Below are 72,089 nucleotides of genomic sequence, written 5' to 3' on the forward strand. Positions count from 1 at the left end.
TGGGTGTTTATGATTGCGTTCTGGAACTCCATCTTAAAATTCACGCCCTAGCGAGGGTCGTGGATCAATCATCGCTTGCTATTAAAAACTAAGAGAATATAATATTCATAAAATGTATATCATAGTACATAATATTATTGTAACATTAAATCGACACCAGCAATTTATACTAAGCTAACTCATACATCAACATCAAGTGAATTTTACAATAGAGACTTATATAAGGAAAAAACATGATACCTTTTACATATTAATTAAGAAACTTATTTTAAATTTGGTATCTTTAATAGTTAATTTATTCATTGCAATTCCACAAATTTTTATTTACATATGAAAACACATTTTATCAAGTTCTCATTAAAAACCAACTTATCGAAAATTCTAGTTGGCGTAGTATAAATTATCGGTGTCGAAATAATGTCTTCAAAAAGACATAAGCCTTCGAAAACTCTCACCACAGCAAAATGTAAAAAAAAATAATACAAAATACACACAGTAATTAAAAACAAACAAAAATCACATAACATGTATAAAAAAAAATCTAGTAACACGAGACATTCTGAACCGCAGATATCTAAATTATTATATGTACCAACATTTAAAGGGCTCGACAGCATCGCGGCGCTGAAAGGATCTTCCGCGTCAAGTGACTACACAACCTCGTCACTTGTCTCACATATTCCCACGTTACAAAATTTATTAGAGATAATGCAATATGAATTGTTACTACGAAATTAAACCTTAAGGCTATTTAAAATAAGGTGACTTTTCTAACGAAATCTAGGGAACAGAAATATGGCGCAAGCGATAGCGACAAAAAGCAATTTAAGCTATTTCGTAAGAATAATGGATTCCTAAAGTTTTCTTAGAATAAATATGAGTTCATCACTCGTGATAAAAAAAAATTCAAAAATTCTTTAAATATTAACATAAATAATTTAAAAATATATAGGAATTGATTTAATAATTATTGTATTCATTTCATTTTCATAAGTAACTTTATTTTTAAATTTTTATATTCGATTGTTATATCTCCTTATTTTCAAACATAAATACATAATTATAATTGTTTTCAAAAACGGATTTCGAAGTTTTCTGTAATGTTAATGTCTTGTATATTAAAAATAATTATTATTAAAAAGACATTGTCTGAATAATCGATATCATATAATAATCTATATTTTACGTGTTAAACAATCGACGCGTGCTATATGTAAGATCTCTTCTTTTTTTATATGATTCCATTCAGTCCTGTTCAAGATGTTAATTAAATAGTCTTACCATCCTGGAACGTTTTCCTTTCCATTTTTTTGTTAATACATGACAATTTCTCATTAAAAAGTTAATGAAATCTTTTTTCTCTTTTCTTGGTAAATTAACGTAAAAAGAATATTTAATTTTTCAAAAATGTTACATATAAATATCGTTATTAATTTAAATAGCGAATGAGGTTTACAAACGCTAATTCCTATGTTCGTACCACACGACCACAGAAGAGTGAAGCTTCTGGGAGGTCGGTCTCGAATTTCCCGCTTTTTGTCCCCCAGGACCCACGATGGCACAATAGGTAATGGAAATAGGTTTGATCGTCTATCGTGACTGTAGCGCATATAGATGCATTACTAGTAACATATTATTTTTGCATTCGAGCTCTGAAATGCAAAAACTACTAATATTTTCTTAGTTATAATATAATAAAAATCAATATTATATGCTTACGATCAATGTGACAAAATTGAGCCAGCCAAAAAGGGGGTCTAGCTGAACACATAATAGATAAAAAATAATTTATTAACCCACTTCAAAAAAGGAGGAGGTTACTTAATTCGATCGTATATATATAATGTATGTTCGCGGATAACTTCGTCATTTATGAACCGATTTCGATGATACTTTTTTTTTACTTGTCGATGTAATTGAAGTTGGTTTTTTTCGTTTGCTCGCAAATACAAATTATTTTTCATTTAGTTTTAGGCTATGCGTTTGACAAGTCAATGTAGGGTGCAATAAAAAATAATGATAAAATAATAATTGTGTTTGCTTACTGAAGAGGACTGTGAGAACTATAAAACATTACGCTCACAAAAACGTAGCAATATCGTAATCAAATCTAATCACGTAGGTGTTTAAATAAAAGATTTAAATTATTTATTTAATATCAATTTTATTATCAATACTCAAAATATGTTTTATCCACGATTACTTTGAATGTTACGTAATAAAATTTAATTTACTTAATGAGAATCCGCCAACCCGCATTGGAGCAGCGTGATGGATTAAGCTCTGATCCTCCTCCTACATGGGGAAAGGGGCCTATGTCCAGCAGAGGTATATTACAGGCTAAGCGATTAAGAATCTTCTGAAGGACTTATAAACAAATGAAAAAATTTAACAATGTAAAAACGACAAAACAAAAAAGGCAATCTTATAAGAATACGTGTGTGTATGTGTGTGTTTGGTATATGTGAAAATTAATTATTTACAGATAAAAATGTATTATTTACAAGTATTTCAAAAAAGTTCGGATGTAATTACACAAGGAGCGGTTGATATGACGGGGATATATGACGGTGGCAGTAAATTATTTACGGACTTACGCCCATGACAGCTCTCGAGCAACACGTAGGGCTTATTAAGTTCTTTATCCATTAGATGATATTAATAAATATATTTTGTATCGTTTTAAAATAGGGATTATTTAACTGTTTTTTTTTTTTGGATATATGTGTCAAAATATATTAATGAGACAATCATCATACAAAATAATTAAAAATCTTTTGTGATTGACGACGCGTTGGCGCAACGGTCACAGCCCTGGTTTGAGGCTGTTGCGCTTGCGGTTACGGGTTCGATCCCTACACATGACAAACATTTGTATTTGCCATACAGATGTTTGCCGTGGTCCGAGTGTTTATGCAGTCCTTTTGGGTCTCCCCACCGTTCCTCGGAAAGGACGTTAAGCCGTCGGTCCCGGTTGTTATTATATACACTTGATAACGATCGTTGCTCATAGTAGAGAATATATCCGCCAACCTGCATTGGATCAACAGGGTTGATTAAGCTCTGATCCTTCTCCTACATGGGAAAAGAGGCCTATGCCCAGTAATGGGATATAACAGGCTGAAGTGAGCGAGCGAACCATAAATTTGTGATACTTAAATCGATTCAATAGCATATGCCACCACGATGTCTTAAAACTTCAATCGTATATTTGTATAAACCAACTCACTTTCGTCCTCAATAAATAAATAGAAAATAAAGCAATTTATCAAAGCCTTTCTAAATGCGCAATGTCCTATTTTGTTACAGTTTGCATTTCCCCAACCATCGACACTTAGAAAATATTTCAAAGAAGAATTCGTTTACAACTCATCATAATTGATCAGTATTTTGCCAACTGAGACTCAAACAAATTATTTTAATGTATTGCGTATACTTTACGAGTTACATAAAAATATATTCTAATGGTAGAAGAAAATCCGGGATAATATTCCAATTTCACAATTCTTCGAGGTAAGGCACCGCAAGAAATATCTTGCCTAAAATCTGGAGTAGCCCGTCTGGGGAAGTACTCCAACCTTACATAAAATAAATAACTTATAGGTAATAAGCTAAGTAACAGTATTCTCAAGTATAATTATGTTCTTATGGTGAGTAAGGTGGCCAAAGCTTCTGGGAAAGATGGGGGGTCGGCAAAGCGCTTACTCTGGTGATGCAGGTGTCTATAGGCAACGGTAACCGCTTGCCATCAGGTGAGCCATACACTTGTTTGCCGACCTTCATCATCATCATCATCATCATCATCATCATCATCATCATCATCATCATCATCATCATCATCATCATCATTCCAGCCTATTGCAGTCCACTGCTGGAAATAGGCCTCCACAAGTTCGCGCCAAAAATGCGTGAACGCATGTGTGTTGCCCATAGTCACCACGCTGGGCAGGCGGGTTGGTGACCACAGGGCTAGCTTTGTCGCACCTAAGACGCTGCTGCCCGTCTTCGGCCTGTGTGTTTCAAAGCCAGCGGTTAGATGGTTATCCTGCCACCGGTCGGCTTCTTAATTTCCAAGGTGGTAGTGGAACCTTGTTATCCCTTAGTCGCCTCTTACGACACCTACGGGAAGAGAGGGGGTGGCTATATTCTTTGGTACCGTAGCCACACAGCACACCTAGTTTGCCGACCCAGTCGTATAAAAAACACTCATTTAATAAAGTTGGCTAACAGTTGCTGCTTGAATCTAAACATTTAATAAAAAAATAGTTATTTGAGAAGGTATTTTGATTATCATTATAATTTTACCTTTAACATTCGACGAAGATCAAAATTACCATTTCAATGAAATTTGATTATACTTAAAAGTGGCGATATTTTCCATTAGCATTTTGACTACAACAAATTTAATCTTTTAATACTTATCAATATTTTATTAACAGTTTATTAAAAACTTTTTTGAGATAAAATAAAACAAATTGAATTACATGAGCTAATGTACATTCGCTACTAAAGGGCAAGGTGGTTTCGAAGGTAACATGGCAAGGCTTTCAAGCCATCGGTCATAAGGCCCTTCGATGAAAAGTGGCCACTTAGCTCGTCAGACGTCAATCCGAATTGAAGGTACGATACACTACACTGCGCAAACACAAAGATTATTTCATAGAAATGTTAGCTTACCATAAACAAATAAAAATCAGCGTTTTATTGCAACAACCAAGATATTTCTTTAAGATCATATGTAGACCATTTTTTCTTTCCGTATACAATGTAAACTGTGGAATTTTCTGATCGCCATAATTTGGGAGTTTTAAACGTCGATTGGGCAAAAATCTATTCCCTAAAGTCTGGCAACGCAACTGCAACTCCTCCTATGCTGCTGAAGTCGATGGGCGACGGTAGATTTAAAATCAGATTACTCTATCCGATCGTTTGCCTCTCCTGTTATAAAAAAAAAGTTGTTGTTGTCTTACATGTACATGTACATACAAAAATTAACAGAAATAACGTATCAAAATTTAGAACAGATTTAGTAGAAAACAGCACACTCCGTCTGCATTAACTATTCTATGTCCTTATATAAGACTTAAGAAATAAGAAATATGATTTAGAATTATTTGTGACTCTCGGGAAAGTGGTCTCTTACGAATTCTACTTAGAAGAAAAAATGATTAACTATTTATTTTTCTGTACTTTTATCGTTGAAATACAATGTTTCTTTAACATCGAAGCTTTAACGTCAAAAAACTTGGAGCGACTTCCGATGTATTTTTCGATGGCAGTTATGGACATAGCTGTCGGGTTACCCACGACTAGCCTTACTATTGTTAGGGGGAACACGACTGATATACGGTAAAGTTTTTACATCCTGTCTGAACAAACTAAACAAAGAGTTATTGCTATGTAACAAAGCATATCTGTCAATCTAAGGCAATCATGATCATGAAATTTAAGTATTACTTCTCCTTAGTACTTTCGGGATGTTATCCCCAATAGGGAAAGATTTAAATATTGACTAAGAATTGATTAGTATTGAACATAAATGTTGCACTACACTAGCTACGCGTAAATACCGAAACCATATTGTAAATACTTGGAAACGTCTATTTAAGCTAGTGTTGCCCAAATGCAAGAACAAGACGAGACTTAGCCAGTCTTGGTCTTGGTCTTGCGCCAATACACCTGGTCTTGGTCTTGGTCTTGGTCTTGCGCTCCCAGTCTTGGTCTTGGTCTTGGTCTTGCAGCAAGAGTCTTGCAAGTCTTGCAATTACCTATTAGTCTATTACTATTTATTAAAGTTTACTTTAAATCTTAGAAAAACGTATTAGAATTGGAACATTGTGAGCTTGAATTAACATAGCCATAGTAAAGATCAAGCAGATTAATAAATAACTGAAGATTTGATAAGAAATTCGAAAAATCAACTGACCTATATGTCGTTTTCCATGGAAGTAACTGTTTCTTAATAAACATTTATGATTTATAAGCTTACATTTGCTAAAACATGTAAAAAAAACAAATTAATTACAATAACTTGACTGTATTTTAAAGAACAATACTTATCTGTCTAGAAAGAGATTAAACCCTCTACTTATAAGAAATTTAATAAAAGAGTTTTACGATTTATCATTTATTTGAATAAAAAATAAAATACAACACAAATCAACAGCTTTATCATTAGGTTATGATACTTTATATCAATTTTTTTGACCAAGAATTAATACAAAGTAACCATCTGGCTGACTCATCACTTAACCTATTTCTATGTTTTCTAATTACTAATGATGCTTTAGAAAATAACCTCTCAGCAGGTACTGAGGTTTGAGCGTATAAGAGGAGGAGGTTTGTTGTTGTTAAATCGAGAAAATCGTTAAATTGATATTTGTTATATTAAGGTTGCACTGTACTGTAATTTACCAAAATATAAAGTACTTAGTTGTTACTGGCCGATTAAATGAAAATATGGGTGTTTATAAAAAATATTTAAGACGATAATTACATACTTAATATGTCGCACCCCTAGATGAAAACACCACTAACTCAAAAATACTTACGTAAGTTAATGGCGTTTTTGAAAGTATCGCATGAATAGCTACGCAGAGTTAAAATTCTTTTAACTGTTAAAAAAATATTCTTACCTGTCCACTTCTTCCAGCGGTTACTAAAAAGCTTGTGATATCTCCACTTAATTTTGGTTTAACAGGAAGAAATATTTCTGATTCCTTTTTGTGGAAAGATATTAGATGTTTCCTTAAGCCTGAAGTGTTTCTGTTTTTCATTTTTATTTTAATCTTTTTATGTTGGCACAATTTACAGAAGGCAGTTTGGGATGCATGAATTATTTCGAAAAACTCCTCAAATTTGCTTTTGGGTCTTTTAGATCTGTGACTCAAACTCTCGTTACTCGGACTAGAATAATTTGAATCTTCGTCACTCATATTAAATTGTACACGTGATACGTTTTTAGAAAACAACGAGAATTAGTAAAAACAATTATTAAGTTAGACTCGAAGCACAGCTCAATTGGAAATGACTGGAATTAAAATAATTCCTTTATTTATAGTACGTTTCCTTGCTTTCTACCGCGCCGCCTCGCCACGTGCCGGCTCTATGAAAAGGATGCCGCCGCAAATCAAACAATGCCGCGTGCGGCGTACAAACACACACTAAATATTACCTACTTGTACAGACGCGACGCGTGAATAAAATATATGTAAAGAATTAGTGCCAATCACTATTCTTTACATATAAGTGAATGTTTTGGCGTACATCTATACTAATATTATAAAGCTGAAGAGTTCGTTTGTATGTTTGATGACAGAAGTTTTAAAATAAATAAATAAGTCCTGAACGTCACTATACCTCCAAAGTTACTATTCCTCGTGGACGAAGTCGCGGGCACAGCTAGTAAATACTTACTCTCATCATCTCTCTCAGAGATATTCGGGCTGGTAAGTAATACAAAACTCTTATCGCAGGCTTTTTATTTTATTAGTAGGTAAGTACCTACGCTTTTTATATTATTTTATTAGTTTTGTAGAATTTTTTTACACGTTTCAAGTATATTTAAAAGTGGCTACAATATTTATTAAACGGGTGATATTTGAACACTTTTTGCTATTTTTTCTTGTAAAAACTTAAGAAATATAATGACTAAATGTACAATAATAGTACCTAAGTAATTAGTTTAAAACCATATAAGTAATCAATATTATAATATATACTTACTAGAATGAATTAATATGACATCTACTACCTATCCTTACCATTTTATCCTAATCATAATACTACTTGCGTGATCAGTATAATATATTCATTTTCATTCTAAGCACTCTGAAACTTATTTATTCTTTGGAACACCTGTAGGTACTCTTAAAATTCGAAATTATTTTGCATGAGTATACCTACGCCCTATGGCGGCAATCAAATAGTGTCAAATGTTATGATTTCGGCGTGGCGGCAACGATTGTTTTAGATTTCAAAAGAAGCCGCCGGCGCGTGTATCATAACCATGTACTTCCGAAAAGCGGCAAATTTCTTTGAGAAGTAAGTACAAAACCTTTGATGCCGCATTATCAAAGTGCCGATGGTTAAAACATAACTATGCATGCACTCAGTTTGATTTTAATAGATATTTTTTTATTCGCTATGTTTATGGTATTAGTCGTAATGCGCATAGGTCCAGTTTTTCATATTCTTTGATACAGTTTTTTGCGTCTCATAGAATTCCTAAGCGTACCTACCTATACTCCGAACTGTTACACCTAACTACTCAGTGAAATAGCGCTAAGTCCTAGCTGCAAGACGCAAGAGTCTTGCAGGCTATGTCTTGTTCTTGCTCAAGTCTTGCACGGTCAGTCTTGGTCTTGGTCTTGCTAAAAATACGCGGTCTTGTTCTTGGTCTTGGTCTTGCAAAAACGCAAGAACAAGACCAAGACTGCAAGACCAAGACTGAATTTGGGCAACACTAATTTAAGCTCATATCTAGTCTATTATTTTCCATTTTCTAGATCATTAATTTTCTATCGCCTTTTGAACCATACCTTTTTAGAAATTGTTCGAACATTAAAGCTTTACTAACTTCTTCTTTTGATTTTTATTTTATTTTTTTATTTATTTATTTAACATCTTCTTATCAGTTATTCTATTTCATGTGTATAGTAAAACTACTCGAATGGCAGAACCTGCTTTTGTCTAGATCATCGTTATTAGTCGTTTTAAGGGCCATAGGTAATGTTAACACTTCAATCGAACCAGGCTTAGTAACCGTTTTTCAATTAGCCGTATATTCCATCTCCATATCCATCGTCGTCTTTAAAAAGAAATAAAACTTTAACGTTCGAATTAAATAATAAATTTCTTGTTCTATAGTCCATTTATCGAAAAGGCTAAGGCTTAGATATTATTTTAGTAAGTTTTTTTCCTAATATTAACCGCGGGACACAGCTAGTATTAATAGAAATAGACAAAGTAATTGTTTTCTAATGTTTACGCGAATTTTACTCATTTAATGAAACAACTTTTTTCGGATTTTATCGCGGTTTATTATTATCTTTTGATTCCCGACGTTTCGGATACTTTACAGCAACCATGGTCACGGGGGGACTGAGGTGTCAGACGTCCCAACGTTACAAAGTTATTCGAAACTACCCGACATACATCAATATCTTATATAGTCCTATCTACGCAGAATGTGCTAATTGAGTCTTTAATCTGTGGTGAATTATGCTTGGTTTTTGATTTAATTATATTAATAATGGGGTCCCAAGCAGGTGGTAATTGCCAGCCATCTTCTCTATTGAAATTTGGATGTTTTTTAATTTCAATAGCCTCACGGATCATCCTTGGTTGGAATCGGTGTTCTTTTGCGAGGATCTGTGGTTTATCGAATCTAATATAATGGCTAGCTGTGTCTAGACTGTGTTCACAGATTGCGGACTTAGTATAGCGACGATGATTTAAGTCAGCTATATGTTCTTTAACGCGAGTTTTGATCGATCGTTTTGTTTGTCCTATATAAGAGAGACCACAGTCACAATCAAGCTTGTATACTCCTGCATCTTGTAAGGGTATATGACACTTGACAGATGGTAAAAATTGACTTATCGTTTTTGGCGGCTTGAAAAAAGTTTTTATAGAAGCTCGCTTTAAGATGAAGCCAATAAAAGGTAGGTTAGGATAGGATTACGGATAGGTACTTAAACGGTGAATCACATCATCATCCAACACAGTTAGCTACCGTGGGTAAATCTTTGTTTCAGAGAGCACGAGGGATCTGCGATGAGCGACACCTGGAGACCGAACTTCAACATGTCAAGCAAGTACTGCGAGACAACAAGCTTCGGGTACCGCGTCCTCATCGCAGTGAACGTGTGAAACCAGCCACCGTCGAACGAGTACCTGCTGTGCTACCTTTTATGAAAGGGGTCACTGACAAGATTGGCTTCATCTTAAAGCGAGCTTCTATAAAAACTTTTTTCAAGCCGCCAAAAACGATAAGTCAATTTTTACCCTCTGTCAAGTGTCATATACCCTTACAAGATGCAGGAGTATACAAGCTTGATTGTGACTGTGGTCTCTCTTATATAGGACAAACAAAACGATCGATCAAAACTCGCGTTAAAGAACATATAGCTGACTTAAATCATCGTCGCTATACTAAGTCCGCAATCTGTGAACACAGTCTAGACACAGCTAGCCATTATATTAGATTCGATAAACCACAGATCCTCGCAAAAGAACACCGATTCCAACCAAGGATGATCCGTGAGGCTATTGAAATTAAAAAACATCCAAATTTCAATAGAGAAGATGGCTGGCAATTACCACCTGCTTGGGACCCCATTATTAATATAATTAAATCAAAAACCAAGCATAATTCACCACAGATTAAAGACTCAATTAGCACATTCTGCGTAGATAGGACTATATAAGATATTGATGTATGTCGGGTAGTTTCGAATAACTTTGTAACGTTGGGACGTCTGACACCTCAGTCCCCCCGTGACCATGGTTGCTGTAAAGTATCCGAAACGTCGGGAATCAAAAGATAATAATAATCCGCGATAAAATCCGAAAAAAATGTTTCATTAAATAGACAAAGTAATGCTTTAATTTAACAATTATTTTTATTAAATTTCTCTATATAGATCGGAAGACGTTATCGAAGTAATGTGTCTTTTGAACGAAAATAATATACAAGTAATCAATCTCGATCTCAAGACGAAGGAGAGCAAAGATAAAGTAAGTTAATAACGGCTTAAAGGTGAGTACAGTTTAGGGAGCTCGAGCATTACCGTGTAGCGTACCTATGGTAGAAGATACGAGCTAGAGAGGAAACTTTACCCGTCTGTTTAAGCCATGAAAACTATTTTATATTTATTATTGTATATCGGAAAAATAATCGCGAAAGGGTTGCCCGAAATTTTTTGACCAGGCTATATTTAATTCAAAATTAAAAAATTCATCTTTTTATTTAAAAATGTACCTACGTATTTAAAGAGTAAATTACCTACCGTCAGTTTGAAGCCAGTAGAAAATATATATTGGGTTGTCTATTATTTTTCTGGCATAACTTCTGGGTTAGCAGGTATAAACAGATATATTAATATATATTGTTCTAGATACTTTCACGTACATGTTTAATAGATAAATCTTACATCAAAATGAGCGCTGTTTTATTAGAAATACGATGACATTAGGTTGTCTGCTAAGTCTAGTTTTGAATAGCGGTTGTCAAATATAATAGCCCGGTCAGGAATTTTCCAGACAATTGTTTTCGCAAATGAACTTTAGAATGCTAAATTAAGAAAGAATAAAGATAATTATTACATTTTTATCCATTAAGCAGATGGGAGAAGATCATCTCTAATTCGTATCTTAGAATATTACGAATAATATTCGAAACTAAATTTATAAAAGGGAATGTTCCATGCTGTGTTCGAACTTCGAAATAATGTCTTTAAATGTTAATCTGTGAAATTTGTTTCTGTTCTCTTTCTGTTTAAATATCGAAACTACAGGTTACGTGTTAAGAATTTAAACTTGGGAGACTTGTCCGAAGTAAAACGGATAAGCAAAAGCTTTGAAATAGACGGAAAAGAAATAAAATCAAAGAATTAAAAAAGTAAAGATGAATAATCTATACAAATAAATAAAATTGGAATGTCTATTTGTAATATTAAAATAACTACTTTTTACTAAATGCATATGAATGTATACAAGCTACATATACTTACCAAAATGACAATTTTTACAATTTTTGTCTGTCTGTCTGTCTGTTTGTTCTGGCTAATCTCTGAAATGACTGGATCGATTTTGACGGAACTTTCACTGGAAGATAGCTTATGTAGGATAATGATGATTATGATTATGTAGGATTTAAGGAATGACTTAGTATACTTTTATTTTAGAAATTTATTTATTTTATTATTGTGCGAACTGAACAATAACTTTTTTGATAAACTCCACGCGGACTAAGTCGTGGGCAAAGTTAGTATAAAATAAAATGAAAAATCAATGAAACTGGCTTAGCCCGTATTCGTATCTGTTTGCAAATTATTTTGTAACAAATACGTTCCATAAATCCAGTTGTAGACAATCATTAAGCTCATTGTTTGTTTTGTAAATGGGTAATACATTGGAACTGTTTGACGTGTCGTTTCTAGAATGCTCTAACCTACACTCACCTTAATGAGAAAATCGTACGTTATACAAATCGACACATTTTCAAAGGTACAATAAATTTTAAGCAATTAATATTAACTGTTTGCAGGAAAATTCAGTACACATTACTTTTTCTAGTTCAAATTGGTTGTTGCATATACTTATACTCTAGAATATTTTTATTTATTTTTGTATTTCTTAATATAGGCTGGTAAATAAACTCGTGGTTTTAAGTCTGTCTTTTGCTTAACATGTATTATGTAGTAGTTTTGCAATAAAATAAATAAATAAATAGTAGGTTCTGTAAGACGCGTTCAAATTAAATAATGTAGAAGCTATCAGAAGAATAGATAGTAGAGTCCCACAAACATAATTTTTAACTTCATTATTTTTAATTATATAATTATATAACAAATAAATTTAGTATTTCAGTTATCTTAAGAACGGTCTTGATACGTCAGAGGAAAGAACGAGTCTGATACTTTGCGAACCAATTGAATGCGAAAACCTACTCTATGAGGTAAATAATTAAATTTTGTAATTTAATACATCACAGCAATTTGGAATGACGAAAAGCTAAATTCCCTAAATTTTAAATGGATCAAGTGTAATAAAACATATGCACAGTGTTGTCGTAATAAACACAAGAAGAGCAAAGCTAACAAAAATATAACCAAAATTAAAATACATATGAATAAATAGTATACAATGTGTGGTTTCTATATATAACGCTTCAGCTTGTAATATCCCACTACTGGGCATAGGCCTCTTCCCCCATGTAGGAGAAGGATCAGAGCTTAATCCACCACGCTGCTCCACTGCGAGTTGGCGGATATATTCCCTACTACGAGTAATGATCGCTATCAGGTCGCGATCGCATTTTTCTAATATTATATTTTTTGTTTATCATAATTATTTAGGGCTTGTTGCTGATAATAAATCTTGGATAGTTTTCTAACGGTATACAGACAAAAACATTTACTGGTTTAGGTAAAAGTTTTTTTAACTTCACTCTCAAATTCGGCTAACTATCAAGTATATTCAGCTAACACAGGAAAATGGTTCAAAATCTGGAGCAGTCCGACTATGGAAGTACCTCGACCTAACAGAAGATCACAGCTAATTAATACTGATCACAAGCAGTGCTATTTTACTGTGGTGAGTGAGAAAGCTAAGTTCTTAGGGAGGGTAGGTTCGGCAAAGCATTTGTGATGTTTCTGGTACTGCAGGCATCTATAAGCTATGTTATCGACCTAGTCATATACAAAACTACCCTAAAACGATTGAAAATTCATGATTACAAAAAGTCGTTTTTTCTACTTTTTGTAACAAAATCTTAAAAGGTAACTTCTACTGCTACCGTTGTCATATACCATATATTTATTTAATTACCTAGAGACTTTCACAAACGAACAGAGAAACTGTCTACACTCCATAAGAATATTACATACAGTGTTATATTTTTTCAGATAACACTCAACAACTATATACATCGATCCATGCTTTATATCTTCTACTGGCCACGGGGAAACGTAAGCAAAATATTTCTCTCCAGTATCAAGGAAGCTATACGAGTAGCTGTGATCACAAATCCAAGGCCTGGCGTGTGAGTAAAATCTTCACTTTATCCAAAAACAAAAAAAATTGAACTTATAAATTTTCGTATTATACACATATCATGTTTCACAACATTATAGCGTAGAGATAATAAATAAACGTGTCATATTCAACAGTCAATTTACTCCTGTATTGGGGATTCGGAAACACAAACAATTATATGGCCAATACAAATGTCTGTCGTGAGCGGGGGTCTAACTCGCGACCGCCAGCGCAACCAGGCCGAAATGTTAAAATTTGACTACAATTAGTAGTCCATTACACTAAAAGATTAACATATTAATATTAATTAAGAGTTTAAAAAAAAAAAACAATTTAACAGGTATTTTATTATTGTTATTATTACATAACAAATAAACTCTAGAACATAAACACTTAAGATTTAATCACATTAAAAATGTCTCGTATGTCATTGTCGGGTAATAAAAAGAACAAACAACAAAATTGCCAAAATTAAAGAAAACAAAATGTATAAAATTTCCTTCTTTTTCTATTAATCAATTAAAATCATTTTCGTTTGTTTTTCTACCAAAAAAAAAACTATCATTTGAAATTTCCCACATAATCAATGTTAGTTCCTTATATGTTCATTTATATAGATATAATTTGTCTAAATTAACCGGCTGCAGATCTAGAGACTGAAATCAGAGGACGCGTGATTTGATTTGTGGCGAGAATACAATAGTCACAAATGAAGGTGCAGTGACATCACAGCATTATTGGCGACAATTGAGTTCGTATGCTTCGACAAACAACCGAATCATATACATATACTGATTTTCACAAAGGACGTATTAATTAAATCTTAATAAAAAAGTGGTTTATTGGCAATTTTAAAGAAGCACTGTAAACTTTCTTACTGGCACTTTTCAGCAAAAACTTTATTTAAGGCTGTGCCCGCGACTTCGTGCGCGTCGAATTTAACAAAATAGTTATTCTTCAGTTCGCAGTATTATAAAATAAATAAATTAACTAAGTTACTCCTTACTACATCAGCTATATGCCAGTGAAAGTCCCGTCAAAATCGATCCAACCGTTTCAGAGATTAGCCGGAACAAACAGACAGACAAAATTATAAAAAAAATGTTATTTTGGTATATATACCGTATATATTCACTAAAAAGCGGTAACAAGATGTAAACTTGGCAATTCCGACAACTATTAAAATATTGGGTTTTATGTCGATATTATTCTTATTGTTTATTATCTATTTTTCCGGTGTTAATACCGAAACAGTAAGTACAAAGATGGTGACGCCATCTTCCGAATGGTTAATACCCATTCATTTACGATTAGCCAGTCACTATCTTTGTTATCTGTTTTGCAGGGTAGTTGCACAAAAAAAATGAATACTATTATCATTAGAATATGACCTATTTATAATATTGTATCGTTCTTATTGTGTTTATTATTTGTTGAAGTACCGGAAGAGCATAAAGATGGACACACCATCTTCCTAATAGTTAATACTAATTTTTTGATTGCTCAGTCGCCATCTTTGTCATGTGTTGGCGGTATTGTTATCTCATAAGAGTTAATTTGTAAGTGAAGAAGCACTTATTGTTTAATTATTCTGCAGCTAACGTTGCTGCTCGATAAGTGGCATATAGTAATTAGTATGATAACGTATTCAATGTAGTTAAAAGTGTGTATTGAGAATGAATAACTATATATTTGAAGTGAGAAATAAATGTTTCGTTGAGTGTTCTCAATCGTAATCTACACGCCATTTTTGTCGCGAACTTGTGGAGGCCTATGACCAGCTGTGGACTGCGATAGGCTGAAGTGTGTGTGTGTGTGTGTGTGTCAAGTGTGAGCAACATTATATTGCTAAAATATGTTTAGTATTGGTTTCGTTTTGTTTCGTTTGATAACAAATACAATATGTAAGTTACCTACTGCTCGGAAAACAATAAATGTTGCATTAGTACAATCTACATAATTAATTGAATATATGAGTTCGGCTTACTTATTCAAAAAATAAAAATTAAAGTATTGTTTTTAACCGACTTCCAAAAAAGGAGGAGGTTCTCAATTCGACTGTATTTTTTTAATGTATGTGACTTAAGAACTTTTGACTGGGTGGACCGATTTCGACAAAAATTTTTTTAATCGAAAGGTGGTGTGTGTCATTTGGTCCAATTTAAATTTATTTGAGATCTAACAACTTCTTTTTGAGTTATATCTAATAATGCGTTTTTACTTGACGCTTTTTTCGTCGACCTACGTTGTATTATACCACATAACTTTTTACTGGATGTACGGATTTTAATAATTCTTTTTTTATTGGAAAGGAGATTTTTTCCCCGTGTAGGGACGGGCAGTAGAATACAATTTCCTACGGCCCGGTAAGAAGGCCTGTCGTAAGAGCCGACAAAATTCTTGAGGTGGTAGGCTTCGGCCGTGGCTTAATTACCACCCTCTGGGTAAAGTCGCGCCGCCAAACGGCAATCGCCGTGTTCCGGGGCGGGTCCCAGAGCAGCCATTTGGGGGATGTGTCTGGGTAGTTGTGGCACTCTATGTGACCGATTCTGTCTGCTCATCACTGCCGCATCGGGTGCCTGGCTTCGGAGGGTAGCGGGATCCGAGGCACGGTGCCGCCGCTGGCCGACCGTAGGAAGTTGGGGGCCCAAGTAGCAGGAAAGCCACCTGTGAAAGGCTGCCCCGCCACCTGACGAAAAATCCCAGGATGATCTACCTTGCCGGTTGGCGACCGGAAGGGAGGACCAGGTAGCCATTCTGGGGGGGCTCGGGCGTCCTCGCGGTCTCCGCGTCAGGCTCCCTCCGTGCGGCGGTGTTGAGTCTGACACATGGTAGGTAGGATGCCGCCTCGTCCAGTTTGCGTTCCCCAGCACCTATTCACTCCCCATGAAAGCACAGAAGAATAAAAAAGGGTATACACAGTGGCTGCACGTCCTCCCACTGAAAGTGCACCTCTCTATCATCCGAGGTCTGCACTCCAATCTCGAATCTGTCCACCACCACCTAGAAACAGAAAAACCGCAGCTGCTGTTCCTCACTGAGACGCAGATCAGATGTCCGGCTGACACGGCGTACCTCAGCTACCCCGGGTATTCTCTGGAGCACAGGTTCATACCTCGTGCCGGAGTCTGTGTGTACGTCCGTGATGACATTTGCATCAAGCGTCTTAAGCACCTTGAGACATCCAGTTACTCCATCCTATGGGTTCTGGTGGACACAGGACAGGAGAAAATCCTGTATGCCTGTGTCTACCGTTCGCACAGTGGAGACGTGGAGACAACTCAGTTTTGTGACCATCTTACCCTAACGGCGGATAAGGCTCGAGAGCGTTACCCTTCGGCACAGTTAGTCATCCTGGGGGACTTCAACGCCCACCACCAGGAGTGGCTGTACCCATACCAGGTGACCGACCATGCTGGGAGAGAAGTGCGTAAACTAGCCTTGACGCTGGACCTCACCCAGCTTGTAAATTGTGCTACCAGGGTACCAGACGTAGACTCTCATACCGCCAACTGCTTAGACCTATTTTTAACAACTGATCCAGACAGTTACTCAATAACAGTTTCTGCACCACTGGGTACTTCTGACCACTGTCTGGTAAAATCAATATCCGTCTGTTCCCCACCCGAAGAATCCCCATGTGGCCCAGACCGGCAGTACGGTTTCCGCCAGCACCGTTCGACTGGGGACCTTCTAGTGTATGCCACACATATATGGAGTGAGGCCATTGACAAACACGGCGAAGCACTTGCCGTGTTTCTCGATATCTCGAAGACCTTTGACAGGGTTTGGCACGCGAGCCTTATAAGCAAGCTTCCTTCATATGGTATTCCACCTAGCCTTTGCACTTGGATTTCTGACTTCCTGAGCGAACGTTCAATACAAGTTGACCTTGACGGGTACTCGTCGGACCAAAAGGCTATCGACGCCGGTGTTCCTCAGGGATCAGTCTTGTCCGCTACCCTCTTCCTGCTGTATATTAACGATCTGCTTGTCCCCGGTACCTTTGGGTATGCTGACGACAGCACAGTGACGGACAGATACTTTTCGAGTGCAAGGGCTAGTAAGGATGTTATCCAGTCTTGTCGAGAGGATATGGTCAGCCGCTTGAACGTCGCCCTCCAGGCAGTCTCCGAATGGGGCGATGCCAATCTGGTCACGTTCAACGCTACAAAAACACAGGCGTGTGTTCTCTCCTCTAAACGGAGCCCTTTACACCTGGCTCCGACTTTCCGGGATGTTTCTGTGGAAATTACCGACTCCCTACAGCTCCTCGGTGTAGAGCTGTCGTCCAATCTGAACTTTGAGCAACACATCGAGTCCAAAGCAAAAACTGCAGCAAAAAAACTAGGTATTCTCTCTAAGGTCAGGCGTTACTTCACTCCAGAACAGTTGCTTCAACTTTATCAAGCGCAAGTTCGGTCTTGTATGGAGTACTGCTGCCATCTTTGGGATGGATCCACCAAATACCAACTGGCAACTTTGGACTCGGTGGAAAAACGAGCTAAGAGACTCATAGGTGACCCTACTCTGACAGACACTAAGTTGCAGAGTCTCGATCATCGGCGTAGGGTAGCTCGTCTGTCGGTGTTCTACAGAATATATTTCGGTGAGTGTGCGAAGGAATTGCATGATCTAATTCCCCCAACAACCTTCCGCCATCGGGACACTAGGTGCGGTCGATCGTTCCATCCTTATGTCATCGATATGCCACCTACGCGCACAAAACACTTTGGCTCTACTTTCCTGATGCACACAGCTAAGGAATGGAACTCGTTGCCCGCGTCTGTGTTTCCCGAACGATAGAATCTGGGTGCCTTCAAGGCCAGAGTGAATAGACTGTTATTAGGCAGGCATGCTCCACCTTCGACCGCATCGTCACTTAACATCAGGTGAGATTGTGGTCAAATGCATGCCTATAAGGTGATATCCCTAGTTTGGTACTACGATAAGGAAACCAAGATTTGATGATGGGATCACAGATAAATCGAAGGAAACTCTCGAAAATCCGCATAACTTTTTACTGGGTGTACCGTGTAGCATATATTTTTAATAGCGCCTGGTTTCGTTCCTGCTGATGTATAATAGCACAGTTATGCATTAGCGTTGCTATTTACTTTTTCTAGGCGACTGATTTAATTTTGGAATACCCTCGTATTGTATTACGTCGCGGTTCACCTTAGGGGGTAGTTATGTCGCGACGCGCGGGGTATGCTAGGGTATATAAGCCTCAGGGCGAGTGTTTGCGGCCTTTTTGTCTTTTTGCTCTTTGCTCTTTTTTTGGGTTGGATTCTCTCGCCGTCTTAAGATCTGAGTGCAATTTATTGTGGGTGAGTCATTGTAGTTTCTTATGGTATAAGCTTTGCTTAAGTGTAAGTTGATTTTGTGTGTTTTGAAAAAAAATTAAGATTCTGTAGGATTTTTTTTACTCTCTCTCTTGTGTCTCGTGTTAGGAGTTGTGGGTGACTCTCTAACCCAGCAAGCAATTTTTTAACACGTAGCAACCGATTTTGATAATTTTTAATTTAATCGAAAGCTGATGTTTATCATGTGGTCACATTTAAATTTTATTGAGATCTGATAACTACTTTTAGAGTAATCTTTGATAACGCGTAGTTACTTGACTATGCTTTCGTTGATCTACGTTCTATTACGTTTCGATGTAATTGAAGTCGGTTTTTTTCGTTTGCGAGCAAATACAATTATTGCTGTACAAATATCATAAAGCTGAGATTTTGCTTATTTGTTTTAACGCGCTAATCTCAAGAACTTTTAGTTTGTCTTAAAAAAAATTGGATTGGATATTCCATGTGCCAACGAAGGTTATATGCTATATAGTATATCAGTACTTTTTCATCAAATTAACGCGGGCAAAACCGCAGGATTCAGGTAGTTAACAATAATGTTCATTTGAATTTCTCAAACAAAATTTTTCAGATAAAAATTCAATAAGTAAATTTAAATTCTATTTTTTCATTTTCTTCAATTTCATTCTACCGTCTCATTCTTCTATCATAAAGGGTGCTTACCACTCTAATTCACTTTTGTAACAAAAACAAAAAAGTAATGTAATACAATAATAAACTTTATTCAAACAAAATTCTGACGTTACAAATGTAATTGATAAATCTACATCCATTTCCCTCTTTCAATAAAAACAATAATAAAAAGAAAAGAGACATTAAATTATCGTAACCGATAAATCAATACACTTTACCACATCGTAAATCAACTTGGGCGGTACACTAAATTATAATGAATATATCATTAAGCCGTAATAATATTAACGAATTGCAAAATAATTGAGGCAATAACCCCAATACGGCAACGCATTTATCTCAGCGACTTTATATTACTTGTCTTTCTCTGCGTTAATTTTGATGGAAATCTATGCATAACAAAATAAACATACATACTAGGCTTGGTTTCCGAGCATACCCCATCGTTAGCGACCATGATGAAAAAAACAAATATGGTAAAAATCGAGTTTATTAAACTTTAATTTTAATTTTAAACAAAACGAAAGGTAAAACGAGCGGAACGATAAAGGAAAGATACGGTGTGTTGTGTAATAACTTATAATTTTGATTTGATTGATCATTTTGTATACATAGCACAAGAATTCTAAAAACTTTTTAACTTTAACTTTTAAGTTCGTAACATCCCACTGCATGGGCCTCGCTCTCCATGTAGGAGACTTAGACACCACAGCTTATTATACCACGCTGTTCCATGGTGGGTTGGTAGGTCTCCTCCTGCGGGATAGTATATCCCAGAAGGAGAATGACGATCGGATGAGAGAGGAGGCCGCCAACGAGGCCTCTCTCTCCGCAGGCGACGAACGGGGGTGCGTAGGAGGCGCTACTTAATGCACCTCCAGTAACGCCCCTGTGCCAGTGTCGAGCCGGGATGGGACCCCGGTCCTGCTAGACAGACACGGCGTCATCGGGATTGTGTCAGAGGTGTGCCGGACATTCCCCATGTGGAGAAGTCTGGTCTTTTCGCCGAAGCCAGCCTGTCGCTTGATGGATCCTGTTGCCTGCAGATCCGGGACCCTCCAATTAAAGCGGCTGAAGGCTCCAGCAGGGGTTTGGTCGGTATTGCACCCCCAAGTGCTGAAGCCGACATACGGTCTAGGACTGCCTACCCTGGCATCCTGGATATCAGCGGTAAATGAACCCCTGCGATACCAAAAAAAAAATTTTGGGTTGGTACTATGAGTAATAGCATTCATTGCTCATATTAGAATTAGCAAGTTGAAGTGGCAGTGGGCTGGCCATCTGTGTCGCAGGACCGATGATCGTTGGAGCAGACGGGTCCTGGAGTGGGAACCGCGTCTTGGCAAACGCAGTGTGGGACGTCCTCCGGCCCGTTGGACCGACGATCTACGTAAGATTACTGGTGTAGGCTGGATATGGATTGCGAAAAACCGGGATGTTTGGCGCGAACTTGGGGAGGCCTATGTCCAGCAGTGGACTGCAATAGGCTGAGCTGACTGGCTGACTCATAGTAGGAGTTCACTACTAAGGGTAATGAATGCTATCGAATGTCTATGATAGCAACGGGGACCGACGTTTACGTGCACGTAACGTGACATAGCACTGAATTGTGCTTAAAAATCTTATGGTAAAGTGTAAACGGTTACCATAACGTATAAGTGCCCGCAACCCTAGAATCATCAAAAGCGCGTTAACAGCTAATAACTAGATACAGTTACTTCAAATATTAAGAAAAAAATAGCTGTTTTGCTTATAACCATTATTGAATTAGCAGACATTACTCGATCAAACATTTTTCAAATATATAAACTTTTGGTTTTTAAATTTTATTCTGAACGTAAACATTTAACTATATAACGAAAACTCTTTGTTATTTTTATAACAGTATTTTTAAAATGTATTTCAAAACTTGCAAATATTATATTTATGATATAATATTTACAAGTTTTGTTTAAAGTTTTTGGGTTACTGTATGTAAACTTGATCATACCTATATAAGTTTATTAACTTTTTAACCAACTTTCAAAAAAGGAGGAGGTTCTCAATTCGATTGTATTTTTTTATGTATTTTACTTCAGAACTTTTGACTGATAGAACCGATTTCGATGTCATTTGGTCCCATTTCAATTTATTTGAGATCGAACAACTACTTTTTGAGTTGTATCTAATAATTCATTTTTACTTGCCTATTTTTTCGTCGAACTACGGTGTATAACTTTTTACTAGGTGTACCGATGTTGATGATGTTAAAATAAATCGAAAGCTGTTGCCGTAGTTCATAGACGCCTGCAACACCAGAAGCATCGCAGCCGTGTTGTTGACCCTAACCCCAATCCCACCCAAGAGCTCTGGTCACCTTACTCACCACAGAAACACAACACTGTTTGAAAGTAGCACAGTTTAGCTGTGATCTTCTGTAAGGTCGAGGTACTTCTCCAGTCGGGCTGATACAGATTTTGAGCAGCATATTTCCTTTTGTGCCCTCAATACTTGTACAATACAAATTGCATGTTTGTTATTACAATACAAAAAAATCAATGATTTTCGATTAAAACATTAATTCAACCGTTTCATACATATCAAAATACATTTAAAAGTAAGAATTCGATTCCTTGTAAGATGTAGAAAAACAGGTTTAGATAAAACACAAGCTAACTTTAGAAATACCCTCGAAGCATGCGCCGTCTTGATTATCGTACCGTCTTGCCAGTATTTCAGAAATTACATTTTCTTCTGTTCGAAAATACCCAATACAAAGCCGGCGACTCTCACGTACATTGTAATTCGATTGAACGAAACGCCGATTGTGAATTGGCCAAACATATTTTTTAGTGCTTCGCTTTCGGTATTTTCTTTTGGAAACGTATTAATTTTGTGGTCAATTTTAGTTCTTAGAAGTTCTTAGTAGCTAGTTGTAAACCTCCCTAACCTAACCTAACCTAAATTCTTTTAAACGGACTTCAAAAACGGAGAAGGTTCTCAATTTAAGTTAATTTTTTATACTTTACGTCATAACTTTTATATAGGATGTGCTGATTTCGATGATTCTTTTTTTTATTCGAGAGCTGGTAATTGTCGTGTCGTCAAATTTAAATGAAATCGAGATGATGAGTTCGAGTTACCCTAACTTTATCCTTATATTTACTAATCTACTCAATACGTCAAAAAACCATTCAAAAGTAATTTATCTATCGTTGAATTCAATCAGGAAATAACGTTGATTTTCCCGGAAGACCCTCAGATTAACTATACTGCAAGTTTTATAATCCACGGGTATTTTTATCTTTAATAAAATTGGGAAATTATTTTCTTAACTTTGTGGTATGTGTTAAGAATTTTTTGTAATTTTATTGAAATTTCTGACAAATTTTATATCTACTTATAATAAATCAAATGAAATTACCAACAACATATAATAAGAATAGAAAAACTACTAAACTTCTAGGCATCATCATCATTTCAGCCTATCACAGTTCACTGCTGAACATAGGCCTCCACAAGCTTACTCCGAAAATGGCGTGAACTCATGTCTGTTGGCCATAGTCACCAATGCTGGGCAGGCGGGTTGGTAACCGCAGGGCTGGCTTTGTCGCACCGAAGATGCCGCTGCCCGCCTTCGGCCTGTGTATTTCAAAGCCAGCAGTTTGATGGTTATCCCACCATCGGTCGGTTTTTTAAGTTCCACTGAACTGTGTTATACCTTAGTCACTTCTTACGACACCCACGGGAAGAGAGGGGGTGGCTATATTTTTTACTATTGTTGCCACACAGCGACAGTAGGTATTGCGAAACTATTAAATGTTATTGTAGAAAAATGACATTAGCTGTGTATTGTTTAATACTGACAATCAAATGTAATCCTTAAGAAATATAATATTTTTAACCTCAAAAAATTATATAAGTACATATTTTTTATAAATAGGTTACCTATCAATATTGGGAGGAAGAAATCCGTAAGATAAGATATAAGTAAATATTGTCGTTTTATTCTCAAACGAAAAAAACTGCTCTCGGAGGCAAGGTGGGATACCCACAAGGACAAACATTCAAACCGAAAAGAATTATGGGTACAAATATGAACAAAAATCCATACCATCGCGTGTGGGAAGCGAACCCGAAAACTGTTGGTGTTTGTACTCCGTTTATGTGTACTCCATAAAAAACGCACTTGAATTGAGAACCGCCTCCATTTTTGGAAATCGTATAAAAATAAAGTAATTCACAAATTCAGTCGCGGCAGAAGTCAAACTTCTAAAAAGTCGTAGGAAGGTCGGCCGTTGCGATTTGTTGTATCGATCACGGTCACGTGAAAAAGGTCGTAAGCGACATGCAAAACTCGTCTCTTACGCATTTTGAGCAGTAATGAGTTTTTATCTCATTCTTTACTATTAATTTATGTGTTTCTTCCTTGATCGTGACTCATTTTTCGTTTCATCGAGTTTCAAATCACAACGATTCTATTTCATTAACAATGTCACTTCAACAATCTTTTTTCTCAAACAGATACCGACTGTACTACAACCAGGCAACACCAGAGCGGTTCAACCACTTAACCCTCGTCAACTGGTGGTCAGATCGGCTCTACAAATCCCCCGCATTACCACCCGGAGATACGGTCTATCAGAACTTCAAGGGCAGAATCTTCAATGTACCCGTGTTACATGTAATCTTTTCGTATATATACCCTTTTATATTGCATTTGAGTATTTCTAAATACACCAATAGATAAAGAAAAATAAAAGTAGAATTAAGATCCACTTAATTACTACCTACTTAGAAAACACGCAAGGTACTATTACGTGACTAGGAATATTTTTTATTGGTTTTAGCAAAATAATCTCACAACTATAATGTAACATTATTGTGTTACGAATTTTCTTATAACAAAAGCTTTCATATGAAAATAAAAATAATATAATTTGACAAAACTGAAGAAAATAATTTATTTAATACATATCAAGAAAAAAAAGAGTTTCGTGTGACCGCACAACGTTCAACATTACATGATTATAAAAATAAAAACATAGGCCACAGTAAAGTTACAGACTAAAATAAAACGATTTTTTTTTAATATATTTTATGATTTTTATTATCCTGGCATTAAAACGTATTCAATGAAAAACTCGAGTACCCATTAGTAATAAAAAAAAATGACGGTAGATACTTAAAAAATATAATCAGTGTCTGAGTTATATACCGGTCCGCATGCTTTATCTAACAAAACAGGAAAAAAGTAATCATTACTATTCATAATGGACGCAGCTATCAAAATATCTTAATAAATAACAAAATATAAAAGCAAATATAACTTGTGACCTTGTGAAAACGGCCTAAGTGTCAAAAATTAGTTAATAAAAAAATATTTTAGGGCCTCATTGCTCGAAACTTAATATAAGCGATTTTAGGAGGTATATTCCCATTAGACTTTTGAAACGTTTGTGCGACGTTCAACTAATATATTTTACTGTTCGTACACAATGACTTTTATGAAAAATGACTGAGACCAATTGCTTTTTAGAGTCAACACACATTTAATTCTAGCTAACGCTGACATACACACACACTCTCTCTCTCACACACACACACACACACACACACACACACGTGCTTGCGAAATTTGCCTCTTCTTTAGATTATTTTCGTCAATATAAATAATATTTTACGAGATACATGACGTAGATGCTGCCTGTATTGAAACAATAACCAGGGAGCAAGACCACAGATATACACAATTTCCACTCTCTCCGCAATAAAAAAAAAGTGCGTTAGAACGTGTAAATTTATATTTATGAGTAGATAATAAAGAACAGTGTAAATCGAATTACCAAAACTACCTGATATTTTGTTGAAGCTCTGGCTGGTTTACTCGTCATAGGAACGCAAAACTTCTTGAGAGCAGTATCATTAGGCTACGATCTTTTGGTACTTCCACAGTTGCTTCAAAATTACGAGGAAAATATTTCATAGCGTTCCCTAGTCAAAAAATTCACTTCACTTTAAAAAATAGTAATATTTAACTCTTTGTTTTAGGCTCCTCCGTGGCATTTTGTTATATATAAGAACGATTCGACAGTCAACGTGACCGGTGGTCGAGACGACAAATTACTGTCTTTATTGGCAAAGAAATTAAACTTTAAGTAAGTCAGTAACAATTTTTCACTACACAAAAAAAATGACCATAGGAATTCTGTTACGTGATCACTATAGCATACTCGCAGCTAAAGAAGAACCACACACTCATTTCTAGCTAATAGTTCTGTAGAAAAGTAGAAACGGAAATTAGAAATAGTGACGGGGGAGGGTTGACATTGTTATAAAGTCACTCCTCGAACTTCTTTACTTTTAAAAAACCCGTAAAAACAGAAGTAATTACTTACAAACGAGACCTCTAAATGAATTCAGTAAATCAGTTTCCAATCTCTAAGTAACAGCTTCGTACTGCGTGCCAACTATATGAATTTAAATAAATATACAAAAAAATTAAAAACAAATATAAATACATTCAAATAGGCCTCAAAAGCTTTTTCAAATCATCATTTTATAAATAAAAATGATATTTTTCTTAAATAATTGATTATAGTTAAAATAAAGCTACCACCGATTCGAAATATAGTTTTTGCAGAGAGGAATGGAAACGAAACTGCAGTTAATCTTTAAAAAATATTATAATTGTATTTTCTCGCAAACGAAAAAAAACGGACTTCAATTACATCGACAATAATACAACGTAGATCAACGAAAAATAGTCAAGTAACTACGCGTTATCAAGATTAATAAAAAAGTGGTTATCAGATCTCGATACAATTTAAATGTGACCACATGATAAACATCAGCTTTCGATTAAATTAAAAATTATCAAAATCGGTACACCCAGTAAAAAGTTATGCGGATTTTCGAGAGTTTCCCTCGATTTCTCTGAGATTCCATTATCAAATCCTGGTTTCCTTATCATAGTAACAAACTAGGAATATCTCCTTTCTAAAAAAATTTTTTTATCAAAATCGGTATATCCAGTAAAAAGTTATGTGGTACAATACAACGTAGGTCGACGAAAAAAGCGTCAAGTAAAAACGAAAACGGATGTCGAAACGGTTCGCCCAAACAAAAGTTCTGAAGTCACATACATAAAAAAATACAGTCGAATTGAGAACCTCCTCCTTTTTTGGAAGTCGGTTAAAAAAGGTGTTTTATTTTAATATACAGTAAAGGCGTTAAAACTTTAAAGTTTACACAAAATCACAATATAAATTAAATTATTGTAAGCAGGGCTTGAAGAGAAACAAATAATTACAAATCCCTTTTATGCTAACAAAGAAACAACGGACTATTTTAAATAAAGCCTAAATCTCTGAAGGCTCCATCCAAATCCATTACGAGCCGACTCGAACAAACAAGTTTTTAAAAAGATTTCTTTTTTCTTATATTCGAAATGTTAAGATTACTTTTATGTTACCTATTTGAATAATTTTTGTATATCCGATATTGTATCCAGAGTTCTAGACTCAATAGCTATTACAATCACTTCACCCTTTGCCCTTCACATTTAATAAAATTTTAACTTTTTTTATACAACTATGTCGGCAAACAAGCGTACGGCTGACCTGATGCCAGAAATATTCCAAGCGCTTTGCCAACCCTACCCCCAAGTCCCCTCAGGAGCTCTGGTCACCTTATTCACCAACAGGAACACAATACTGCTTGAAAACAGTATTATTTAGCTGATCTTCTGTAAGGTCGAGCTACTACCCCAGTCGGGCTGCTCCATATTTTGAGCAGGAAATTTCCTGCTATACCCTACCTCAATTACACTTTAGTATACTTAGTAGATAATTTTTCAATATCTTATACATCAAAATTTCGTGTCACAATGTTAGTTACCATACTCCTCCGAAACGGCTGGACCGAGTTTTATGAAATTTTGTGTGCATATCGTGTAGGTCTGGGAATCGGCCAACATCTACTTTTATACCCCTATGTGATAAGGGGGGAGTTTAGGGGATATAATGGCATACATAGTAAAACAGCGTTTGCGGAGTTAGCTCTCATATATATTCATATAAGAATCTCGTATCACGGTGTTTGCGACCAAACTCCTTTAAAATGGCTCGACCTATCTTTATAAACTTTTTTGTGCTAATTTGCTAGTAACAGACGACCACATATATTACATACTCTATGTTCTGTATATATTATTATAATATTACATTTTTAAAACAGATATAAGTACTACGATCCTCCCGAAAGAAGCCAAGGATCAAGAATCGCTGGCAACGGAACATTTAAAGGGACACTTGGCTTAATATGGAAACGAGTAAGTTTGACAATAGCCTCAACTCTCAAATACACGCATTCCAAGCAATACCTTGCGCGCTATTTTACCTGCATTTCGAAATTGTTGAGCTACTGTAACGTGAATATGGTCCTAATAGTAATTTTGTATTAATGTTGATCTTATTGAAAGATATTACACATTTAATAATAATGTTAATTTCAGCAAAGCAAACTTTTTTGATAGGTACAATAAACTCGATTAAAAAGAAGAATCATCATGGAAATATCTGGTATAAAATAACTATGTGTTTTTACTTATCGACTAATATACAATTACTAATTAAACACAGAAGGCAGATTTCTTCATTGGTGACGTAACAATGACGTGGGAGAGATTACAAGCGGTTGAATTCTCGTTTCTAACTCTTGCCGATTCTGGAGCCTTTTTAACTCACGCTCCAGATAAATTGAGTGAAACGCTAGCTATTATCCGACCTTTTAGGTGGGAGGTAATGTACTATTTGCTTTATCTATGTATCTGTTTTCTATTATTGTCTGCTTTTAGATTTTCGTTTCTAAATTCTAATATCCACTCTCAAATGCCATGGGTCTGTGTACAAGCATCTGTACACAGCGCACTCTATTATCGGGTTCTGTTCAAGGCATGATTTATCGAGAACCTCACCTTTTCAAAATAACCAACATTAGTACAATTACATGTTTATTTGTATTATTTTTTTTTTTTTTAGCTAGAAGCTCATGGACAGAATAAGGAAATAATAATTTTTTTAAATAATTCCTTGCACAAATTTTAGGCAAATATAATTTTATAATAAGTTTAAGAAATAAGCAACGGTGGTTCATTGCTAAAAGTTATTTTTTTTTTCTTAGTAACAATTCTGTATATTGCGCAGTTAAACTTTGTTTCAATTTGTACACAGTAATGTTATTATTAATACGTAATTACAAATAATTCAACATTTAGAGCATTGAATTTTTTAGGTCGTTAATATAATTAATATTTTGAAATAATAATTAAACTACTTAAATATTTACTTGAGATAAATGGTAATTCAAGGCAAAATTTAGTAAGCTATATGTATATAAATTATTACCGTTAACTTTTAGATATTTTAAAATGAAGGATAATAAAGTAAATAAATTGATTGAATAGATATAAGAGTAAATATAAGTAGGCGTACCATTAACCTAAACCTACTTAATGCCAAACTTAATCCGTCTAATATCCGTTTTACCTATTTTTATAATAAAAACAAATTTCGATTTAGGCTTATCGAAATAATCTTCAAAGTATCTAAATAGCCATTCTAGAGTACTGATATTGAAATCAAGTCAAACGGTCAAATCCTGATTACTATTGATTTATGATTATTTGGTGATGGTCATTTTACCAAAAAAACTCCAACACTCAAAAATTCTTGTAAGAAGAGCCATTTTCTCAGCAATGTAATATTTGAAACTTTCAAGTGTAAATTAATTTGAATTAACTGTTACATACAAAAATAAGTTAATAAGTAGCTTTATGAATCTATTTATACTTGTAACTTTAAAGGGCTCTATTACCTGTTGTGGATACTAAGTATTATTTGCTGGATGATTGTACCCAATAGATAAAATTTTTCGATATATTATAATTTTTAACATCGAATATTACTATACTTTGAAATATTTCTATTCCCTGCCGATAGGAAAATGCTTTTTGTTTTGTTCCTTAAAAAAAACCGTGAAAAAATATTTTTAAGTTCCTATTTTGTTTATTTTTAAAATCATTTTCTTAGAAGTCAGTAATTTTTTTTCTAATAAAGATTACAATGTACTAAATCATTTTCCCAGGTATGGTCGTTCGTCGGCGTAACGCTACTAGCGATGGGTCCGGCGCTATGGGTTGTTATCGCCGCCCCAACATTATGGCAACGCCGTAAGCGAGATCAGCTGAGTCTCTTGAATGATTGCTGCTGGTTTACCACTTCATTATTCTTAAGACAACGTTCGTATACGTGGCTTACAAACACAAACATTGAAACACAAACAGGGGCACAATGAGTTTTACATTACAGCACTATAAAATGCACTTGTTAAGTTTCACGTTTGAGTAGTATACGTATTGTGTGAACACTAGTATTGTGTAAAATTTAATACTCGATTTCGCATACGTGGAGTTTATATGATTATGTTATTATAATTCAATTATATTTTAATAATAATAAGTTTTTGCCGTTTTTGACGACTCGTTGGTGCAACGGTCACAGCACTGGTTTGTGACTGTTGCGCTGGCGGTTTCGATTCGATCGTTGAGTATTTAAATCTCCACGAATATCAAAATCGGGTTTTAATAAAATACTGCGTACATCCGCTTTAATTTATTGTTAAAGTAGCTAATTATTTTATTATAATGAAACTACTGTTTCGAATTTTATCGTGGATTATTAATTTTAAAAACTTGATAAACCGCGATAAAATAAAAAAAAAATCGTTATAATGAGTAAAATTCGCGTAAATATTAAAAAATAATTATTTTATTGTTAAAATTACTGTGTGGCTACGGTACTAAAGAATTTAGCCACCCCCTCTCTTCCCGTGGGTGTCGTAAGAGGCGACTAAGGGATATCACAGTTTCACTATCACCTTGGAACTTAAAAAGCCGACCGGTGGCGGGATAACCATCCAACTACTGGCTTTGAAATACACAGGCCGAAAACGGGCAGCAGCGTCTTCGGTACGACAAAGCCAGTACTGCGGTCACCAACCCGCCTGCCCAGCGTGGTGACTATGGGCAAAACACATAAGTTCACGTTATTTTTGGCGTAAACTTGTGGAGGCCTATGTCCAGCAGTGGACTGTATAGGCTGTAATGATGATGATGATGATGTTAAAATTCACATATAACTTTTATGAGTAAATTAAAGCAATATTTATCTACTTCACTATAATTATAATTTGTATTATATTTAAATATTATTATATTATGTAATTAAATAATTATTTGTATACGATATATTAAAATAAATAAATAAATAATAATTCTATGCCGCTTTATTCTTATTCTTATTCATGTCCTTTTTCTAAAGATTGTCTGGAAGAGAACGCTCTTTAGCGATAAGACCGCCTTTTGTACATTTCTTTTTTGTTATTTTTTCTTGCATATTTTATACATGTATTATTTCTGGTATATTAATAAAGTATATTTATATTGTATTGTTTTGTATTGTATAAATAATGCTTCTGTTATAGGTAACAGCCGACTGGTATAGCTATTTTTTTTCTGATAAACATATATATAAATAATACATAGAGAAATAAATATATACATATACTACACCCAGACTCGGGGTGAAAATCGAACTCACAACCCTCGGAGCAGAAAGCAGGGTCACTACAAACTGACCCAACGGGCTAATCAAAATATGTCCTCATCATTACAGCCTATACAGTCCACTGCTGGACATAGGCCTCCACAAGTTTACGCCAAAAATAACGTGAACTCATGTGCTTTGCCCATAGTCACCACGCTGGGCAGGCGGGTTGGTGACCGCAGGGATGGCTTTGTTGCACCGAAGACGCTGCTGCCCGTCTACGGCCTGTATATTTCAAAGCCAGCAGTTGGATGGTTATCCCGCCACCGGTCGGCTTTTTAAGTTCCAAGGTGGTAGTGGAACTGTGTTATCCCTTAGTCGCCTCTTACGACACCCACGGGAAGAGAGGGGGTGGCTATATTCTTTAGTACCGTAGCCACACAGTACTGTGTATGTCAAATATGTCCTACCTATTTTATACACAGTTTATGTAAATTGTATGTGCTTTATATACAAATTATGTAAAAAGTGTTTCGCTTGTACCATTAAGTTTCAGACTTTATTGTGTTGTACTTAATAGATTTAGTTTTTAAACTATTTGTACCGTATGCCTAATTGTGTCATGTAATCAGTAAAAATAAAAAATTATAGTCAGTATTCGTCAAGAAATCACTATTGGTAACACATACCGATTTAGCATTATGTTTATATTGTTATTTTCTATAATGGTATTTCGAAACGCGCAATAAGTATTAAATAAATAATTTAAAATTCACAGCATCTACCAAAGAACCGTCTAAAAGACACAAAGTGCGTTTGGTGTCCATCCTCATATCTCTGGGCGCGACCTACGTTATTGGAGACATGTATTCCGCTAACCTGACTAGTCTTTTAGCGAGGCCTGCGAAAGAACAGCCCATCGGTACTTTACAAGCTCTAGAAGAAGCTATGAGGGATAAGGGATACGAACTAGTAGTGGAAGGGCACAGTTCCTCGTTGACTATTTTACAAGTAAGTCATAAAATGTTTGGAGTTTTTTGGAGTTGACTCCTTAAGAATCGATTTTCATATAAGGCCTAGGGTATGAAAAGAATAGTAGGAATAAAATCTACTGAACGAATGACCTCGTTACGTTTCTCGTAACGCCATCTATCGGAACTCAATAGGGTTCTCAATAGGGGACGTTTTCAAATGACGCCATCTGACAGAAGGCTTATTTACCATTTTATAATATATATTAATCTTTCGTATATATATATGGTATTAATCTTTTTTAGACTAGTAAGACTTTTTGTGCCTATTTAGACAGTCGATCTGAAGGCGTGAACTCCAGTCGTGCGTCGGAGCTGAATATGGATGCCTGCAACACACACACCTGCACACAACACAATATATATATATAAATTGCAATTATTGTTTTCAATAAATATTTAAGGGTGATGATTATAAAAAATAGGTGCATTGACATCTCATATGCTTCTACTGCTGTTATCTATAATTTAGTTTTCTTTACAGATTATGAAACAAATTGCTTTTGTTTTTTTTTTTCTTTAGTTATAAAGCCATGCCAAATTTTAAAAATAATATTTTTAAGTGTTAACATATTTTTTTATGATAGAAAAAAATTTAATTATACATTGACTTGTGTTTTACATCCCGCAATATCATTTGCCAGAATGGGACAGGAGTATATGGTCGGCTCGCTAAGCTTATGCGACGTCAACGCACACAGCGTGTCAAAAGTATCGAGGTAGGGGTCCGCTTAGTGCTAACGAAACGGCGCGTTGCTATACTGGGTGGTAGAGAAACTTTGTTCTACGATACGGAGAGATTTGGTAAGTATAACTCAGTTAAATTTACTTTATTTTAATTTAAAAAGTATATTTAATTTAAATTATACAATATACATATATTTGTATACGAAATATTAATGTGTTATTAAAAATAACAATAAAAAGGCTATGATGTAAAAGAGATGAATTTATTTATTTTTTTCATACCGTAAGGAATTGTAATACACTATAATATTACATAATATTCATTTGATACTAAAGCCATAAATATTTATGATTAAATATTTTAAAACTTTTAATATTTCATTATTTTGTTTGTAATTAAATATCATATTCAAATTTTAATAAAAAATGTATCTTTTATTACAGGTTCTTACAATTTCCATTTAAGTGAAAAATTGTACACAAGATATTCAGCTATTGCTCTTCAAATCGGCTGTCCTTATTTGGAATCCTTCAACAAAGTGTAAGTTAAAATCTTAATAGTGTTTCAATCATATTCTACTATATTAATTTAAAAACTTAATTGCATTGCAACCGTCACGTCATCGGAAAATCTAATACTATTAAACGAGTAGTTCTTGTACATATATATATTAATCTGATATAGAATCTGAATCTCGGAAACGGCTCCAACGATTTTCATGAAATTTAGTATGCAGAGGATTTCGAGGGCGATAAATCGATATAGCTAAGGTTCATTTTTAGAAAATGTCCGTTTTATCCCTGTTTTTAGGCATTAAAAAAATGGCTACAATATTATTAGAATGCGAAGGTGAATTTCACAATTTTCAATATAGTTGTCATAGCTCAGGTGGGAAATCGGCCGGTCGGGATCGACCGAAAAGACTACGTTTCAAATCCCGTGTCTCCAGATCGATTATTTTTTCCTTTTTTTTTAATTGCACTCATGATTTTTTATTCAAATGAACAGTTCATATTTTTTATTCTTATGTCGGTAAAATCGAAAAATATTATTCATATTTTATCAATGTGTAATTCGTATTTAAATATAATTTTCAAAAAACACGATTTACTAAAAAATACCGAGCTAAGCTCGGTCACCCAGGCACTTATTATAATGTAAGAATATACAATAAATAAATAATTTTGAACGAAAATGTGTTCGAATGCAAATTAAATGAATATCAATTAGTTCAAATGCCTCACACAACTGGTAGAGACCGTTAAGTGAGAATATATATATGTAGTGTAGTGACCGTTAAGAGAGGAAGATTTGATTCATTTTAAAGGTAACTGATATATTTTTTCTATTGGCGTCTTCCTCGGTAAACCTTTATTGAACTAGCTTAAACCCCATTAAAAACTATAGAATACTTCTAACGTGAGTCTTAGATCCCTAGGAATTAGATATCACAATTACAAAAAATTAAAAAGAAATAATACTAAAGAATATGTATGACAACTTCAGTATGGAACAGTCTTTTCACGTATAATTATTAAGAAAGGTAAAAAACAAATTTTAAGACGTAAAAGTAAATATGTTGTCCATTAAAACTTAAAGCCGAGATGAACGAGATATAACGCTGAGGAATAGAAACTAGACAAATAAAGCAAAATAATATTGCGGTATCGCAAAGGTGGCAAAGAACATTGTGTTTGTGAAACGAAGAAACCGAGTTCAATTACATCGACAAATTATACGAGACGTTGTTTATAATAAGTTTTCTTTTTTAATAATTTAATTTTTTTATTATGATTTTATTTATAACAATCTACACTCAATAGGATCAGATCACGTTACTAAAGGTTTTAAAAATCGTATATTTATATTCAAAAAGCCAAAAATTTATAGAACAATTATTTAAATGTTTTTTTTTTTAATCTGCAATGAAAACAGGTCAGAAAAAAATTTTTTAATTAACAATAGCCCTATTTGTTTGAAAAATGGATTTTAAAACTTTTTTCCAGTGGGAATTTATTTATTCATGTGCTTAGAATGGACCATAAGTTTTTAAATGTTTTCAATCAATTTTAATACTAAAAAAAAAATATTTTTGGGACGTACACACTTTGACGGCGGCGGAGCCCTATTTTCAGGATTTTTTTTCCTTTATAGGGAACTTTTTAAAATTCCTTAAATGTTAATAATTTCAGAACTATTAACAAAAAACCAAATCCCTTTTTTGCAGTTTAATTTCTTAATAACTTTTGCAATTTTTGCGTACTAGAAAATCTTCCAACTCATTTTTTTAAACGTCATTCCGCACCGAATGAGTGGTACGAGGCTCGTATTTTTTGCATTTTATCTCTATTTTTACACGTTCTCTATACTAACACTATTTTTATTTATCTATTTATTTATTTATTTATTTTAACACGTTTTAGAACTTGTTGACAAGACTATTAATGTCAATGGATCATCATTATTTAAAAAGTATTATTATGACCTTTTTTAGAATAATGACTCTATTCGAAGCCGGTATACTAGCAAAGATGACGACCGATGAATATAAGAACCTTCCAGAACATTCCCGCAGGTCTGAACCGGTCACCGAAAGCGACAACGCCAAAGAGAGCAGTGATTCCATGGACAACATACAAACGCCTCAGGTTAATTTATTTCTTTACTATTTATATTACAGTTTATTACATTATTTACATTATATCGTCGGCTTATTGCAAGAAGTCATTATGTGACAAATTCATTATTCTGAGATAAACGGTATTTTAGTTCGATTTAATTAGTGGTTATGTTGATTGGCCCATATTATCCTAAAGATAATTAAGGTGACTAAAAATTTAATGTTTTCGAGTAGCCTAATATGTATTTTAATAAAAACAAGTAAAAATACCTAATCCTACAAAGTTATTTATTTTTTAAAAACTCAAAATAAAAGTTAATGACTTCTGACTACTGTAAGTCTGTTCGGTATGTGAATTAATTATTTCTTAAATTGCAATAAAATAACGAAAATCTAATCACTTGTTATCAATTATTTATAACAGAAAGTAATTAAATGCAACTAATGAACTTTATCGAACCTAATTCTAAGCTATTTATGCGACACTTGTTTCGATAAAGTTAATTACATGGTAAAAATGAGTTCTGTATTATAATATATCTTGTTATTTTAATAATTATCTATTTAATAAAAATAACTTGTACAGCTTAGTGATTTTTTTGTAAATGCCTGATTTCCAAAGTTGCAGTTATGGATTTAATGGTAAAGCCGTAACGCCTAAAAATTGACTAGATAGAAATTAGTGAGTTTTTGCCTTTTGTAGAATGTGCCAAAAGAAGTCCACTATAGATAAAAACGTATTTAGTGATTTTTTGCAGTTAATGAGTTCTTGCAATAAGCCGACGATATACACATTTATTGGAGTTTATTAGAGTTTACTCCTTAGGAATCGATTTTTATGTAAGAACCCGGTATGAAAAAATTATAAGGAGTAAAAATCTACTGAACGAATGACCTCGTTACGTTTTTGTGTGCCATCTATCATCGACCGATAGATGGCGTTATTTGATTCGTTTATTTATTATTTGATATGGTATTAATCTTTTTCTTAGACCAGTAAGCCTTTTTGTCCCTATTTAGACACTTGATCTGAAGGAGTAAACTCCAGTCGTGCGTCGCAGCTGACACACATACATTTTCCCTTAAGTAAAGATCTATTTTCTATTCTTACTTTTCTTTATATAACCAGATCTCGACTAGCTAGTTCTTATATTTAAAATCCTTGTGTCACAATGTGTCACAATGTTAGTTACCATACTCCTCCGAAACGGATGAACCGATTTTTATGAAATTTTGTGTGCATATCTTGTCATTCTGAGAATAGGCAAACATTTATTTGTTATACCCCTAAGTTACAAGGTGATTAATAATATGGCGAAACAACGTTTGCTGGGTCAGCTACTTTAAAATAAAGCATTTATTATTTTCCAATAGTCAATTATAATTACGCCATCAAATCATTCAATTAAACGTCAAAGTTAACTGACATTTCCAAATAAAGTTTTCGTCACGACGTCCTTCATAAACTCCCTCTTCTTTGAGACATTAAGTGTTGTTGATGTTTATATTCGGGCCGATTTGTTTAATTACAACTTTAGCTAGTATATTAAGTTGTATGAATAATGTCTATATAAAGAGACAATATTGTCAAAGCGAATACTTCGGAGTAGTTTCGCTCAATATCCTCTATTTATCATTGTTTGTTTAAAAAATATATAGAAAATTTAATTTCATAAAATCGAAATTAATAAATAATATTAATTTTAAATTTAGAAGTCTCAAGTATTTTTATTTTGTTACTCCACTTCCTTATATAGCTAGGTTTGCTAAAAATACCAACATCAAAACGCGAACAATTACTAAAATTTAAATGTGTGATGTCATTGTGATGCATTTATATTTACCATATTAAGATCTAGTCATCATTTCAGTCCACTACTGGACATAGGCCTCCACAAGTTTGCGCAAAAATGACGTGAATGACACACACGGTGTTGCCCATAGTCACCACGCTGGGCAGGCGGGTTGGTGACCGATTAAGATCCGAGAAGATTAAGATCTAGTAAATGCATATAATAGACAAAGGCCTTATTACCTACTAAGTAATTCAGGTTCCCTCAAAATATTTACCTGAAGCGCTGAGTTGAATGGAATTTCAACGAGAGCTTTAATATGAATATTCAGCAAACACGATTTTAAACTTGTTATTATATCCACTAGGGCACCCTAAACTAATATATTATCCATACATCAGCCCTGAGAAGTCCACTATTGGACGTAGGCCTTCCCTAATGTTCACCACTCCGTCCGATCTGTGCCGTCTGAATCCAACGACTACCAACAATACATTATACCTAAAAATACCATTAAATGTAATCCTTTTATGGAAACGCTCAGTCTTTCATCAATTAAGAGTCTTTCTAATGCAAGAAGAAAGTTTTGAATCGGTCCTGCGGGTTTTGTAATAAGCATTCCAAATTTCAAATAAACTTTCCAGCTTCACAATATCATTATAAATTAAACATCATTGTTGTTTTAAGTTTATTAAAATTTCTCAATTTTCCTTATTCAAAATTTAATTGACGTTGTAATCTCAACCGCTCCGATCAATCTTCTTCGTGTCTACGCCGCATCACGTGACATTAGCGAAATAATCTCCCAATGAAAACCAATTATGCAATTAATTGAAAGTTGCCTGTCTAGCGAGCTTATTTTCTTTAAGTTGTAGTGTATAGTTTATTATATAACTTGCATCTACTTATATGACTGATAATTTTACTAAGAGATACAATTCAAACAATAAATATCGTTTTATATCCATTAATATGCTAAGCTGATTCACCAAAAAATTATACATTTTTGAACCGAATAAACGTAAACGAGTACATTTAAAATCGTTTAGCTTAAATAAAGTCAGCATATATCTTCTTCTATACTCGTATATTATACGTGAAGCAAAAACTTTGCCCCCTTTTTACGAAAATTGCGCAGACGGAGGAGTATGAAATTTCGCACACTTATAGTTTATAGAGAAGGAGTGCAGAATGATAGTTTTTTTTTATTATGCATTAAAAAAACATGACACACACTACCATGTATCTGACACACGCACGCATATGTACTCTTTTCTTTTTTAAATAGAAGTAGTAGTCTTTGACAACAGGACCTTAATAGTGTTTAAACTAATAAATTAAAATTAATTATGGCTGAATTTCGACTACTGGACGATCACTAGTTATATTTAATAACAAAAAAGTCTTTACATTTTATACTTAATAATTATTAATTTGTTTCAGGTGCAATCGGAATCCAGGATCGGTTTGGAACCCGTATCCCTAAGAATGTTGCGCGGAGCATTTTGTCTGCTCAGCGTTGGTTACTTCTTAGCAGGTGAATAATTGCCGTAGCGGTCACAGCACTGACTGATTTCGCTGGTTATCGCGGGTTCGATCCATTGGTATTGGCCATACAGATGTTAGCCGTGGTCTGGGCGTTTTGTGCTTGTGTATTGTGTGTGTTTCCAGAACCCCGACACAGGAGATAATCCTAGTGGGGGCCGTTGAGTATGAGGCGTTTATTTATTTATAAATTTTTGATTTTCCTCATATATACAAAATCTTGTAAGCACTTTTCAGTGTAAAAAATAAAAATATCTCCAATAATAAAATATAAAATATTTTTTCGAGAAATTCAGCGATCATTAAACCTTGGATATAAATAGAATTACACTCATTAACTTGATTATTATGGACCCTGATGTTCGACATTTTATCGAATATCTTTAGGAATAGAATTTTTCAACTAATGGCATCGTTCAAGACTTATTAGAATTCTCATAAAAACGAAATTAAACCTTATATAAAGGTATGAATAAAACACATTCCCATGAAAATATTTTCTAATATTTTTTTTTTAATTAATGTTATAATAGATATATTTCACTCAAATTAAGATTCGAAATTCAAACAATCTGGGTGCCCAGTGGGATTTTCATTAGCAATATTACGGAAACCATAAAAAGTCATGAACTTTTTAATAATTTTCATTCTCCTAAGTCCCAAAAGATTATAATAAAAATCGTTTCGTATCAACTTCTCAATATTAGTTAAATAATATGCTTTTGGATATAATTTCTTGGCTTTTGGCTTAGGGATTGAAGGCAAGATGTCCACTTAGAACAGATAGAAATGAAATGTGTTCTTTCGTACGGTTTAAATCTTAATACAGTCGACTCTCGTTAATTCGAAACTCAGGGGGAATAGAAAAATATTACGAATTATCGAGTGTTCGAAATATCAAATGGTTCGAAATTTTTGTGAGGAAATAAATAAAACTTCGAATTATTAAGTGTCGATCAATTATTACATAAGTACAAATTTATTGACTGCTATTCTTTAACAATGACAAAAGTCATCTTTCTTCTCACCTCCCACTACTTTTTCGATTTACTTCTTCTTTTCAGCAATCGTCAAGCATTTATTAGGACTCATAACTAACACAAACTTTTAATCTGTATACAACGAAAGAGTAACAGTAAATGAAACATAACTAAACAAACCAATTTGTGCGGAAGTGTGTGTCAAACTAATCATAATAAAAAAAGACTCATTCACGATGATACATGTATGTACAAGTTTGAACTTGTCTCGAAATGTACCTTCTTACAAGCTTTCTGTTTCTTTCTCTCTGCAACTTTGAATTGTCGAGTGTTTGACGCCGATGAGTACGAATTAACGCGTCGTTTTGTTCCGCGGCAATGGTTTTTTATTAGAATTACCAAGTGTTTAAAAATGTATTGATTTATTTCGAAATATCAAGAGAATTTGTAGGAAACTCGTATTGACTTTGAATTATAGAGGTTTCGAATTATCGCAGGTTTGAATTAACGAGAGTCTACTGTAATAACATTTTTTAACGCATTAGCATTGTTAATAATTCTAAACTATTTCCATGCTGCACAATATAAGAAAATATATAGATTGAGAGTTACTATTTTAAGAGTTCTAGTAAAGTAGAGTAGAGTAGACAGGTAAAATCTACAAGTCCACCTTGGATTGACATGGAAGTTTACGTTTTAATTCTTATTTCCAATAGAATAAGAGATCTTCATTCAGCAGTGAGACATTTACTTTTTAAGTCAAGTTTCATAATTATGTTATCATTATGACTAGCAATAGATTATTTTATATTTTCACTCAAAGAGCATTTAATCAACGCCTATTTATGAGTATTTTTAATAATTATATTGTTTCTTCCCAGCTGTAGTTCTTATAGCAGAAATACAATTACATCGTAAGAAGATGAATCGAGACGCAATAAAGCTAATTCAGGATGCACCAGTGAATCCGAAGTCTCCTCGGATTCGTGTGAAAGAAAACTTTGAAAGGATATTTAGAAATATGTACATAATTATGGATAGGGCTTTGAGACACGATGCTAAGGAACAAATTGATGTTAATGAGTTAGTTCACACTTAAAATAGGCAATATTGAAATTTCTTAGTATCAATATTTGTCATAGGAGATAACTACTTACTATAAACTTTGTGTCAAGATAATGTGTCATATAGATGCACTTACTATTAATAAATGCACTTTAGTCAGACGAGAAATAATGTATGTTATAAGTTTCTTCATATTGGATATTTGTTTTTATAATAATTCAGTTAAATTTAAATCATTTGTGCTTTTACTTATAACTAATTTAATCAGCTACATAACAATATCCTTATCATGGTTGGTATGGTATATTATCATTTTTTATAATATTTATTCCGATCAAAAGAACACTTTCGATCTAACGTACATACAACTGTTATTTCTATGTACAGTAGGCGCAGTAAGTACCTTTGTTTTGTTATTTTGATTTAAATAATATTTGAACATTGATTTGTTCATGTCATTTTTCACTAAGTTCACATTTGGATTCACTCAAGAGTAAAAAAAAATATTAGACTCGAATATCCAAAGGTTAAGACTTAAGTCTTTTATTAAAAAATTGATGTGAGTCAAAAGTATATAAATATAAATAAATTGTAAGTATATACAAATAAACCGTTACAAAATCAATTGCGTTTTTCTAAGGGCGAAAAAGGAAAGTCATTGCTATGAACCTCCTTTATTTAAGACGTATTCCACTAACACAAAAATATATAGTTCTAAGTATACGACGGGTTGGTTTCCTTACTCTGTTTAGTTATTTTTAACCGACTTCCGAAAAAGGAGGAAGTTCTCAATTTGATTTTGATTGCTTTTTTTATTTATGTATGTTACCTCAGAACCTTTGACTGGGTAGGTCGATATCAATGTTTTTTTAATCCAAAGGTGTGAAAGTCGTGGGGTCCCATTTAAATTGACTTGAGATCTGACAAGTACTTTTCGAGTTATGTCTAAATCTTTTTCTTGTTTTAACCGAAAGCTCATATTTGTACTGTAGTCTTTAAATTTGATCAAGATGTGATACCCACTTTTTGAGCATTTTACTTGTCGTAACGCCTATTACTTGTCGATATAATTGAAGTCTGTTTTTTTTCGTTTGTGAGCAAAGACAATTATGTAAAGTCATTTTATAGCACTTACCAATATTTATTCTAGTAAATATTTAACATTTCATAATTAATATTATCTGAGGATCCCGGGACTAATTACAAGCTATTATTAGCATTTTGTAATGTATTATCTAATTTATGAACACCTACAACTGAAACTGCTCTGGGAATAATGAATTACGAATGTTTAAAATACTGCTGTGTGTACTTTGGGTTCGGAAATTTTATAGTAACGTAATGTTTACTACGTTTCTTGAATAAATTATCTCGAGTATCGGAACCTTTTAGGAATTCCAAAGCATTATTTTTATACAGGTATCACTGATGGGCGGCAATGAACTTACAACGGCCTTCGCTGTTGTAAATGTTCAATGCTAAGTTTTAATAATAAAAGTTACACTGTAAAAAAATCCTTTATTTAATGTTGTATATAATAACTAGCTGACTCGGCAAATGTTGTCTTACCGCTAAACTAATTTAGGGTTGTATGTATTTTTTAACGCCAAATCATAATAAAATAAAAAGTAAATAATTTATATAAAAATTAAAAAAAATTGGGGCGGACTACCCTTAAAATTTAGGGGGATGAAAAATAGATGTTGTTCAATTCTACCTACCCAATATGCACACAAAATTTCATGAGAATCGGTCAAGCCGTTTCGGAGGAGTTTAACTACAAACACCGCGACACGAGAATTTTATATATTAGATTTAAATTAAAATTGACAGTCACACGTTTTATAACAATAGTTAGCTGCAGCACAAACCTGTCTATATTTGTCTGGACGAAATCGATTTGATTCCGAGTTAGAAAGACAGCGAGAACTGAGTAATGAAGTTAATCTACGAAGGTACTTGAGTCGGAGCGTTCGCGTTACACTCGAAACTTATCCGAATGAATTAGGTTCACTAAATAAACAAAAGTGCACAAACCTGTGGAATATTTTATGTGATTTTTCTTCTTATAAATGTATGTATTATATACCTTATCAGTGTTTACCTCTCTATGACGATATTTTAAGTAAGTTTATTTTATTTTTATTTATTCGGAAAACCGTGTTTCAAAACAAAAAAAAACATATCCAAATTAAAACTATACACCAATTACATGTTTTCACAATTAAATTACAAAAGCTTGTTCGCTTGATACAGTTGTATTAAAATAATAAATGCCACCTACGGATCAGTTCGAGAGCCGTCAAACCGAGTGTTCGTCAAAGTAGTTTTGAAATGAAGTGTTGAAGAAGTAAAGCGATCAAGCTGAGTGGATGCCACTACACTGTTTAAACTTTTAGCGGCACGAATAAAGAAAGAGTTTTGTCTATAATTTGATGCGGACTGCGGAATGTCCAAACATAAAGGTAAGTTGATAGCAAATTTTATAAAATTATGGCACGAATAATTCGATGAACGGTCGAAAAGTAAAGAAATATGTTATAGAACAGTGCAACCAAACTTATGTAACCATCCTTGGTTTCTTAGTGCCAATATGAGCAGAATCGAAATTGTAACTGCCTTAAGGCTGCGATCCGGACATGTCCCGCTAAAATGTGCCGCATCAATGAGCAAAGCTACGTCACTAAATTGTTCAGAATGCAACAAAATAGAAGATGTGCTTCACATAATGGCTGAATGCATCCGGAACGAAGCAGAAAGGGCAGAATTTGTTATCAGAATCAATGTAATTTCTTTTGACACAGGAATATGGAATAGTATTCTGGGCTTTCCAACGTCTGGAGAGGCAAGGATCAATCTGTGTAATAAATAGATTGTTTCAGAGATAAATTGTATAGAAGCTTCTATAGGGGTGACATGATCACTTCGTGATGAAACTCCTTCAATTAAATATGCCGTCTAATTTTTTTGTCATGTCCTTTTCATGCTAGAGGTTGTCTGGAAGAGATCGCTCTTTTAGCGATAAGACCGCCTTTTGTACATGTCTATATTTTCTTTTTCGGTGTATTTTTTTTTTCTCTGATAGTGTACAATAAGAGTATTTGTATTGTATTGTATTAAATAAAGATTTAAACTTTTGAGGGCCACGTCTCAAGCCCATTCCCGTGCCCTGTACGCCAACGCATAAATTAAACGAAATCACCTACGAAATATACGAATATACGAATAGTGTTGCCAAGAGTCGTTATCAAGTACCACACAGTGACTTGATTTTGTTGGTTTTTATGCAATACATGACTACTTATATAATCTAGGAAGGCTTATTCTTTCAATATTTTGCTTGTGTTATCTTGCACTCGTTATATATACTTACAATATTATAAATAAAAAACAAACATTACAAAAAAAATCGTAGTAAAGCACAACACTACTCGCCTCGTCGCGATGTCACTGTCACGACTGGACGACTACGGCGCAGCTGACTTACGGTTTTGAAACTTACTTAGAGACGTGCTGTGCCAAACGCTGTATATCGATTTCGAATCGAATCGATATATATATATATATATATATATATATATATATATATATATATATTTAAAGCATGTAAATATTTCTTTTAAACTATATTAATTAGGTTCATCGAATCAACTACTGAAGGACCTACTTTTTTCGCTTAGGTAGCAAACAGTAAAACAGTACTGAGTAATAGATCACGTCGTTCGATTTCACGACACCAAAGCTGCAGGTCTGGCGTACACAAGCGTTGGCACAGAAGAAAAGCTTATGAAAGTGGGGGGTTAGAGATGATGTTGATGCTGCCAGATGATTTTGAGAATGAGAAAGAAAATCGTTATCTTTGCTCTTAACATTAGAAAAAAAAACATTTTTATTTGTAATTGTATATTATTAAAATTATCGACGGCTTTCAAAATGCGACGATGTTATAATGTATCGCTTATGTTGCACTGCACTACTTTTCTCGCTATTCGCTTATGACGTCACCAGGGTGTCGTCTATGCTTGACAACGGCGTGTAGTGAACTGATTATTGGTGACGCGCTAGGGATACGCCAGATTGGAGATATCTGATTTATAAAGGCGATTTGATTAATTTTAGTTGATTTGATTTTCTATTCATTTTCTATTTATATAGTTAGCTGATGATAGTTGTATGTTTTTTATCTTTTGTTTTATTCAAATATCAAATTATTCATAAAAAATATAACACGTTTGAGTTGAATTTTGAATAGCTTAAAATATATGTATACCTCTTGCGTCACATGCCTAGCAGTGAACTATAGACGATTTCGGCGTTCTGGACATATCATTTACGTGGAATAAGAATGCATGATTTCATTTCAAAGTTTCTCAGTACGTATAGCTCTAAAAGACTTGTTTTTTATACTCAAATGTTGCTAGGATATTTTATTTTAAGAAATGTTGAATTCAAATACTAGAAATGTTTTCTTAATTTTCTGTAATATTTTTGTGGACCGGATTTTTGTCGCCTATAGACGTCGTTGGAGCACAGGGCTAGCAAGTGCTTTTTAAGTAAAGGTGACTTTTTCGTTCAAAAGGCTAAAAAAAATGTATGTATCAACAAGCTCGCTTGGCGTAGTTTGCCGTGATTCTGTTTTTTTCCATAGGCTATGAGTTCGATTCCCACCCTCAATGCAATATATGTCCAAGTCTCAATGCAATATATGTATTTAATTGTAGTATTTATTTGTTATCATTATCAGTTGGCTGTTACCTATCCTACAAGCGTTAAGTTGCCTATCATAGAAACAGATGACCGTATGTGCACATATATATATGTAAATATTTAACATAGATATATATATGTGTGTGTGTGTGTGTGTATTTAACTAAAATTATCTCTAGATGAAAGAATAATATATATAAAAGAGAATGAAACCAAAAGATGACCAATAAGCGGTCTTGTCGCTAAAAGAACAATCTCCTTCAAACAACCTTTGAGTAAAGACACGAAGAGAATAAAACGAAAAGAAGACGAAACAATGATAAAAATAATACACATACACGTACATTTTTGTTATAGTTTTTTTTTTTTCATTACTAAAATGGAGATTAATATCGTAGAGAAACATGGAAGAGTACAATTACGATCTCTTAAATGTTCATCCAGCACTACGGGATTTGTTTTTCTATCTTAACAAAAAGTAAGAGATTACAATTTTAAAAACTATTTTAAGGTATAAAAAAAATAGAATTTTTCTCAGCGATGGTATTCTCTGCTATAAAAAAAATATAAAATAGTGTCATAAGAAGTTAGTATTTCTTTCGAAATATCCACATTAAATAAGCTGGAAAAAATCTTAATCAGCTACGCACTTAACCGTGCAATGGATAAATGTATCAGAAAATCTTAAGTTTTCCTCGCAGCATTTTCCTACGCCACAAGAAATGACTAACATAAACTATGCACTTGGGAAAATCATAAGTCTCACGCGGACTTAAGCTTTACTTCAGTTAAGATCCTAGAGCTACGTCTCGGAACGTTTTAGTTGCAGAATATGTGTGTACACAGAATAGTATAAATACATGCTATGATACACAAACACTGTAATTGGATACAAACTCAATATTCAAACAAATAGGTATGTGATTAAAACGAGGCACAGTACTCATCAGTTTATAACATGCAGTTTTAGATAAACTTATAATTCATATTACCATATCGATATTACACCCTAACTAAGATGTGTATTACAAAATACTATAAAGCCGTGGTTCAATAAAAAAGGCATTAAAATGAAAAATATGTACTATAATGAAACATTTTAAATAAAACGTTACTTTCGTAGTTTGAGAACAACTTCATAATTAACAGTCTCATTCGTCGCTAGCACATATAAAAACAAACTCTAGCTGAAACTATATAAATAAGTATTTATTTTAACGAAGGTAGTTGTAGAATTGGCTAAAAGAAAACTACATCAAAATTCAGCTTTATTTGACTCGATTAAAACGGACATGAGGCTTTTTTCAACATTTTCCCTCGTAAAAATCCTGCTTCATATGAAGATTGCTGGCTTTGTTTATGTTCCATGCAGGAACAACGGTAAATCCAACAAATTCTCACTCAAAGGACCTCGAATCATAACACGTGGTTGCGACAACTGCACAATACATTTTGTTTTGCTATTCAAAAATTTAAAATCGCAGCACTCAACAAAACATTGAATATTTCGTAAACTGTGAACGATCTTTTATATATTTTTAACATATATTTTTATGAAAAGACAAAAAACGAAAGAAAAACCAACTTCAATTTACATGGGCTATACAATGTTATGAAAAAATTGTCAAGTAAATGCGCATTATTAGAAATAACTCAGAAAGTACTCGTCAAATATCTAGTGATAAGCCCTAGCTTTCGATTAAATAAAAGAACTATCGAAATTGGTCAACCCAGTAAAAATTTGGAGGAATACAACGTAGATCGATGAATAAATGACTAGTTCCAGTAGTAGATAATGCACCACGTGCTGTTTTAAAAATTAATTAATTTTTTCATGTGTATCATTATCATCAATCATCATAATCAATACATATAATAATAATGTAAATGCAATAAGTTTGTGCAAGCTAATCTCAGAAACGGCACATCCAATTTAGATGCGGTTTTCATTAATATATTGTGGTAAGCTTCATTTAATATTTTGTGTTTGTTTCATGTCAATCGGTTCATAAATAAAAAAGTTATGCAAATTTAAAGAATTAAATTTAACATGTAAATACCCAAACGACGGTGTTTATAATCCAAAATAAACCAAAAGATATATCTAAAAAAATCACTATTCCACGCTGTCCAAAGTCACTATTCCAAGCGGGCGAAGTCTGGGGCACAACTAGTTAGATATAAATTGGTAACGTTCGTGTAGCGATTAAAATATTTTAAAATCGATAACCTTTCTCTTTTAAATTGAACAACAGTTTAAATCTATATTTTAGCATAGCAAACTGAACTCAAATACTTTCTTTGTTCAGTGTGTTCCTACGTTTGATTATTTCTAAGTTTCATATTTTTACGTTAGATAGCAACTTTTTTATCGATGTATATTTTAGGATATGACTCACATAGATTTAGCCGTAAACTTTAATACTAACCAATACGTAACTAGCAACTCGTGCATGCCTGCAAACGAAAGAAAAACCAACTTCAATTTACATGGGCTATACAACGTTAGTGAAAAAATTGTCGCGATAACTCAAAAAGTACTTATGAGATCTCATCTTATACTATTAAACGAGCAATTCTTGTATATATATATCTATATAATCTGAATCTCGGAAACGGCTCCAACGATTTTCATGAAATTTAGTATGCAGGGAATTTTGGGGGAGATAAATAAATCTAGCTAGGATTCATTTTTAGAAAATGTCGTTTTATCCCTGTTTTTAGGCAATGAAAAAATGGCTACAATATCGTCAGAATAAGAAGGTAAATTTCGCACCTGTCAACCCTGACCTGGGTGACCGAGCTTAGCTCGGTATTTTTAATAAATCGTGTTTTTTGAAAATCATATTTAAATACGAATTACATATTGATAAAATATGAATAATATTTTTCGATTTTATTTTTTTAGAAAAAAAAAAGAAAAAAAAAACGATAATCGGATCTGGAAAACTTGAGGATTCGAACCATGATCTTTTCGGCCGAGCGCGATCGGCCGATTTCCCCTGAGCTACTACAACTTTATTAAATTTAAATGGGACTATATGTCACGCACCACCTTTTGATTAAAAAAATCGTCGAAATCTGTCCAACCAGTCAAAAATTCCGAAGTAACATATGTATAAAAATATGGTCGAACTGAGAACCTCCTCTTTTTTAAAACTGGTTAAAAGGCAAGGAACCAGATGCACAGCTCAGAACCGTGACTCCTTAACTTTAAAAAAACGTTTGTAGGAATTTGTTACAATATATCCGCTAAGTACAAAATCAAGTGTATTACAAGAGCTACTCAAATAAAATTGCGACTCTTGACATAGTAATAAAAAGTGTGGGTACTTATGAACGTACGTACAAAGTTATACTTCATTGGCTAGCTAACTTCATGTTGCTAACTTCTTCGTTGACTAGCTAACGTTGGCTAACTTTCGTGACGGTGTGCGCGCGCATCCTAAATATATACTCTCATAATTTTTCCCTAGCGCGCCAAAAGAAGTACAACTTCAAAATATTATGCAGTAACTCTTGTACCTAAAAGATAACTACCTATTGTAAGGATAACTCTAGAAAATCTTTACCCGATGACTGAGCAATTAAGTTACAGATAATCAATTTACACATGGATGCGTTCCTAAATGTGATAAGCGTTCAGGTCAAGCTGTCAAAGTTACTGAGCTTTGCGTAGATGCGAAATGGCGTTTTTGTTTTGTTTGTTTTAAATCTTGTGACAAAATAATGTAAACCTTAGCGTATCTTATTTAATTATGAATCGTATTAAATTTCTCTTTTATTGATTGATTGATTAATTCGGTCTATAATTTTCATATTGAACTTATGGAGCTTTATTAACGCAGTTCTCTATATTACATATTATATCACCAATCGAAACAAAAATAAATCACCAACTCCCACTAGTAATTAATCTGGTATCTAGAGGATGACTAACTTAACTTAGATTCATTAATTATTATTCTTACTTCGACTCTAATAAATTATGATCAAAAACATTTAATTCTCAAAGGATATTGAATCAATATAGTTGCCAAAATATTATATAATATCGACACAGTAATAAAATACACTTGTATTACTCTGCTTTAATAGAATATTTGATTTCTAAAAGTCGGTATCGGTCGTTTGGATCAATAGGAACAATACATTGTGTAATTATACAAAATATATTCTAGAAATAGATGATTTTGTGAATTTGCTTCAACACTTTATGCTCTTTATACATACAAAATAGTAAGATTATATAAAAAAATTACATAAAAGAATAACATAATTGTAGAAGATCGATGTTGTTCGGATATAAAACCCTTGTGAAAGATAGCGGATTTGACAAATGACTTAATTTAAGCATGCCGATCGCAGGTCACTGGACGACACACTTAACGACTTACAAAATACCTTACACTATAATATTTAAATTTTACCAACATACAGATTTGTACCACATTACAGATTATGTATAAATATGGATTACAGATAATATATTGCGTCGCTTACAATAATTACCGTAAAAAAGTGTGTGTGTGTGTGTGTGTGTGTTTGTGTATAATTTACACACGACAGAAGTGAAATTTCTGAAAAGTCATAGAAAGGTAGGCCGTTGTGATTTGTTCTATCAACGATTATCAGGGTCTCATGAAATAGGTCGTAAGCGCCATGCAAAACGTGTCGCTTACGCGTTTTGAGTAATTTATTCTATTACGTATTTTTGTGTCATCGAGTTTTAAATCATAACCATTTCAAAGAAATTTCTTTTCAAACACTACTTTCTTCTACTTTCGAAATATTTAACCATCAACGCTGTATTTTTATAAGTTTTTTAAACTAATTGAGATTTAGGATTAAAATTTAGATATATTCGAACATATGACGTAAAAAATTAAAAATTAAAGTAGAAACAAAGTAGAACGAATACAAATCGTGGAAAGAGCCTTGCCTAGCAGCTTACGCCTTAACATTATAAAATGTTTCTGTTTGTAAGTTATTACAGCACAAATATTCGTGAAAACGTAAGCGAGGAAACAAAAACGTCACCAGCAATAAAGCCAGTGCCGCTGTGTTTTTCCGCTTAAAACAAAATTGTTCCGGTTTTCGCCTCGCTCGCTTTGGGCGAAATTCAAAAACGCAGTTGATTTATAATTTTGATTAACGGTTTTACCTTGGGCGCTACTTTAAAGCTTTTGAAGTTACCTTTTACCTAATTATGACATCGTGGAGTTATGTAATTACTAAATGAGCTGTATGTGAAATGAAGTTACTCTGCTTTAATTCGTTTTGTAATATTTGTTAAGATTTAGTACAAAAAATGGTTACGCTTATGGAATGGTTTTATTTTTACAATCTTGCTTCTTGCTGGTGTCCTTTAATGCCCTATTTTTTATTTAAAGGTTACTTAACTAGATCAGCTTGTAAGCGTCTCGCTGCTTAGCAAAGACGTCTTTTTCATATAGAAGAAGGATTGGAGCTCTATCATACTGCTCTTCAAGTTAGTGGATTATTTCCCTGTCAAAAATAAAGATTACCATACATATTTCCTATTATGCATATTTGCATGCTTTCCGCAGCACAATAGGGTGACACAAAAAAACTTTTGATTAATCACATATATTGAACAAGAAAAATACAAGCTAAAAAATAAATTAGAAATTTTAAGACTATTATTTATATTTTTTACGATGATTTTCTCATTTTTAAAAATAATAATCTTTGTTTTATCAAAAATATAATTAGGAATACATGATGAGGAATAAACTTTAACATTCAACCTGAGTGTGAAAACCTTCGAAACATAAAAGAAAATACTTTTAAAGGAGAACTGCTCTAAAATGAATGACACGCAATTCCAAATTCGTTTAATAAAGTAGATAGAAACAGGACCGCATTCAGCCACGTTCAGACCCCTGGGTATTGAGTCTCGCGAGAATCAGTCTATAATTTATTTATAATGTGTAAAATGTATTCAAAAAGTCAAAGAAACTGTAATTAATTATTATTATCTATTTTCTAGTTATAGTATAGATTTATAGTATACAAAGATAGAATGAGTGGTCGCAAATACAGATGGATGGATAAATGGTAGGATGAGTGTTTATTACTCTTTCATGTAAAGGCAAACTAAAAAACAATTACCTGAACATTAAAAAGAAACATGGGCTATTCTAAATATTCACGTGAGAAAATAAAAATGTCATATTTACAACTGAAAATATGGATAAACTATACGTGATATATCGTCAAAACAAAACACTAATTATTTTTAGTAATTAACATTTACAATTAAGATATACTTCATATTATTGCTATTGAGCTCGTGTCAAGAAATATCATAATATAAAATAATAAGTGAACCATAGAAATGTGTGCTATTCAACAATATAATTTAATTTCACAAAACATTGGGCCGTCAAGTGTCCCAGAATCAAAATTACACACAGAAAATCAAAAATAAAAATAAAAATTAGACACAAAAATTACAGTACCTACGCAGAACAATCCGGCCCTGTAAAGGACGATCATTAAGGTATTAATTCGCATTAAAAGATTCCATTCATTAGCGATTTTGTGTGATGTTCGAGTACAATGGTCGTCACTCGCCTTAATTATATCGTTAACAATTATTACTCTTTTGTCTTAATTAAATTCTAAATTTATATTAAAATTTTATTATTAAGCCAGCCATTGTCTGCTTTTCTCGCGCTGTAACTACCTTGTCATTCGTTATATTTAAGTATTATATTATTTATGAAAGCGTTGAACTTCGGCCACTTGACAGCTAAAGCTGTGCGTAATACTTTAACAGTACAATAGTTATAATTCAAAATGAAAACAGATTTAGTCCTTTGACAAGAGTTAAGCAAGTAATATAAGAATGATGGAAGGGATGTCTTACAACATGAATAAAACTACGGTTCTGGCTTTCACTTACTACTTAACCGATGCTGTATGTTTTTCAGTAAAAGTAGTCTTTTACCAAGTCTCATAGTTCATCGCAATTTCAGTATCACTGGAAGCTTATCACATGTTTGATATAATTAATGCTGTAGATGATAAATAATTGTTTTCAGTTATAGCTTTTTGTGGTATCCCATCATTTCCATTTAATGTTCCCATAGAATCCTTTTTCAATACTTTAATTATGTCTTCCAATATACAATTACGATATTTATTAAATTTTATATATATATATATATATAATAAATCCACTCTGAGTAGACGCCGATACTGGGTTTTCGAATCACAGCATCATAAAACAACTATGACTAGTGCCTGCCTTACAGTATACCCAGTTAATCCAGGGACTCTGTCTCAGACAGACCTGTTGCCCACCGTCACGTGAAGATGCCCAAGTAACATGCACAAGCAATCAGGCCTCCGAACTGGGATCCATACATACCAAATATCCAATATCAACCAAACTAAAAGAGACTTGTGAAATTATTTTGCTATACTTAGAGTTTTTCCGCAATTTACCTAAAGTTGTAGGTTGTACAAGTCAAACAGACTTCATATTTGAATTCAGCACGTCAAAATACAAAAGCTTCTAATACATATAAGATGTATAATAATACATACTATATAAGAGCTATTCAGTGCGTAGGAACTATCCAGCGCTTAATTCTAATTAAATAAAATTTAAAAAATTATTAGATTCTTAAAATATATTTTAGTTTTCTTATATATAGAAATTTTTGATACGTAAAAGTAAACTAAATACACGATGATGGAATAATTTAGTCAGAATTACTTAAAACTAATTATTAAAGAGCATTTTCGAATTCAACCCAATTCTGTTCGGTTAGTGAGGGCAAATCCAAAGGACCGCACTCCGGCCGCTGATACTTCGTTGGACATCTGTCCGTAAACTTTTAGGAATACATCAAAAGTTGTATCCGGTTACAATTATCCGGATAGTATTAGTCGATTTTAAACAAGACGGTTTCAGATGTTGCTGACGAAATATAGATAATTGTGTTTGCAGGCAAAGGAAGAAAAACCGACTACAATTATACCGACAAGTAATACAATACGTTGTAACGTAGGTAGACAAAAAAAAATGTCAAGTAAATACGCATTGACAAAGATCAATTCAAAATTTGTAATCAGATCTCGATGAAATTTAAATGTGACCACATGATAAACATCGGTCTTCGATTTAATTTAAAAATCATCAAAATCGGTACACCCAGTAAGAAGGTATGCGGATTTTCGAGAGTTTCCCTCGATTTCTCTGGGATCCCATCATCAGATCCTGGTTTCCTTAACATGGTCACCAAACTAGGGATATATCCTTTCCAACAAAAAAAGAATTATCAAAATCGGTCCATAAACAACGGAATTATCCCCGAACATACATTAATATATATATATATATATATATATATATATATATATATATATATACGGTCGAATTGAGTAACCTCCTCCTTTTTTCGGTCGGTGTTAAGTCGGTTAAAAAGTAATTCTTATATTATTAAATAAACAACTCTTTTACAGCGTATAAATTGAGAACAAGCTTGAGATTCATTGAAGATTGGATCTCTTTTTCGTTAAGGAAGTTTTTTTTAGACATATTTATTACTAGCATGCATTTTTCAAATTATTAATTTACCTAAGTATTCATATATTAAAATCGACTTCTTGTTGTCTTGTTGTTTGTTGTCTTGTATGACTTGTCTTGTTCAGAAACTTGTTAAACGTGTAACTTGTAAGTTGTTTTTGTAATAAACGTTCTTTTAATTCGACAAAACCAATGTATGAGGAATATATGTGATTAAAAGTATTCTAGAAAGTCATTGTCGATTCAAGTATCGATGCGTTAGTTAGTATGAAGTCGGTGAAGTATACATTTGATTTACATAGTACATAAAGCCGTATTATCATTACAGCCTATACAGTCCACTGCTGGACATACGCCTCCACAAGTTTACGCCAAAAATAACGTGAACTCATGTGTTTTGCCCATAGTCACCACGCTGGGCAGGCGGGTTGGTGACCGCAGTACTGGCTTTGTCGCACCGAAGACGCTGCTGCCCGTCTTCGGCCTGTGTATTTCAAAGCCAGCAGTTGGATGGTTATCCCGCCACCGGTCGGCTTTTAAGTTCCAAGGTGGTAGCGGAACTGTGTTATCCCTTAGTCGCCTCTTACGACACCCACGGGAAGAGAGGGGGTGGCTATATTCTTTAGTACCGTAGCCACACAGTACGTACATACAACCGTACGTACATACAGCCGTATACCAACATTTAATAAATAAACGTAACATTAATTATATAAAAGTCCAATTACCTCAATAATGTATCTGTTACATCGACTTTCATTAGGTTTGGTTTAATTTTAAACCTCATTAACCCCCGCATGTTGTCTCTCACTCAATCATAAACTACATATATAATATTGGGGTTGTGTTTAGTTTAGGGTTATATACTTTATAAGTATGTCCATCACGTAGCTGTTTAAATTTATATCATATTAAAAACGCTTTATTATAGCAAAAAAAATTAAATAAATTTTAACGTTTATTTTTAATTTAGTACAGAACTAAGCAGATTATTAATTTCCTATAGTGTAGCTTTTAAATACTCATTTTTTAACATTCTGATATATCTCTATATATACAAAATTCTGGTGAAACAATGTTAGTTACAATACTCTTCCGAAACGGTTGGGCCGAATTTAATGAAATTTTGTGTACATATCGGGTAGGTCTGAGAATTGGCCAACATCTATTTTTCATACCCCTAAGTAATAAGGTGGGGGATTAAGAGGGTTAATAACATATATGGCAAAACAACGTTTGCGGGGTCAGCTAGTGTATTTATATTTAGCAGATTGACATTGCTTGTTAATTAGTCATAGCATGCTTCATCACCACGCTTCGCTTTACAACGGCTTAGCAAAAACCATATCTTACAATTGGAGTCCTCAAATAGATTTTATTGTAAATTGCTGAATAATTAATTTTTAAATTTAGACACTAAACTAAACACGTTATATTATTAAATAAAACTCCATGCACTGGTACACAATAGGATTAGAAGAAGAAGAAGAAGCACTAGCTTTTGAAGAAAAAAAGAATCATCAAAATACACCCGGTAAAAAGTTATGACGTAAGACACATAATACAGTCGTATTGACAACTCCTCCTTTTTCGGTAGAGAAAAAAGAAAATTCTAAATTAAACACGGACAGAAATAGCCAAAACTTTCCATTTTACTGTACGGTCTGTGAATGTTACACCTAACATGTCTTTACAATATTTTTTTGTATCTATTGCCTCACACCCTCTTCAAACAGCTGCTACAAATTGGATTTGATAATTTCCCAACCAAGAATCGTATTTGTTTTTGTGGTGCAAAACAAATTTTGGTTAAGTATTGGTTGCCAAATTTAAAGCATTGATATTAGAAATTAGTAATTCAACCCATTACTACTGATTAAATACTTTTAAAATATTTATAAAAAGCAGCAATAAATGTTGTTAATTTATTGAAAATATGACGTAGAAGGAAGGAAGTAGGAATGTATTTCAAAATCTGGAACTGCCTAATTGAGGAAGTACCTCAACCACGGATTGCTAAATAGTTACTTTTTCAACCTTCCAGAAGATCACAGACAAATAACACTGATTTCCAGTCAAAATAGTTTGTTTGAGCGGTTACTAAGGTAACGCTCAAAAATTAGAATACAAAAAAAAAATTACAGGAAAATTTCCTTATATAGGTACCTACTCTTGAAAATCGAAAAAAAAAAATTGCAGACGAAAAATTTCTTAATAAAAACAATAAATTCTTATATGGAATGTGATTTATTACATTTTTACTTCATTAAAATAAATCCATATTACATTTTGACGACGTAATATTACGTATATTGATACAATAAAGTTGTATGTAATAATATATTTACGTAACTAAGTGGGTGCTACTAAAAGTGATAGAGCAAATTAGATTTCCAGTTCCATCACCGAAGTTAATCCGAATAACTTATTTTTCGTGTTCCCGTCACAACTCTTTGAAATGTACATAAAACATGAGTAAATTATAAACTTATTCAACATGTCGTCCCCATAGGACTTAATTATACAATAAGAAAAAAACTAATGTAAATGTGTTTTCCTCGCGACGTCGTCCACTTGTTTTTGTTAGTGATCCTCTCGGAAATATGCTTGTTTATTTGATATTATTTCGTGACCTTGAAGAAACATCTGCTAACCCTAAAGAGCGAGCTTGAATTGGAAAAAGAATCGTGATTTTCCGCTCAGCTGATATGACCCAGATGGTTCGTATTGAACACGTGTAGCTAACCGAAAGTTCACGGGTTAAATCTGATCAAGCCGTTCGAATTTTCGTGTAATAATTTACTTTTTCTTTGACGTACAATACCACGACATGCTGGCTTTACAATTTCAACTTAACCAGTCCCTTTTTTATCTTTCAGTATTTTTTTACATACATTTTTATCACAGTTATTTACAATTGGACGATTAAAAGTTCCAGATAAACAAAAACCAACTCAATATATTTTGAGATACATAATATATTCTTGGATTATATAAACTCGTTAACCAAAAAGTCACACATAACGTGTCTAACTAGCCACATAAGTTCATATACATATACATCTAGTATAAGCTTGTCGATAAACAATCAGTCAATAAACTATTCAAAACAAAATAGAAAGAATAAACAGCAACAATAACAGGCTACGATCAAAAAAAATATATTATAAATCAATTCGTTTTCTGTACGTATTTTGTTCTCTTTATAAAAGAAATAGAAAATAATTTAATAACATTGACGTCGACGTTAAAATACAGGGTATTTACCACAAAAAGGGAAAAATGTCAGTCTCTTTTTGGATGAAAAACAAACTGAACCAAACCTCGAATTCTGGTCATGAAGTTTATACAAAGAGGGCTTTCACATATCCATTAGGGATAGAGAGACTATTTACAACATCAGATTTTTTGTCGCAGACCTATTGCTGTTTGCAACTAATTTTATAATAAATAAATATCTATATCTATAATCTTATAACATAAATAACAGTAAAACTGTAATTTTCTGAGTATAGCTTTGTATAATTGTCTTTGTTTGCAAACGAAAAAAACCGACTTTAATTACATGGACCAGTAATACAATGTAGGTAGACGAAAAAATAGTCAAGTAAATGCGCATTATTAGAGATAACTTAAAAAGTACTCATCAGATCTTTAGATATAACTCAAAAAGTACTCATCAGATCTTGGTCAAATTTAAACGAAACCACACCACAAGCACCTGCTTTTATTTATATTAAAAAAAATAATCATCGTTCAGCAACGCGCTTGCGATGCTTCTGGTATTGCAGGCATAAGCTACAGCAATCGTTTACCATCAGGTGCTACACTTCTTTGCCGACCAAGTTGTATAAAAATAAAAAAAATAAATAACATAAATACACGATCCGACATGTAGTAACGATAAACCCGTGCTGTAAACGCCCTATAGACGTCACTAATTTTGACTACGATGTGTTAATTAAGCACCTAAAATATCTAAATTTGCCATCTCCGTGACCCAATAGTCAATTTCAATTTATTAGTTGCGAACTTGTCTCCGGCCTTACGATTTGAATTTAAATTAATGTTGTCGAAACAGAAGATATTAAATCGAGGCAGAGATGTTTAATTGAAAATATAATTTCGTCGTATCGTTAAATTGACACCGAATATTGCTTTTGATATATCTAACTTATAAATGTGTAATTTGAAACAGTTAAAATATTATTTTATTTTACTAGCTGAAATTCATACAGCAAAATATTGATAAGTAATTATTTAAATATCAAATAGCCATTTATTTCGTGTTGTTAACCTGACAATAATAAACACTAAAAAACAGTTATTCAATTTCGTTCAGTCCTTCTGAAGTTAAGTGCCCACGTACACTTTAGCGAATAATTTTTGTTTCTATCTACAGCTTCCAACTACATAAATACAGGCAAGATTTTATAAAACTTTAGTCATTAAATATATAAGGAAAACGTAAGCGACTAAAGTTAAATCCGAAATTAGATTAGAACTGGATAAGTAAACACTACAGACTCGTGAAATCAAATTATACATTACTCAAGTAAATAAGTACATTAATTATAAGCACTTCTTGAAAAGTTTTTGTGTAACTGTGTACAAATCAGATTAAATATTTGATCTGAATTCTAACGCTCAATAATTCTACGCAATAGTAACAAATTTACAGATTATAATTATTTAGTCATTGATCTTTTCATATAATCGTCAACGAAATTACTTGAAAATATAAATCTGTGCCTCCTACGATATGTGATGTAAGTCGAGTTTAAATCGTTTTTTTTTTTTTTTTTTGAGATCTGATCATTGGCATTGTCAAAAAAAAAAACGATTTTTTTTGTTAAAAATTCTTAAAAATACTATAATAATAATAATCTTTATTGCACACCATTAAAAGATACAACCAAAAGTAGAACAGTTAGAGGAAGATGTACAAAGGCGTTCTTATCGCTAGAAGACCGATTTCTTCCAGACAACCTTTGGGTATAGGACATAGCATACTATTGAAATTAAATACCTACCTAAAAAAACTAAATGTAAATTGAAAGAGGATATTTTACTCTACAAAACGACACTTGAACTAAACCCACTTAGTTCACGAATAAGAATTTATTCTTTTCTTTCCCCTCTTTAACTTATTTCGCTATTTAATTTTTCGCTCTTTTGTAAAACGATATTTTTTTACTTTTATCACTTGCCACAGAAGGGGCAGAAGTCTATACTAATAAATGACGAGCCGATTTTCTTGTTCATTTATACTGCGAAAACTACTGAACCGAACGGAATAATACTTATACCATAACAGCGTGTTTCGGAGAAGGTTTTAGTATATGTGTAGTAAAATATGGATGGACAGAGGTCGCTAGTTTACTGTATATAGTTACATAACGTACTTCGTGTACATAAGTAAAAACTCGAAAAAAGAGTCTTCTCCAAATTTAGAATCTGTTTTTAATTTGGAAATCTTAAAAAAAGAAAGCAAAGTTCAAAACTCTTAATACATCCATAAAAAAACAATCTTAAATCTATTCACTCTTAAAGGCTTCAAAGTCTTAACATAGTGACTGTTGAACGGTTGCAGCGTTTTCTTAACTTAAATAGCTACCTCGAGATTAGTTACCCGTTTTACGTAGGGGTTGAAGTCGGAATGCGGGTAGGACCTAACCGGAATGTTTAATCTGGGACCGCGTTACTCCCAGGTGAAATTGGTAGATTTGTCTTAACCTACGTTCGGAAGGTCTCAAGTGATTTAAAATTTAAATTGAAATTTTTGTTACATAAGGTAACATTTAAAATAATTGATGAAATATTTGCGCAACCTTTTTCAATGAAAAAATATGAGTTTATTTGTTAAACGCGATAAAGTTAGAAATCTACATTGCTAAGAAAAATTTTGATTCCATAAAAATACGCACTTCGCGTTTCATCCTGTAATATCCCACTGCTGGGCATAGGCCTCTTTTCCCATGTAGGAGAAGGATCAGACCTTACTCCACCACGCTACTCCAATGGCAAACATCTGTATGGCCAACTTTTTCATGTGCAAATGTTTGTCATGTGCGGGAATCGAACCCGTAACCGCCAGCACAACAGCCTTGTGGCTGCGGTAAGGGAAAAATTATGAGAGTAAATTTTACGATGTGCGCGCACACTGTCACGAAAAAAAAAAACAATACCCTGAAGTTAGCTAGTCAACGAAGAAGAAGTTAAGAACGTGAAGTTTGCTAGCCACATAAGTACACACCGTTTTTTACACCAGTATAGTTGACTGCAGCATTATTTAACTGACATATCTACTTCCTAATCGGGCTGCTCCGGATTTAGAGCAAGATATATCTTGCTGTACTTGATCTTAAAATCACAACATTGATCATATCGTAACATACAACCTTTACTCTCCTAAGTCTTTTTCTAGCCTAACAAACATTTTGTAACAGTCAAAAATCTTAATAAACATAAAGCCTCGCATGTCATGACAAAGTGCTAACAATATGTGTAACACTTGATATCATCAACCTAAATCTATAAACGTGTGAGATTTAAACAGTAAATATTTCCAAGCCTATGACAAATGGTTTAAAACAGTAAAATTTCAGATAATCCGCGTTGTTATTCCTCCTTCGTCTAATGGGACATACGTATAGGTGAGCTGAAACCAAGTAAATATGCTTTCTAATAAAATTATTTATATTTAAATGCATTAAGAATGCAAATAGAGACAACATATGCTTTTACAAACACTCCGGCCTTTTTTTTTGGTATCGCAGGGGAACCTATTTACGGATGATATCCAGGACGCCCGGGTAGGCAGTCCTAGACCGTATGTCGGCTTCAGCACTTGGGGGTGCAATACCGACCAAACCCCTGCGGGAGCCTTCAGCCGCTTTAATTGGAGGATCCCGGATCTGCAGGCAACAGGACCTCTCCAGCGACCGACTGTACTAGGCGAAAAGGCCAGACTTCTCCTCCATAAACACTCCAGCCTGATTTAACATCCAAATCTTCAAAAAATTTGTATAGCCTCATAAAAATATATTAGTTCTGATTCTAAGGATTCGAGTTTAACACTCCACACACAGCACTAATCTGCTTTGAATTAGTCCTCAAGACAATAAGGCTTTTTCAGATTATTTCCTATTTCCACGAGTCCAAAACGTTATTTCAAAGTAACTTAGAACAAGGAAACTTCATCTTTTAAAATTTCTTACAACAAATACTTTTTTTTATTCGATTAATAGGGTAGAAAGAAAATGTACAAATGATAGACATTCGAAAATTGCTCTAAGAACTATGCTTATTAAATTGTTTATGTATCCATAAGCGTTTAATATTTTTCCGCAAATTATATAATGAGTATACTTTGAGGAGTAAAAGAAATACATTTTAGATTAGTCGGTGTAAACAGAAGTGTTAATTTAAATATCTTTTAGCCCTTACAATAGCATGCTTATCACGAAAACCGGATTATCGATACTTTTCTTGAATTCTAATACGACCATTTCTATTTGTATTTATTGAGAGATAAATAAAAATCAGACCCGTACCGAAAATTAAATAATTTATGTTCATTGTGTTAAAGTCCGCCGGTTCGTTCTCTGCTCAACGCGTTATTATTTTATATTATTTAGAAACTCTTGAGTTTACCTTTGCTTGGTTTTATTTCTGTTTTAATTAATACAAGAAAATTATTTATCATTGACTAACGATTTTTCATTTTGGAAATTGTAAATATGTTTGTAGCTCTAATTTTAATGAAGAATTGACATATATAATTTCATTTATAATGTTACAATCACGTTCACGCGTTCATTCACGCGTTCTTCCACGTGCGTGCAGACTGAAATAACCTTCTTCCTGCAGTTATCTATGAGTATCATACAGTAGACATCTTTTCCTAAAGGCCTATAACGTCATAAGTTCATCATGGTCCAGATGCTGTATGCTTGTTTACGTATAAGAACCCCACTTCAGTAATTAAATTATATTTTCTTCAATTTTAACAATTATAAAAATTACGCTGGTCATGTTTGTTACTGTCAATTTGATATTCTAAGATATCTTTGTTTCCAGTGCTACGCGAAAATTTCATTTTTTTTTTTTTCATACTAATTCTCATCATCATCATTCTAAAATTTAACCAAAATATATAGAAAAAATTAACCATTGTAATATTGTATCAACATTATTTATTTTTATGATAGAGAAAAACATTAAATATCGTAAAAAGTATAAAAATTATATTAAAAAAATAGCCTTATCCCTAACCTTGCCTTAATACTATTATATAGTATTATAAATTTCCTAAATTATTGTACTACCGAATAAAGTCTATTTCTATTTAGAAAAAGATTGGAGCTTAATCCGATACTCTACTCCACCGCGGATTGGTAGATATAAATTTCTTAAATCTGTCTCGATTTCTCTCGAGACGATCTCTTCGCGACCAAATACGAGACGAATTTCAATCCAATTAGCAATATAAAGTTTAGCAAAACCAGTCTGTGAAGTGATACCTTTATAATAAATATAGCTATAATAAATAAAATATACATACATAATAAAAAATAATATTTAACCCATTCCAACATCAGTCTTTTCTTAGCCGATTATAAAAAACGTAAGAAGCAGTAATTTAAGATTAGTTGTAAACCCATCTTGTTTCTTTATGTAGGTTTTGAAAATATTTTTGCAGTAATAAAAGCCAGAACTTCATTACTTGACAACATCTCATGTTTCTAATTTGCATTCCTAATTACTAGTTAGTACTCAAATAGGTTATATCTCATCCTCTTTTTTATAAAACATCATTATACGAGTACGTATGCTTATTATAAAAGGGTGGTCTTTTTTATTACAAGCGTGGTAAACAAGTGTACGATGCCCCTGATGGTAAGCGGATACTGTATCTATGGACGCCAACAACATTAGGACCATTACCAACGCCTTGCCGACCCTTTCCAGGTGCACTGGCTATTAATCTGTGATCTTCTATAAGGTTAAGATGCTTCCCCAGTCAGCCTACTCCAATTTTGAGCAAGATATTTTCTGCTGTGCCCTACCCCATTAAAAGACATCTAGAGATATGGACACCTCCCATGACTGACCTGGTATGACCCTTTTTGTACGCCCATTACTGAATTAACTATAAAAACCCGTATTCAGATATTTCGTTTCGTCTTTGGACTCATTTGTCGAATATCACGTATCGAATTGCATTTAAATTTTACATATTTCCAAATTATACATATCAAAACCGAAAATTTTCATATTTAAATTTTACATTATAACTTTTTATTTAAGTCTTCATGCTAAAGATACGTGACTCTTTGATGTTTCAAATACAATTTTAAATAACAAATGAGACACAAGTTTCGTTTTAAAAATGCGTAAAATATAAGTTTTCATTTTTGCTTTTATTTTTTCGGTACGTAATAAAGATATAATATTCTTTCGATTTGTACTCTTTTATATCAAACATTTTTTTTTTTTCATTTATTTAGGAACAAACAGTTTTTTCTTTTTCTTTTTCTATTTAATCTCATTTCGTGGCTCGTCATCGCTACACGTGTAATGTTGAAGCTAGCTAGCTACATACATAAGTTATTGAAAGTGATAAAAAAGAATTTGTATTACTTTTAAGGAGTGAATAGTAGTAAAGAAAGAGTTTTGTAAAACTTACTTCGTACTGTGTGAGGATGGGGTTAAAGTTAGTATTAAATGTTGTAATTTCTAAACACAATAGCATAAAAAAATATTTTTCTTTTATTATATTATGCGCGTAGGTACATAGCGTACGCACCACTACACCAGAGCTGTTATACTATTATGTGATCTAAAATCACTCCTTCTTTGTCTCCGATTTACCTTCACTAAAAGTATTTTTTGTTTGAAAATTTTACAATAAGTCACATCTATCTATCTATAATATATATAAACGCGAAAGGTCATTCATCACGAAATCTACGAAACTATAATACCCACAAACTTGAAATTTGGCAGGTAGGTTCCTTATAGGACGTAGACATCTGCTAAGAACGGATGTTACGAAATTCGACCCCTAAGGGGATAAAACGGGGGTTGGAAGTTTGTATGAAAGTCCTATGTTTTTGAGGTAAGAGACTTGAAATTTAAAATGTATGCTCTATAGATAATGAGAAGGTGTCCAAATAATCTTTAGAATTCAACTCCCTTTTGGGGTTAAAACGGGGGATGGTAGGTTGACTCACTCATCACGAAATCTCCGAAACTATAACAGCAACAAATTTGACATTTGGCAGGTAGGTTCCATATAAAGCGTAGTCATCTGCTAAGAACTGATTTAAGGAAACTCGACCCTTAAAGGGGTAAAACGGGGGTTGGAACTTTGTATAAAAGTCCTATGTTTTTGAAGTAAGAGATTTGAAATTTAAAATGTATGCTGTATAGATAGTAAAAAGGAATCCAAATTATGTATCTTTAGAAATCAACTCCTTTTTGGGGTTAAAACGGGGGATGATAGGTTGACTCACTCATCACGAAATCTCCGAAACTATAACAGCTACAAACTTGAAGTTTTGCAGATACGTTTTCTTATAGGGCGTAAACATCCGCAGAGAACGGATTTTACGAAACTCGACCCTAAGGGGATAAAACGGGTTTGGAAGTTTGTATGGAAGTCCCTATGTTTTTGAAGTAAGAGAGTTGAAATTTAAAATGAATGCTCTATAGATAGTGAGAAGGTGTCCAAATAATGTAACTTTAGAAATCAACTCCCTTTTAGGGTTAAAACGGGGGATGGTATGTTGACTCACTCATCACGAAATCTCCGAAACTATAACAGCTATTAACTTGAAATTTGGCAAGTAGGTTCCTTATAGGGCGTAGACATTCGCTAAGAACGGATTTTACGAAACTCGACCCCCAAGGGGATAAAACGAGGGTTGGAAGTTTGTACGAAAGTCCTACATTTTTGAAGTAAGAGCCTTGAAATTTAAAATGTATGCTCTATAGATGGTGAGGAGTTGTCCAAATAATGCATCATAATCTATATTTATAAAAGAGAAAGATCACTGACTCACTCATCACGAGAACTCAAAAACCGCTGGATGGTCCCATCCATCCAGGATGGACAAAGATGAAATTCGGCAGGGAGGTAGATTATAGTTAGTAGACGTCCGCTAAGAACGGATTTTGCGATAATCTACCGCTAAGGAGGTTTGAATTGGGGTTGATAGTTCGTATGAAACATATACAGCAGCTATAAGTTTGCCTGATAGGATATATACTGCAGCCTGAAAATAAAACTAAAAATGTGGTGTATAGAGAGGTTTTATAAATATAACTATTAAATTATACTAAATTGTGCCTTTTAAAAAGTTACCCAGTGTGATAAGCATTTCAAGTGACTGAAATAAAAAAATAATTTGCGTTAAACATCTTAATAGTAATGCATAACTTCATAACCATGCGAACGTAGTTGCGGGCAACAGTTAGTGTATTATAAAACAAAGTCCCCAAAAGTGTATGTGATCGATTCCTTCAAAATCTACTGAACGGATTTTCATATGGTTTCACCAATAGAGAGAGGGCTTCAAGAGGAAGGTTTACGGAACGGCTAAGTCGATTTTGATGATAGTTTGCCGGAAAACTTTATGACACCCTGATTTCAACGCGGGCGAAGCCGCGGGTACAGCTAGTTTATTATAAATAATACATATATATACAAAAAAAAAACATGAAACATCACGCTACTACATAATAGTATTAGATTATACTCAAATCTGTTATTGGTTGATTAAATTAAAAGTCGAGTAGGGTAGAACCTCTACCCGCCAGCTAACGGCTACCATTTTGGCAATAATTTACCGCTTGTTGGCTTCTGCTTTAGTTTAGCACCTAATAAATTTAATATAGAAATTATATTGTTCTCATTTGTTGTTGTGGCCATTCCAAATTAATTTTGATTACAGTATACGTAATAATAACAATGTCCATTTTTTGTTTTATTATTCGAGTACGAGTATTTCAAACACATTTATTATTTATTAATAAATATTTTTTATTTACGTTTCAGCCTGGAAATATGCCACTACTGGGTATAGGCCTTGTTCTCCAAGTAGGCGAAGGATCGGACCTTAATCCACTACGCTGCTCCACTGCGAAAGAATTTTTGTATTTAAATTCAAATTTCGAATTGAACCCACAAACAGCCGGTGTATAGGCGCGTACATGATACACAGACCACTACACCAAACCGTTTGTTATGTTTATTTACACATTATTCAAAAGCACTCGAAAAATGTAACAAACTGCAAACTTTTTAATATTGTTTCATTTTCTATATTGGTTTTGTAATGATTATTTGATACATACATTTACGTATGTTATGGTAGGCAAATGAAATGGTTCATAAACCATCCTGGGGCATCCACCATATTGAATTTAGAGGGACAAAAAATAAATTTCCTACTACTCACAGCAAATCCTTTTATTAAAAACCCATATCAAAGGGTGCATAAAATGACTGGTCCGCTATATTTAGGAGTACGCTATATTAAAATTTTGATGATATCACTTTGCTGGCTGCGCATTCAAAATAAATATCAACAAATACTTATTAATAGTAATAATACGTATACATTTTTTATATAAATGTGTATTATTTATTAAAAATGTACCTTAAATGTGCTTTAGTTTTGATAGTTTTATTATTTGTATGTCTCTTGCGTCATTTCAAAATATAATAAAGGAATATATATATATAAGTTCCACCAACCATATATATATATATATATATATATATATATATATATATATATATATATATATATATATTTGTCTATGAAGTGTGTATGTATGTTGAAGTATGTAATACTTGTGTGTTGCGTGCGTACCCCTAACGTTTTTTTAATCAACCTACGGTTGGCTGGATGAGGTTGCTGCTTTAGTAATAAGGCCGCTTGTTCTCCATTTCTGTCGTTAATTTTTTACCATGTATTTGTCAGATTTTTTTCTCTGCAATAAATAACCAAAAAAAACTTATATCGAATCCAGTACGTGTAAAGCAATGGACAGGCGCTAGTGTTGTGAATGAGCACGTGAATAAAAAATGTTATCCTGTTTCTTGTGGAATTTTCTAATAAAAATGCCCCGAGCCGTTGACTACAACACCTGTAAACAATACAAAGGATATGTAAACGAAGCACCCAGGCTCGTTTACATAAGCGACCACGATTTGACGCCTCTATTGAAACAAAGAAAAGTATTTAGAATTTTTATTCAACATTCTCTATTATTGAGAATTTTCCAGACAGCTAACAATTTGCTAAAACGTATCAACTATTTGGTTCGAAATGAGTCGCTGGATTTTTTTTACGTGCGTGAGTTCTGAACGATTGCAACAAATTGTATTTCATATATTTGCATAAAAGAATAGTTTTAATAATGTATTTCTTTCAGCCTGTGATAACCCTTAACTGGGCATAGGCCTCTTTTCCATGTAAAAAAAGGATCAGAGCGCTATTCACCACGCTGCTCCAATGCGGGTTGGCGAATATATTCCCTACTATGAGTAACGATCGCTATCAGGTGTACATAATAACAAGGGCACCGACGGCTTAGCGTACTCTCGGAGGCATGGTATAGAGACCCACAAAGACTTCACAAACACCCAGACCACGGCAAACATCCGTATGGCAACCCACAACCGTCAGCGCAACAGAAACAAACCAGTACTGTGACCGCTGCGCCAACGCGTCGAAACAATATATATTGATGATATATTCATGACAAAAGAAATATATCGATTCAAAGATCAGCTAGTAAATAGTAAGGAAGCACTTTTAACAACAAGTTCCAAAAATTGGAATAAAATATTACCTATGAGAAGTTACCTGAACGCTGTCAATCACCAAGAATAGACACAATTATACGCATATTACTTTCTCATATAGTTATACGAGTTCCTATAGATATCTCCAACGAGTTTTGGACTCATACTATGGAGAGAATACATATAAAAATAGTATAAAAATATTATTTATTTGGCCCGTGATATCGTCTAGTTAGTTAGGACCTGTTTTACGTTATTTTTGTGAAAACCATAGATATGGTAGGCATTATCAAAGATTACTCCAAAAGTTGTAATCAGATCTCGATGAAATTTAAATGTGACCACATGATAAACATCGACTTTCGATTAAATTAAAAATCATCAAAATCTGTACACCCAGTAAAAATTTATGCGAATTTTCGAGAGTTTCCCTCGATTTCTCTGGGATCCCATCATCATATACTAGTTTCCTTATCATGGTACCAAGCTAGGGATATCTCCTTTCCAACAAAAAAAGAATTATCAAAATGGGTTCATAAACGACGGAGTTATCCCCGAACATACATAAAAAAAAATATATAGGGTAGACTGGGTACGGTTGTGCCAGGGTACGGTAGTGACAGTCGTTATAACCGCGAAACTATACGGAATACGGGGAAGAGTGTAAGACAAAAAAGAAGCGCGATGCATGTCTACACATGTTGTCCAGTATTGCGTTAGCTAGTGCCCAACGTAAAAAAAAGCAGGAGGCCACATTGCTTTTCAGCAGCCAAAAGTAAGTTTTTTTGTTCAGATTCTTTTATTATTTACTTTTATTGGTATACATATATACTATAGCAAATATTTTTTTGTTATCAATTGAATATTAGTAGTTAATTACAAATGATTACTTTTTACGTAGATAATTTAGGTTACTCATGGTGTTTTATTGTTTTCAGAAGTATGCGTTGGGTACGGTTGTGACAAATGTAGTGGGTACGGTTGTGACATATATTTTTTTATGTTTTTGCTTTTAGATGCCCAGAAAACGCTTGCTAAAGACCAAAAGAGCACGGTTGATATTTTCGGATGCTTATGATGAAGTAAAACGTGGGACTTCTATACGGAGAGCTGCAGAAATGCATAATATTAATCGCATGTCGTTGTTTCGATACATTCGTTAACGTGATGAAGTCGGTGCGAATCACGATGTAAACAGCATCAGCATGGGATATGCAGCTCATAATAAAGTATTTTCTAAGGAGTAAGAAGAGCTATTATCAATATATATCACACGTTGCGCGTAAATAAATATTATTTGGCCTTATTAAAAAAGAGGTACGAAAACTGGCCTTTGAACTGACAAATAAATACAACATAAACCGACCTGCTACTTGGGATGAGAATGAGATGGCTGTTATTATAATACCGTTAAATAGTTTAATAGTTTTATAGTTACCGGTAATTTAAATTTAGTTAACATTTTGACTGATTTTATGATTTTAAAGAAGATGGTGATAATAACATCAGATGTTGCAGTGCCTTATTAATTATAAGAGTAGACTTAATTTAATTTGATTTATAACTGTAAAACTTTATATAGAAGAAAAGTATTTTGTGTTATGTTAAACATTTCTAAGAATAAAAGCCATTATAAACCAATTCTGTGAATATTTATGTCTGTCACTACTGACCCCAACCACTGTCACAACCGTCCTTGGGGTGTGGTCGGTTGTGACACTTTTCTTTTTTTTTCAAATTTGATGCTATAACTAATACAACGTACTTTGAGACAAAATGTCAGTATTTTTATGTGGACATATATACAAGCTACGATTTAAGTAATTTTTGTCTCAACTAACTAGTAAATTAACAAAATTATTGGCGGTCAAACCTCAATTGTCACAACCGTACCCAGTCTCCCCTACAGTCGAATTGAGTAACCTCCTCCTTTTTTTGAAGTCGGTTAAAAATGACAAAGGTGCTTTTGAAAGCTACTGAAATACAGAGATTATTGTTTGATTTCGATTTAGCAAGAGCCAGGAATATTTTCGATAAACTATTACAAAGAACGTAGATTTTACCGTGCAATAATTGTAAAATAATATCTTCGGCAATATATGGTGCAAATATTACTAAATTTTATATTTCAGGTTTCTGTACTAAATTTTATATTTCAGAATGATTTTTCGACATAATTCAATGATGGTCCACTTTCAATATTAACGGCACAAAGAAAGTATTGATGGTAATTTTATCGAATATTATTCGAATATCAAATTAAATTGAGTACGAAAAATAATTGGTGTTTAATATTAATTATTTTATCTCTTTTCTATCCCACGTGACATTGGCGAAATCGACAGTGCCCCCTGGCACAACTGAAAGCCATTAAGCCCAAGAATAATAATTATTTTATCTATACATACATACATACTAATAATACTTCTTTACACGATACTAAAACACAAACAAACGATCACAAAGAGATCTATTAAAATGCATGACGTTTTTTAAATGCATAGAAATCAATGACAAAACCGGCCAAGTGCGAGTCGGACTCGCGCACCGAGGGGACACAAACAAATTATTAAAAATACTTTTATTAGGTTTATGATGTAACTAAAAATTTATGTTTTTCGAAATTTTTCCTTTATCTGTGTTATAAGACGTTACTTCCCAAATTTCAAAATTCTGAGTTCACGGGAACTACCCTATAGGTTTTAATTCCCCTGCGAGTGTCGAAAATTTGCAGCTTAAGCGGCTGTATCTTTTGATTGCGTGGGCTTAAAAGTTTGATCTTTTCATGCCTACAAGGGACAGTAGACTTGAGTATTTGATATGAATTTCAGCTATAATACCTCCAAGAGTCCTGAGAAAAAGGGTCTTGACAGACAGACGGACAACAAAGTGATCCTATAAGGGTTCCAATTTTTTCCTTTTGAGGTACGGAACCCTAAAAACAAATATTAAAACCAATTTCTGTAATGCTTTGTTTATAAATCGTAGAATCAAAACTCATAAACAATTTACAAACCAAACCAGTATTAATTGTACGAATTCGTGTCCAACATAATTGGGTCTATGTTAGCAATTTATTATTTTAAAAAAAAGACAAGATCGAATGCGTTCAAATTAAATCATAGCCCGAAGCGAAGAAAAATAATAGCTAATGTTTTATTGTGTATATTTTTGTCTCTGGAATTTAATATTTTTCATTACAACGTATTTTACGAATCGCGTTCATTGAATATCGTTGCTTCGTTATTTTTGATTAAGAGCCGTTTCCTCGGCCGGTGTATTCGCGGAATTTTAAATGGCATGATGAGAAATACGCTTTTATGATGTTTTTTTTTTGCTTTTAACTTTTCGCTATTTTGACATGTCCTTTTAAAATTTTTAAAATAATACCAGGTAACACTAGGTATGATATCTCTGTGTAATTATTAAACAAGGATTCTTTTTGTCAAATAATATTAAAATTACTATCAATTAATACGACCAATTTAAATTTGAAATATAAAATATTTTTAAACATATAAATACACTTTTGATAATCAAAAAGTAAGTTATGTTTTAGATATCAAAACAATGACAGCGATAATAAATTTTGATTAATCACACGCAGAACCGCACGCATTGATCCATACACACACGCACACTCACACATCCACACCAACCTAAACAAAGTATTCTCATATTTTGTTTATATTAACTATCCACGATATATGGCATCATAACTTTGTTTACTCAAATGTATCCCCGTATAATAAACACAAATAAAAATGAAAATGTTTACATATAAAAGCATAACAACGCAAGCAATCGTTACACGCTTTTTTATTTTAATTGTCAGCTATACTACAAAACAATTTACAGTATAAAGAGATAACGAGTTTTGATATTGTGTGTGACTTATCTTTGAAATCAAAGAAATATTAAAAACGTATT

General features: G+C 33.4%; 1 protein-coding gene across 1 annotated transcript; it reads left to right on the top strand.

The window, feature by feature from the left end:
• The first annotated feature begins 5,164 nt into the window (after positions 1-5,164).
• On the top strand, positions 5,165-41,101 carry LOC123654775 (ionotropic receptor 40a). The gene is made up of 15 exons (XM_045590659.1): positions 5,165-5,349; positions 10,647-10,740; positions 12,587-12,682; positions 13,632-13,768; positions 24,264-24,423; positions 25,791-25,897; positions 27,978-28,071; positions 28,382-28,540; positions 29,886-30,039; positions 32,124-32,356; positions 33,021-33,180; positions 33,508-33,604; positions 35,559-35,712; positions 38,921-39,014; positions 40,884-41,101. Exons 1-15 carry the CDS (start codon positions 5,165-5,167, stop codon positions 41,099-41,101), a joined length of 2,142 nt encoding a protein of 713 aa, XP_045446615.1.
• Positions 41,102-72,089: the final 30,988 nt, after the last annotated feature.

The sequence above is a fragment of the Melitaea cinxia genome, chromosome 6 (genome assembly GCF_905220565.1).
Source record: "Melitaea cinxia chromosome 6, ilMelCinx1.1, whole genome shotgun sequence".
NCBI lineage: Eukaryota > Metazoa > Arthropoda > Insecta > Lepidoptera > Nymphalidae > Melitaea > Melitaea cinxia.

What these genes read in the sequence shown, in the direction of transcription:
- LOC123654775 (XM_045590659.1), top strand. Translation starts at nt 5,165, where the DNA reads ATGATTAACTATTTATTTTTCTGTACTTTTATCGTTGAAATACAATGT. An exon ending in TTGGCTTAATATGGAAACGA is followed by an intron (nt 28,072 to 28,381) that starts GTAAGTTTGACA and finishes AATTAAACACAG; the next exon opens with AAGGCAGATTTCTTCATTGG. An exon ending in TCCGACCTTTTAGGTGGGAG is followed by an intron (nt 28,541 to 29,885) that starts GTAATGTACTAT and finishes TCATTTTCCCAG; the next exon opens with GTATGGTCGTTCGTCGGCGT.